The sequence below is a fragment of the Castor canadensis genome, chromosome X (genome assembly GCF_047511655.1).
Source record: "Castor canadensis chromosome X, mCasCan1.hap1v2, whole genome shotgun sequence".
NCBI classification, from domain to species: Eukaryota; Metazoa; Chordata; class Mammalia; order Rodentia; family Castoridae; genus Castor; species Castor canadensis.
In genome coordinates, this window is record NC_133405.1 from 102,304,073 (window position 1) to 102,376,161 (window position 72,089).

Consider the following 72,089-nt stretch of genomic DNA (forward strand, 5'->3'; position numbering starts at 1 on the left):
ATTTTCTTTAAGTGTGCATCTGTGAAACCACCTGCCCAAACAAGAAGAGAATGTTATCAGTATCCCAGAGGCTCCATGACTTCTAGAGAAGCCAAGGATCTTTAAAATAGACCTCTTCCTCTGAAGCTTTGAGCCAGTAATAATATTTTTTAAGCATATTTTTAAAGAATACAAATATCTATACCTTGTGCCTTTGTCTCTTTGTCAAGTCACTCACAGATAAATTCTTGGGTGTCTAACACCTAGCATAAATAGAGTCAAAATTTTTTAAGTGTAAACGATATGATTGCAATCCTATTATTTACTTGGAATCAAGGTAATTTGGAAAATGCTGGAAATTTTGAGAGAGGCAGAGTGGTTTTCAAAGCATCATTCTAATTTTGGCCCTACAACTTTTTTGTGCGCTATGAATCACAGCCAGGGCACTTGCACATACTAGGCAAGAGCTCTACCACTGAGCTGCAGAACCAGCCCAGGCTCTCCATCTAATAGCTTTATAACTATGGGCCAGTCACTTCAGTTTCTTCTGTGTAAGGGAGATAATAATGCTTACTTGGCAAAGCAGTTCAAAGAACTGCAAATAGGTAATATTCAGTGTCTAGCTTGTAGTAGCTGTGATCAGAAGAAAGGGCCGTAAGCCAAAGGGGCAGAGAACTGGAAATGGTAAGTCTTCAGGACTATAGCAGAGAGGATTTTGCTTCTATGATAACCAGGTCAAGAATTTATTTTCTTGTGCAGAGTTTGAGATTCTCTTTTATAAACAAAGAGGTTTGACTACATTTTGAAATATATTTCTCTCTTTTGGTTTGGAAAAATCTGCCTGGAGGTGGCATAGCTGTGGCACTCTGATTCAAAACCAGTTTAGGGTTTGTTCTGACTAGAAAAAAATGTCATTCTCTGGTTCCCAGATATCACCTTTTCCCTGAAGTGCCATAGTTTGGAGGTGGCAAAATAAAAGATTGTTACAGGCTGTCCAGATCATGCCGCCCAGGGTGACTTAGGCTTTGTGAATCCAGCCCTGAATTTTGCCAGTGGTCACAACATCGATTATAGTCTCAGGGTGCAGATCCATGGTTAGATCAACTTAACTGATTTTTAGGCCTGGGAATATTGTTTCAGTTGCCAGAGGCTCATGGCTCTTAGCCAGTCACTGCCTTCTAGTTGAGGGCATTTGAGGAGACAGAGCTGTTATAAAGAAGATTGGAGAGAGTGGAGTCAAGCAGTGTGGCAAATGCTCCCAAAGGCTTGTTTACCTTGGCTGTGTGTTTCATCTCAGCCAGTGTTGGGTAAATACGGCCTACCTCTGGAGTTCTGGACTTTTCCTAGTCTGGAGCTTGACTGTGCCCATTCTAGGGTTACCCTTTCTTCAAACAGGTGCAAGTCAATTGATTCATTTCTAGCTAATGCATTACAACCAGTTTTGGTCTTTTTCCTTTCTGAGATAATTAACCAGGATACAGAGCTAGATCTCAGTTGGGGGAGTGGGGCATTTGGGGAGTAAGCAAGGGCTCTCATTAAGAAGAAAATTTAAAATTAGATTCAAATGCATTTATATATAAGTAAACCAATTTAAAGAGAATATTTATTTAGAATGTCCACAAGCCCTCCTCCCTCACCCTATAGGAGGGAAAATGTGATGAGTAAGTTGGAGTGCAAGTAGTAGAGAGTTCACTTAGCAGGTGCAAGGCCCTAGGTTCTATCTCTAGCACCACCAAGAAGGAAAATTGAAGTAGAAAGAGATGGTGGTTTTAACTGAATGGGATGGTGGTTTTCACTAATTGCCTTTTGTAAATTTTATAGAAATATCTGACTACATGGACACAAAGCTGGGACTCCTTTCAGGTCTCATGAATAGTACCCATGCAGTGAGGGCACCACAGAAAAGCTTCACAGTGAATCCACCTCTGCTAGTTTCTAGGAGGCCCATCAGGGACACATCTGTCAGATTCCTCCTGCAAACCACCTCTTACACTTTCATGTGGATTTTGCTCATTCTCTTGGAGATCAACTGTGTTTTTAAGACTCCCCACGAGTTACGGAAGAAGCCTGTCATGTTAAGTGTAAATTAACAGATGTTTTAAACCCACATTTTAGTCATTACCATGACCACTTAATCTCTTCCCTCCCACTTTTCTATTTCTTTAATGTACCTGCTTGGAGTGTTACAGAGAGGGAGGGGATAAGGATAAAGGCTGACTGAAAGGCATGAGGAATTGCAGATGCTGTGTTAAGACGTCACTGCCTCTATGAAAATGCTTGTGACTTTAAGGGGCTTCCAAGGGGATATGCTACCTATAGCCTAGTGATCCTTGACTTTCTCTGGCCAGTTTTATGAATGACTGTCATCTAAAGGTAGGTAACATTGAAGGAAGAGACAAACTGGATATTTCCTCTCCCTACAGAAGACATAGCAGTAAAAGATAGGGGTTGGATAAAAGAAAAAACAATTTTATTTTGAGGACAGCATGGACTACTTAGATAATTTTGGGTCAGTCTTTCTTGTTGCTCTTAGTAGATCATCAAATTCTCATCTTTCAGAGGCAATTTAGGCATAAGTTTATTTTATGTTAGGTGACTAAACAAAGTCATTGCTCAACATTCCTTCCAGTTGAAATGACATTCAGTGTGCATTTGCCTTGTTTGCAACAAACCCAATATCCTAAGTTCAAACTTACAAAAAAGATAAGAAAAGAAGAAAGAGAAGTGGAGGAAGTGAAAAAAGTGTGCAGGGGTGAGAACATGAGAAATACATTATGAAAAGACTTTTTTTGTGGTACTGGGGCTTGAACTCAAGGCCTACACCTTGAGCCACTCCACCAGCCCTTTTTTGTGTTGGGTATTTTCAAGATAGGGTCTTTTTGAACCATGATCCTCCTGATATCTGCCTCCTGAGTAGCTTATATGAGATATGATTTGATTTGAAAAGTCCATGCAGAATTTAATCCAGGGGTAAATTTTTGAGGCTGAAAACTAAATTTTCACATGAGCGAAAACCCTAAATGAATAGCTCTTCTCTGATAACATGGACCTTTTTCTAGTTATGACAGCTAAATATAGTGCTGGCTAAGTAATCTATACAAATTATTTCATGTTAAATTGGATTTTGTAGACATAGAAAGAGCAATGTTAGGAATCTGTGGTTTGCTTAGGAAGCGCTCAGTATTTAGATTGTGGCATTGAACTGCTTTAAACCAGAAGGTGAGCAGACACATGACACTGTGTTACCTACCACTTCATTTTCTATTTTACTAATATACTAGCTCTAATTTTGGATGTCACCATTTTTCTCCTTCCTTCCTTCCTTTTTTTCTTTTTTGTGGTGCTGGGGATAAAACCCAGGGACTCATGCTGGCCACGCAAGCTGCACCCCAGCCCACATTGTCAGCTTTTTATCTGTATTTCAGTATGTTCCCTGACACTAACCTAACTGGAAGTTAAATTGCCTTTGAATTTTCTCTATAAAAACTTAATTTAAAAGAGTTTATGATTTTTGGAGTCTTGGTCTCTCTTCCTGAGAGGGAAATGTATCTTTAGATTCTATGTGCATGAGTTAAGATGAGGAAGATGAGGTCATACTGGACTAGAGTGAGTTCTAATTCACCTTGACTTAGCGTCCTTTTAAGAAGGTGGCTGTGTGAAGGCACACACACAGAAAGAAAGCCATGTGACTACAAAAGCAGAGAGTGGAGTTATGCAGATGCAAACCAAGGAGCACCAAATATTGCCAGGGAACCACCAGAGGCTTGGAAGAGGTCAGGGTAGATTCACCAACAGTTTCAGAGGGAATGGGGTCTTGCCAACCCCTCAGTTTCAGGATTAAGCCATCCAGAACTATGGGACATTCACTCCAGCTGAGTGGACACGCAGGCACAAAATGGTCAACAGTGGCTTCTCACTACATCCCTGGTACAGTTGTACCTGGCCCTTTCCTGGGATTTGCTGGAATACTGAGAAACACTGAAACAATGCAAACATGGCCACTTCCGATAAAAGAGCCAGAGAAAAGAAACAACACGTATGGCTGGCTGCCCAGCCCCAATGACCTTCCCGATAATGTCCAGCTCCTTCCCCGATTCGCCCTTTGCAGTCATTTTTCTAATGCCCATCCCCCTCCAACCTCCCTTTTCCCACCACAGGATGCTTAAAAACCCCAGCCTGTAAGAGAGGTGTGCTCTCGTCCCTCTCAGTGTTACTCTGATGGCCGAGGGTCCCTCTCAGGTCTCCTCTCCATAATAAAGACCTGCTGCTCGCCAAGGTCACAGATTCTTTCTCGGTCTCTCTTTCTCTTGTTTCTTCATTTTCCTTTCAGAATTTGTCCAGGTCAAAGCTTCGCAATCTTTCTCGATTGGCTAAAAGTCTTGGGGGATGAGTTACGGCGTGCAATTTGGCGGGCAATTTTCCCAGGCAATGGGGCTGTACAAGAATCCAAAGAAGAAACAGGAACCCATTAAACAATGCAAGTCATCTAAGATGGCAACCTGAGGAATTTTAAGTAATCTAAGAGGGTGACATATACTTTGATAGAAAAGATATTTTTCTTACATGGGCAAAAAGGGAGACCCTATCTCCAAAATAATGAAACCAAAAAGGGCTGGCACAAAGTGCATGCTTGCTTAGCAAATGTGAAGCCCTGAGTTCAAATCCTTGTACCACCCACAGAAATTAATTAATTAATAATATAAAATAAAATTGGCTACCTTTGATCTACTTTTCCATACTTAGGCTGACAAGTCAGGTAAAGAAATCAGTGTTTAAGGGCTGGAGATTTACCTCAGTGGAGGAGAACTTTCCTAGCATGTGCAAGGACTTGAATTTAATTCCTAGCACTGCAACAAAACACAAACCAAAGTACACTGCTTTCTCTTAATATTTGATTTACACTGTAGTTCTCTTACAGTTGGTCCTGGGTAACTAAAAGGAATTGGTTCCCTTTGTATAAGATGGCACATGATTTGCATAGAAACTATATACACCCTCTTACATACTTTTAATCATCTCTAGATGACTTATAATACCTAATACAATGTGATTGCTGTATAAATAGTTTCTGTGCTGTATTGTTTGGAGAATAGTAATGATAAGAAAACTACATGTTCAGTACAGATGCAATTTTTTTCAAATATTTTTTATCTACGGTTGGTTGAATCACATGTGGAACTCACAGATACAGACTGAATGTATTTTGTTGATAGCAAACAAGCAAAGGGAGAATAATTTGTAATAAGTCTATCTGCAAGCAATTTGTGGAGAATGTGTGTATGTGAGGGGGGAGGGGAGGGAGGGGGACAGGGAGGGAGAGAGGAGAGAAAGAGAGAGATGGGAAAAAGCCTATGCTGCTTGATAGTTTCTGTGAGAGGCTAGGCTGGGTTCCCAGCTGGGCCCACCACACTCCTCAGGACAGGAAGGGCATGTTCCACGTCCCCAGTTGTAAGTCACTCGGAGGTAGGACTCTGTCCTCTGACACAGTCATCTTGTCTAGGTCCCCAAGGATGCAGCCCAGGCTCTGGGCTCACACAGACCTTGCCTTCTAAAATTTGAGATCCTAGTCACATTAGCTCCTGGGCCTGACTTTCCTCATTTGAAAAATGGTGAAAACAATGCCTATTTCAGCTGACATGGGAAAATATTGTTGGGAGACAATTCTCCATGGCCTAGTGAGCAGAGACACTTCTCACAAACGCAGAGAACTTTTGTTCCAGGCTGTGTTCTCAAGGACGCTTATATAGCAAGAGCCATGGAAGGAAGATATAATGTCTCCATCCAGAGAAGAGGGTGCATTTACTTGCTGGCCAGCATAATAATGTCTCTTTCTGGGGAAAGGGTCAGGTAATAAGTCTACTACTGCCTATTATAAAGGATTTGAATTCCTTAAGCTTGGAGGTCCTCTCCTGTGATACAACCCATGGTTTGAACAGGCTTCACTTCACCTTCACTGCATGTGCTTTGGGGAACTGGAGGTTGGAAATCCGAGACAAATGATGAGGCTCTGGCTACTGGTATTGTTGTGAATAATGACCAGTCCTTTGTCTCTGACTCAGGAACCTTGTGTCTTGGACCAGTATCCATGAAACTGGAAGGTTAACTTGTTAACTTACAAGTAAGAAAAATATCAGCCTTTCACAGTTTTTTATATACACTCAATGCAGTTTTTTGGGGTTTTTTGGCAGTACTAGAGGTTGAACTGGAGGTATCTGCTTCATGCTTACTAGGCAGATACTCTACCATTTGAGCCACTCTGCCAGCCTGTCAATACAGTTCTTGAAATGTGCATAGCAGGTTCTCAATAAATGATAACTAAATTTGCAGTGGTGGTTGTCATGGTTTGGACATGTCATGGTTTGGCTCATATATTATATATATTTGGCTTGGTTTCAAATGCAGTAATGTGGGCTGGCAGAGTGGCTTAAGTGGTAGAGTGTCTGCCTAGCAACTGTGAAGTCCTGAGTTCAAACCCCAGTGCCGCCAAAAAAAAAAAATCCAAAAATGCAGCAAAGTTCAGAGGTGAGGCTTTTGGGAAGTGATGAAGGCAGAATTAGTATCTTGATGGATTCATAATATGATGGCATTATTGGAAAGTGACAGAAACTTTCAGAGGTAAGGCCTAATTGGGGCATGTCCTTGAAGGCTATATCTTGTCCTGGGTTCCTCTCCATCTCTGCTTCCTGGCTGTCATGAGGTGAGCAGTTTTGTTCCTCCACATCCTTCCACCACGATGTTCTGCTTTGCCCATAGCAGTGGAGTCTGGACTGAAGCCTCTGAAATTGTGAGCTCAAATAAACCTTTCCTTCTTTAACTTGTTTCCCTCAAGTATTTGACACAGCAATGAAAAGTCTGAGTAACAGCAGTAATGCTAAACATCAACTACTCCACCTTTCCAAGAACTAACATGAGAATCTTACAAGTGACTGGTGGAGGGAAAATAAATAGGGACTGCCAGGTCAAGGAGCCCTGGCCCACTGGAGGAGGGAGCAGTTTTACCAAAGGTCAGAAAATCAGCTTCTTAGGCCCCAGACAACAGCTTCTCCCTCCAATTCTGTTTGCTTTCTGACTTCCAAGACTTGGGAGGAAACAAGTGGGAAACAGGAGCCTTACTGCAAGTGATACTGGATGGCAGGATCTTATGACATGAAAACCGTAGAAATGAGACCAAGCCATACATTACGAACAAGATGGGAGAGCCTTCTTTACTGGGACTTCAATTCCTAACAGAAACAGAGTGAAGCTAACACTGATCAAAGAGGTGGTCAGGCTGCTCACTCAACAAAGGGGGCAAGCTTTTATTGATTTTTCTGGGGAGGGCTGAAGTTTGCTAACTGTTCATTGCCCATGGGCACAGTTTCAAAAGATGTTTTTCTGCTTGCGCACAAGCATTCTGGCCTTAGGGTTTGCAGGCTTATGGGCGATCAACTTAACCCAGAAACTGGTGAGTTATCCTTAAAGCTGGCATCATCATCTTGCATAAATATCCTGGCCTCATGTTTTGGTGTGAACCAAATATTAGGGCTTCTGAAAACTCTCAGGGTGAGGTAGAAGAAACACACCTCCATTCTGATGGGTAATAGTTGAAGTTAACTTTGTATTTTAGTGTGGAACAAAACATTTTAAAATGATAAACAGAGCTGAGTAGAGTCTGACCGAAGGGTTAAGACAGTGAAGAGGACAGACACAATATAAAGACAGAGATGGTAAACTTTATCCAATTTTAGTCATCCATCAGAATCTGTAGGCTCCAGTGAAGAGTCAGTGTTTCAGCAAAAGCAATTTCATGTTTCTACAAAGTAATCTAAGCAAGTGTTATCATAACACACATGTCAGAAGTGTTATTTTACAGCAAAGCTAGTGGGAAGTGAATGTTGTATTGCTCTTCTGTGTAACCTCCAAAATAAATGATTCAACTACCTGCAACGGAAGGTACAGGGTTTATTTAAGGCTTATTTAGTAACAGTTCCCCATTACCTTTGTCATCGGTGTGGCCATTTAAACCCCAGTAGTTTTAGTTTGGTTTAGCCATAAGGGGTTCCTAGTCTATAAGCATTCCTGTCTTGTGGCCTCATCTGCCATTTTTTGACAAAGCTGTTGAGAGAGGACAAGGATGGAGGCAGAAGAAAACACATCATGCTTTTAATAGGTAACAGTCTAAGGGCTCAGAGTTTGCCTTTCGTCCTCTTGAGGTGGTCCCTACCTGTCTCAAACCTACAGATTCAATGAATGCCACATCCCTTATGCAAAGTAAATACAGAGGAAACAATAGCAACAATAATATCATGGTCTAAAAGCCAAAGATAAGGAAAAAGGTTTTAGAGAAGGCATAGGCCAAATAAGCAAGAAAAGACCTACAGTTGACATCTCAACATAAATAAAATTAGATATCCACAAAGCACCATTTTTAAATGGTTAAAAAAGAAATCTCTTTTAAGCTGGGCATGGTGGTACATGCTATAATGCCAGCACCTCAGGAAGCTGAGGGAGGATTGAGGGTCAAAACTGGCTTGGGCTTCTATAAGGACTTCAGGCCAGTTTATAGTACATAGCAAGACCTTGCCTCAAAAAAAAATACAGATATCTTAAGAAAAAGTTAACCTGAAACATTTTGTTGTTAGCAGCTTTGAATTAGAAAAAATAGTCTAGAGATAAGGATGTTGTTTATGGTACAGGCCCTGGTTCTATCTTCAGCACTAAAAAAAAGAAAATACTCCAGAGTGAGTTAAGCTGAAAGGAAAATGATTCCAGATGAAACCTAGAATGAATGAAGAGGAACAAAAAATGCAGTATGTAGATAAATACAAGTGAATATTGTTTTATGGGGCAATACTAGAAAGCCTCATAGAGATTAAAATATTTGTAAAATTAAATGCACAACAGGAATACAAAACGAGAAGGCTAAAAATAATATTAAAAGTGTTCTAAGGTACTAGCAATTGGAGGGAGGTGGTGAAAACAAGTATTTGTATTAGAATACATAAAATAAAGGATTTGTGATCTAATAATTAGCACAAATACACAGACTTGCATATGATTGTAACTAGCAAATTCATACAGAGAAAAGTGGAATAGTAAACTAATTCAAAGTCAGTCAAGTAAAGAGACTTATGTACATTAATCAGCTAAATCAGATGGTAGGGAAAGAGTATGATGTTTGATAGTATCTTTATTTGTTTATTTTTGGTGGCAATAGTGGGGTTTGAACTCAGGGCCTCATGCTTGCTAAGCAGGTGCTCTACCACTTGAGCCACTCTGCCAGCTGATGTTTGAAATAATCTCAGATTTACCAGTAATTACATGAAATGTTAATGCATGAAATACTAATTTCTTTTTAATAGCAGTGCAATGTATTCTATACAGTTGTTGATAAGTGTTTTGGATATTTTATTGATGAACATTAAATGGTCTGTAACTTTTCTATAATAACCAACATATGAAAATTGATGTACACAGAAACTTCCACTTCTATTTTAAGTGTTTAGTTTTTTTTTTTTTCAGTGGTGGTGGTACTGGGGTTTGAACTCAGGGCCTCCTGCTTGCTAGGCAGGAGCTCAATCACGTGTACCACTCTGCCAGCTCCCACTTCTATTTTTATAGAATGTTTTCAAAGTTGAAATAGTGGGAGAAAATGGAAACATTTAAATGGTAGTATTAATGATAAGCTGTGAGGCAATGAACTTATCAGTTAGCTTAATTGAACCTCTACAATGTATATTTGTCAGCTAAGAACCAATGAAATAACATGGTGACATAAACTGCAAACTCTACCCCCCTCTCTACACAAATGTACTCAATTTTTCATCTGCCAACAGTATTACACTGTCAGTAATTCCACACTTTTTGTTTCTGTGTAAGACTTAAGAATCCCTTAAATCCCAAGAACGTGACACAGGCTGTTTCCAGTGGATAAGTCACGGAATGGATTGCCTCTAATTGGCTTGTCCACTGATTGTGTTATCCACAGATTAGACTGGCCCTGATTAGGTTAGCCACTGGTAGCATCACCCCACTACTACCACTGGATTAGTCACTGGGTCAACTCCTGATAGGATTAAGTGCCAACCAGATCAAATCCTAATTGGACCAACCACTGATGGGACCAGTCCCTGATTGGATTAAGCACCCAGCACCTGAACCCCTGAGTGGACTAAAACTGATTAGGCTGATATTCAGGTCAGCCCCCTATTGGATGGAAGGCAGATTAAAAAAAAATTGATCACTGATTGGATCAGTCTCTTAACCGAACAAGTTCAGATTAAATCAAGCACTGATTGGAGCAGAACTCTGATTAGATCAGCCACCGATTTGGAGCCCAAGCCTGATTAGATGAGTTACTGATTGGCTCAATTGTTGATTAGATTGGCCACTGATGGGATCGACTACTAATTAGATCAACTGCTGATAGTCTCAGGAGCCTGCTACTGATTACAGCTGCTCCCAATGTAGAGTTCTGCAGCTCCAGTGTATCAGCCTGGGTGCTGGAAACCCGCATTCCCAGCTGAAGTTATTCTGTGTTCTCAGTTGAGATATCTGGACTTTTCCAAAATCCTGCTCGATGCAGGTGCAGATGACCCAGACTTGCCCCTGGAAAAGTAGTGCTGCCTGTTGTCACAGCAGGAGAGAAGGAGCTTTACCACGTTTCAGTTTTTCTGTTTAGTCAAGTGTTTTGTTTTTGTTTGCTTGCTTTTTGTTTTGTTTTTTCCTTCGTTTTTGTAATGGGGTTTGACCTCAGGGCCTCACACTTGCTAGGCAAGAACTTTACCACTTGAGCCATACCTCCAGTCCAGTTTGGTCAGTCTTATGCCATTGCATTTCTCCCTTGTGAATAGGATGCAGGCGGGAGGGGAAGGTAGTTGTAAGATGAATTTTGCATGTCCTGGGATTGGAGAATTACAACAGGTGATGGAGGGACATTATCCATTTCCTGTTTCACATGCTTTACCCTCCTTGCAAATGGTTTCCCTGTCAGACTTAGCAGGGCCTATCCCTAAGTGGAGCAGAGGATGAGGTGGTGATTAGAGGATAAGATACTCAGAATGGAGACTGAAAGAGAGTTTCAATTGTTGTTAATGATCTAGTCAGGGTTGGGGTGTAGCTCACTAGTGGACCAAGGCCCCCGATAAACAAAACACTCAGAACCAGGCGCCCAGTGGCTCACACTTGTAATCCTAGCTACATGGAAGGCAGAGATCAGGAGGATCACAGTTTGAGGCCAGCCTCAGGCAAATATCTCAAAAATGCCCAACACAAAAAGGGCTGATGGACTGGCTCAAGTGGTAGAGCGCCCGCCTAGTGATGTGAAGAAGAGAGGGCTCATGAGCAGAGGAGAGACCAGGGAACATGGAGGCTGAGCTATTGGATGGCTTATCAAAATGTAAATATACATTGTGGCAGGTGAGGTATTGGAGAGAGAGAGAGAGAGACCATGAACAAGTGGATAAAATCTCTGGAGAAGGAAGGACTGAGGCCTAGGCTGGGTAGAGGATGAGAAGCAGAGGGTTACAGGCTCCAGATTCCAGGTGGAGATCACAGGGAGGAAAAGACCAAGGATCTGAGTGTGAGTGGGAAGTGAGAACTGCTCCCTTCCCTAGGCTGAAGGGTGAGGGAATGAGCATCAGGGAAGCCATGTCCTGGGGTGGTACCTAGTGTAGGTCTGAGCAGGAACAGGCCAGAACATTCTGTGAAGACTGAAGATAGAGGGTGTCCCTAAGGAGTGACGGTGAGTCTCAGAAGGCCTGGCCAAAGGGCTTAGGAATCAGGAGGGTTGGCAGATGGGGTCAGAACAGGGCTTTGCAGAACTGACACTGAGGAGAGATCGGGAGATGAAGGACCAGGTGTCCACATGGAGAAAAACAAGACTGGATTATGAACTTATGCCATAAACAATGGTGTGCTACAGGAGGGATGAAGATCTGAAGTGACAGGTTTTGGGGCTGATGGAGTGGCTCAAGTGATAAAGCGCCTGCTTAGTAAGCTTGAGGCCCTGAGTTCAAACCCCAGTACTACAAAAAACAGACAAACAAAAAACCTAATGAAGTGACAGGTAAGTGATGTAGCTACAAGAACAAAATATGAGTGAATATCTGTGTGCGAATACTTCATTTAAAAAGATGCCTGGGGCAGATGCTGGTGGCTCATGTTTGAAGTCTTTGCCACTTGGGAGCCTGACATTGGGATATGTGCCTAAAGCAAAAGCCATAAAAAGAGAATTCTTGGCTTTGGTGGCATTGTATATCTAAAGAATTCTTTTCCATGTCTGTCATCAACCAGAAAAGACAGATAGGGAAAAGATATTTACAACTATTGGTAGCAGAACATAGGAGGAACTTCTCCAGCCTGAGGAGAAAGGGGCTGAAGCTCAATGGACAAACATTCCGTGACTATGAGGAAGCAATTCACATCGGGAGAAACGGGTGGCCAACAGGTTTGAGATCTTGTGCCTTAGCACCACCATGCCAGGACCCAGAAGAGTTCTCCTATCCCCAGGTCCATCAAGTCACCTCAGGGTCCCTCAGTGTTGGGAATGAACACCACAGGAGAGGTCAGGGGGCTGTGAGAAGTGTGGATTACATCCAGTCCCACCACTAACCTCCTCTCGGCTACCCATCCCAGGAAGACTCCTGACCTTCCATCTCAACCATTCTAGGCCCCTCACCCACCCAAGTTAACAGCTCACCATCCCAAATCGGTCACCACTTTGTCCTAGGCCCTCCGTTTCACTCTGATGGAGTCTGGCCTTTCCTTCTGATCAGACTCACTCAGAACTGCCTCCCTGACTCCCTTCCGGCCTACTGCAGACTCCTGGCATTTCTCTATCTGGTCTCTCCAGGCTCAGTGCAGAATGCGCAGTGGTCATCGATCGCCTCCATCCTCGTGTGTGCGGTGCACTAAGCGCTGCTTGTCACGCAGAGGGATGTCACACACCTTTCTTAGCAATTATTACACTTCCTAATATTTACATTCCTAATATTTACGTGGTGTCCTGTACTTTTTGAAGCACTCTCACATCAGATTCTCCCCATAATGCTTTGATGAAGGGATACACCATTATTCCCCTTTAAATAATGAAAAAGCCAAGACCCAAGAATGTTCAGCAGCTTGGCCAAGGTCACACGCAGCTGGGGTCCAGAGTCAGTTTCTTAGCCTGCTGTCTGGGACTTCTTCCCTAGGTTCAATTTGGCAATCCCCTTTTCTTTCCACGGCCAGGGGAGGAACAGGAGTGCCCAAGGGTGTATGTCCCTTGGGATCCTTATCCACTACGCCTTCTGCAAATGACGCTATCTCCTTCAGCCCCTGGGCTCTTGGTTCAGCGCCCCCAGCTGAACACCAGACCCGGATGTGTGTCTGTCAGATAGTATCTCCCTAGAACTGGCTGTAAGCATAATTACTCATGGGGAGGGGACAGGCTCCGCCCTCTTCACAGAGCTGCCTCAGCTGCTATTGTCACTGCAGCAACAGCTGTAGGCTGAGCTGCCCTGCACCAGGAAGCAGATGCCGTTCTCTGGCTAAGTAGCCGGGTAGGGCCAGGCCTCAAGAGGAGACCCCAGGCCCTGGCAGCGAGTAAGCCAAATAAATGTCGAGGCCTGTCTCCTCCCTTTCATCACCTCCAGTAGCTCCCAGCTGCCTACCTTGAGGCCTGATCTGTGTGGCAGATGTCCCCACCTAGGCTCCCTGTCCCTAGCCTCTGACTCCTCTGCCTGGCACCCGGATGGGCCCCTTATTGGCCCCGCTCCCCTCCTCTGCCCCGCTGCCCGTAGGGGATGACTGAGGTGGCACCTGTACCTCAGGTGTGGTACCAACAGCAACCCAGGCAAGTGGTAGTCCTGGGAGAGGCAGACAAACCTCTGGGGCAGGTCCCTGCCCCAGAGCCAGGCGCAAGGCAAGATAATGAGGACACACACACACAACCACCCCACCTGCCTTCTCAGGGAACCCACTCCCAAATGACCGAAATTGAACAAATGAGAACAATGATCAACACTTTCATATTCATACAAATCTTCTGCTATGAAGAATTTTCACTTAAAATGATAAATTGGAGTAATTATAAGAAGATTATTCATAAAATCGTTAATCAAAGTAACATACATTTTATAGCATCTCATATATAACTGCCATTGGAATAGTTGAGAAAAATATACTATTGGAATTTTTAAATACCACTGCACTGTAACTATTAACAAAAAATGGAAGAATGTATCTTCGCTGGTTCTAATTAGTCAATTATTGTAATGGAAGGTGTTAGATAGTATCCAAGAAATACAATTATAGATAATACAATGTGTACTTGCTTCCAATGTGTCCTCCTCAATACATATCTAATGTAAATAAAATACAAATTGGATCTAGAAAGGATATTTAAAAAACCTTTTAAAAGTAAGTTTTCCAGGAACAGATAAAGGACAAAAAAAAATCCTTTCTCCATTTTGCTAAATTCATACATAAGTAACTTCTTGAGGGTATCTCATTCTTTCACTAGCCAGGATCTTATTCAGACATTTTCCATCTGAAATAGGAAGGTATAAATAAAACCAAAATGAATGGCAAAGTTTGGAGGTGATTTTAAAAGGCAGATGTGTTTTAAACAGCAGAACGCAACGCCTAGTATTTGGAGGTACCCCAGGTCGTGTTTTAAGACACTAAGTTTTGCTTGTGCCAGGCTTCATTAAATGGTACTTATTCATTCTCATGCAGATTAGGAGACACCTGGTTAAAGAAAAAAAAGAAAGACTCCCTTTCCAGTGGCTCACTTGGATTATCCATATTCTCTTTCAGCTCAGCAGTTTCCAGCTCACTTTAGCAAGTCGTTTATTTCATCCTTGGGTAGAAGTGAATTTCCAGATATATTGGGCACTTTTGATCCCTGTTGGCTCAGAGGCCTTCTTTGAAGATCACAGTCAGTGAAAACATTTTTCTGTGGATGACAACAATTGAGAGAATGGAGGGGACTCTTAGAATTTGTGAAATAAGCATTCATTTCCAACCAGGTGCTTCACTCACAGATTTGCAGATAGGTTGACCATGAAGATGAAAGCAGTATAGTGAGAACTGAAAACAATAAAAGCTAAAATAACTTCCTTCCCCTGTCGATGGACATTTAGGTTGTTTACAGTTTTTCAATATTATAAACAATGCTGCAATGTTAACAGTATATGTTTCCCAGAGCCTATGTTTAAGATTTTTTCTAGAATATATTTCCATTAGAATTGCCAGATCAAAGGGCATATGTATTTTCAGTTTTACTAGATATTATCACATTGCTTTCCCAAGTTTCAATACCAATTTACACTCCCATCAACAGGGCAGATAAATTTCTGTTATTCTACATCCTTACCAAAACTTGGTATTGTCTGAAATTTTTTATTTTTGCCTGTCTGAGGGGGGTAAAATCTTATTTCATCATTGTCTTCTGTCATGAATAGTCACATTGCATCTTCTCATGTGTTTGTTGGCTTTTCAAGTTTCCTCTTCTGTTGAGTTACTAATTCGTATTCTGTTTGGTTTGTTTTCCCCTGCTGATCTGTAGGAATTTCTTTACAAATATTCTTCTTAAATATTATGTGTTGCAAATAGCATCTCCTATCCATGAATTTTCTTTTCTTTCTTCTTTCTTTCTTTCTTTCTCTTTATTTTGGTGGGACTGGAGTTTGAACTCAGGGTTTCACACTTGCAAAGCAGGCACTCTACCTCTCAAGCCACACCTCTAGTCCATTTGCTCACGTTGTTTTGGAGATGGGGTCTCTTGAACTATTTGTCTGGGCTGGCTTCAAACTATGATCCTCCCAATTTCAGCCTCCTAAGTAGCTAGGATTACAGATGTGAGCCACCAGCACCCAGCATTAATTTTCTTTTCACTTTGCTTTTTAGTATATTTTATAGTCCAGAAGTATGTAATTTTAGTACATTGAGTTTATTGATCTTTTCCTTTAAAGTTTGTGCCTTTCATATTTTGAAAAAGCCTTCCCCTCCCCACAGTCACAAATATAATTTTCTATATTTAGTTCGAAAATTAGGTAAGCTTTGTTTTTCACAACTGGAATTTATTTTTATTTATTGTATGTATTGGCTCTCTATTGCTAAGTAGGAAATCACTGCAAACTTAACATCTCAAATAGCAGCTCACTTTTCTGTAGGTAAAAAGTCTGGCATGATATATCTCAGTTCTCCATTGAGGAGCTTATAAGGTTGACTGCTTGTTCATCTAGAACTTGGAAGTCTTTTTCCAAGCCAACATGATTTTGGTTGAGTTAAGGTGAACTGATTTAAGAACTCAGTCACATCTGCATAACTTGAGCACCACCTAGATTAGTGCATGAGAGGGAGAAGGCATGTGTATACATGGATCTAGAATTCTTGGGGCCCATTTTCACCCAACCCTAATATATTCTGGGCATGTTTATTTCAGACAAAGATGCAAATTAGAAGAAACACATAGGGCAGAATCTTGAATTGGGAAGGTTCCAAATGTGAAGCTTAAGTGTCCTTGGAGAATCACACTCCTGGCATTAATATTTGGCAATATGTGGAAGGAGTATTGCCAATCCAGGAAGCTCACATGAGCTTTGATGTCTAGGGTTTTTATTAGGGTTGCACTGTGTAGGCATGACTGGTGCAATTACCGCCCATGTGATGTTGAACTTCATCTCCAGCCTCCCTCTGCTCTCAGAGGTCAGGCCAATATCATGTGGCCCACAGCCCCAACTTTCTAATTGTGTGGTTGGTTGTTCTAGAGTTGCCAGCCCCCACTCTGAGCCATCTGTTAGCTTAAACTATCAGGTGGGGTCTGAGGGGCCATGAATAACAAACACACACTTATCACTTAGGAAAATTTAAGGGTTTAGTTACAGTCCCAGGGACTGGGGACAAAGGCCAGTTAAATTCCTTCCCCTTCTCTTTCTTCATAACCACAATACCATTATCACACCTAAAAAACTAAAACAATTCCTTATTTTCATCAAATATCTAATAAATATTATAATTTTCCCATTGTCTCATTTTTAAAAAGTAGTTCATGTCTACAAATCAGTAGCCTAACCACGCTGCATACATTATACTTGGTTGGTATGTATCTTAAAGTTCTTTTACTTTATAGGTTCCCTTTTCCTCTTTTTATTTTTTTTCTTACAATTTATTTGAGGAAGAAAATGAGTCATTTGTTCTATAGAGTCTTCCACATTTTGGATTTTGCATGAACTACATAAGTATAAAATTCACCCAGATACTGTTTATACTTAACATATTTTAATTAGCTAGAACACACAGTTCAAATACACCTTGTGGTAGAAATTTCCCCAGCCCAAGTCTAAAGGCTCTTGTGAAGCATGGAGGGAGCAGCTTGGTGATGTGGAAACTCTAGAATCTCTATCTGAGCTAGCCCATCCTTGATCTAGCCTCTAAGCCAATAGCATGCTACCTTAACTTAATGTATATCCCAGTGCTTGGAAGCCCCAGGACTGCAGGGCCTGTTTCTACATGACAGACTCTTCATAGAGACCTGTTACTGCAGTGTTGCCTAGGGGAATATCCAGGAGTAAATAAACTGCAACATGCAACCTTGCATTACCTTTACCCATAAAGACACAAAGATTTGGGCCAAGCACAGTGGCTCATACCTGCAATCCCAGCTACTCTGGAGGTAGAGATTGGGAGGATGGAGGTTTGAGGCCAGCCCAGAAAAAAAGTCAGTGAGACTCTATTTCTTTTTTTTCTTTATATAAAAGCACATTTATTTGGTACTAAAAATTAAAATAACATCAGAACTTCCTTTTATGGCAACCCAAATATTTGAAAATGAGAAAATATAGTTACCTACCCTAATTATTATATTCTAACCAGACTACCCCATGTTCTCCTCACATCCCTTCAGGTTATACTTCATTTCACAGACTTTAGGCTTCTAAAACAAAGACCTTAGACCTTTGGGTCAAATCAAAATGTAGGACTAAAGTATTTTAAAGTCATTTCTATAAAAATTACACAGATCCCTTAAAAGTTAATGATAAAGGTAGGAAGATCCCCAGCACCAAAAAAGAGAGAGAGAGTGAGAGAGAGAGAGAAATACAGGAGATTCACCACAAGATCATGTCATATACATTGGTTATTCAAAATTAGTGGTATATAGCTTTCAACATGCTGCATTAGATTACCAGCAGGAAAACAGTGTAAGATTTACACCTACATTCAAACTCCCAAGTCTCACACAAAAAAAAGAAAATAGAAGCCTAAATTGTCTCTACTCTCTGTCATATCACTCCCTATTCTAGCATTCTCAGAAGGATCCTAGCCATGGTATAGGCAGTAACTGCATCTCTTAGCTTTTCTCTTTGAAGCCAGGTGTATCTGTTGTCCATGCAAGCTCTCAACTTGGCCAGGCTTTTTTCCTGGATAACAAGGGCCAGACCCTTCTCTGCCTGTAGGGTGTGTCACCTCTGGTCTCCTGTAGGACCCTTTTATTTCTGTCTGGCACTTGGGCTGGACATTCTGGTAGAGGGGAAGGGAACCTGGTAGGAGGATTGAGGGTCAAGTTATGAAGGTCCCTAATCAAGGTTTCTGGACGAGAGCTCACTGACTCTCTTGGGTAATTTTCTTCATAGGCCATCTGAAAAGACTCTAGGGTCAAGGTTGAGTTAAATGTTTGCAATGGCTGAAGCAAAACTACTACAGAATAGCCCAGAAAAAGTAAAAAAAAAATATATATATATATATATATATATATATATAGTCCTAAGAGAGCCTAAAACTTCAAACTCCAACAAGTGGTGGTGAAATAAGGCAACCTAAAAATTTAGGCCAGGTGTTCTTTTAAACACACAAGACTATTTCAAAGAACAAGCCAGGAATGGTTATAGGCCCATGCCTATAGTCCAAGTTTCATGGGAGGCATAGGTAGGAGGATTGTAGTCCAAGACTAACCCAGGCAAAAAGCATGAGAACTTATCTGAAAAATAATTAAAAGTGGCCTATGCAGGTGCTTCACACCTATAAAACTAGCTACTTGGGAAACTGTAAATTCAAGGCTAGCCTGGCCAAATAGTTTGCAAGACTCCATTTCCAAAATAACCAGGGCAAAATGGACTGGAGGTGTGGCTCAAGAAGTAGAGTGCCTGCTTTGTAAGAGCAAAACCCTGAGTTCAAACTCCAGTCCCACCAACCCCCCACAAAAAAACCCCAAGAAACAAAACTAAAAGCCAAACAGGTTGGTGTGTGGCTCAAGAGATAGTGTAGCAAGGAGGAGGATCAGAAGAAAACAGACTAGGCCTGAGTTCTGATAAAGTAGCAGGGAGGTAGGGATGGCATAGCAGAGAGATAGAAACTGAGAAATCTAAATGTGGGGAGGGTTATGTAGCACCAGGGAGGGGAAAGTCACGTAGCACTAGGGTAAAGTAGCCAATAAAATTGAATATAACCATATATGGATTAGACCTTGCTTTTTGCTTCTGTAACCTGCTTGCAAGGGTATATAAGGTGAGACTCCTTTGTTCTTGGGGCTCAGCCTTTAGACATGAATCTGCTGAGTCTATGCTGGCACAATAAAACATTGCTTCCTGCTAATTGCCTCAAGAGTCCCATATCTCAGCTAGCAAACTCCCACAACATTACTTGGGGGCTCATTATCTGGGATTGCAGAGATTGTGAGTTATCACCTCCCTTGTCACCAGGGTGCATCCCCCCAGACCACCAGGAGGAGATCCCACCAGGCGCCAATGGGACAGCTTTATCCGGAGGGGGATTCATCCTCTCAGTGAGTCAGGGTGAGGGCCTCGGATACACAGCAGAGCGCAATGAGGTGCAGGAACCAGCAAGGGGAGGGAAGCACCACTCATCAGATGGTAAGAACCTGGGTTCAAATTCAGGCCTACCCCAGGAGGCAGAAGGGGAGCTTGATCACCTCCCAATGGGACATCCTAGTAACTGCCATTTTGGGGGTGAAACCAAAATGGTTTAGGGAGTGGTATGGAAGTACAGTGCTGTATGAGAGTATATGAAAATGCGAGCTGAGATGCAGCACAGCTGCGAAGTGAGTGAGGAGTTCCCTCCTGCTCTGTGTCTGTCTGGCAGTGTGGTAATGGGAGGAGATATGTGGAAATCAGAGTAAAAACACTCCCTTGGAGTGTATGGTTAATAACTTTAAAAAGGGATTTAATGGAGACTATGGAGTTAAGTTAACTCCTAACAAGCTAAAGGTCCTTTGTGAAGTAGATTGGCCTGCTTTTGGTGTAGGATGACTGCCAGAAGGGCCACTAGATAAAACTGTGGTTAATGAAGCTTACAGAGTAACTGTAAAAAAAAAACAAAAAAACAAAAAAAAAACCTAACACCCGGAAGAATGGGAAAAGCCAAGAGGCTAAAACTGGTCTTCAAAAACCAGACTCTGCTGTTTATTTAAATTCAGGTAGCAATTTAATGGGCATCTTGAAGGAGGACTGAGGCTCAGCACTAACTGAGCTCTTACAAAAATTAACACATAAAGGATGGACTTACACTGATACATAAGATCTGGTCTGACTTGAAAGAAAAGGAATGTTGCAGAAGGGTTGTGAATGTACAGAGAGGGAAATGGAGGAATGAAAACAAAATTAGGATGAGATCTTTGTGGATGAAGTGAGGAGAGGGAGAGAGAAAAGAGAGAGAGGGGAGAAAGAGAGAGAGAGGAGAGAAAAAAAGGCGAGAGAGAAAAAATAGAATGTCATAAAATGTTTAGCGACAGAAAAGGATGAAAGGTTTACTCCTTCAGTTGAGTTTTTATGTCTTAAAAATAAAAAGTAAATAGAAAACAATTTAAGATTATTAAAATATGCCAGAAATACTAAACTTGATGGCATCTTTACTTCTAGGAAGCATAAACAGGGAGAACCTATCTAAAAGGGTGGAAAAAGGAGGAACTTTGACTATCGCTGGTAAAAAAAAACTGTTCCAAAAGGTTGGCGCAGTAGTCTTAGTCTGTTATTGAGACAGTCATGAGATGCTTATGTTTCCCTTGCTAATGGCTGGTCAGATTATGATCCATCTGATGGTGTGCTCCCAGTGTGTGTGTATATGAAAACATCTTCAAAATGGTTCTTAAAACCCTGCTATGAGGTTAGTATGATACTCAAGGTAACAAAAAAAAGTCAAGGTATTTGTTTTAGAGATCTCTGTTATGAACTGCTTAGGCTTTTTATACATAAGTATGTAAACATCTTGAGAACAGTTCTTATTATAGAGTCAATGTAAAAATTATTACTCTGTTCTGCTGCTACTTTTTAAGAAAACAGGTTTTCAAACTCATTTCAATCAGGTCTGACTGGATGCAGGCATTCAGGGGTTAACACTCCAGCTCAGACCATGGCGGGGGGATAAAAAAGAAGAAGAAAAGGGGGGCCACAGCCTACAGCAAAAATCTTGGAATTTTGGTAAAGAAATAACCTTTGCATGTTTCATTCTGCCATAATTACAATCTGGAATTTAATTCTCCCTTATAATACAGGGGTCTATTAACAAATGGGCTTTCTGTAAGTTGTTTTTATACAAGAAAAATAATTTTAAGGTTGCTTTCTTTCTGGTTTTTTCCCATACAAATATAAGGTTCTAAGTTAAAAGGTTTTATAAATTAATTTCAACAAGTAACATGAAATTAAAGATACGATTTTTTTTAAAAAAGGATAAAAAATACTTTAAAAAAAGGATAAAGACAAGCTCCCCCCAGGGGATACAAAATAAGTTGTCATAAAGGTACAGAGTAAGTTGTCATAAAAAGATGGAGCTTATAGATGTTTATGTGAATGATTAAGTTAACTAAAATCTAAGAGTTACATTAAAGGTTTTATAAGGTCAAAATTTAATGTACTGATGTTAAACTAAAAACTTAATTCTCTAAGCTCATAACAACAAGGCTATCTTTAAAATATTGTATTGTTCTTGATAACATTTACCAAAAAAAATTGTCTTAAGATGGTTTTTGTTTTGTTAAGATAACTGTCAGGGAATTTTGGTGCAACAGGTTAATCCACAAATTTGGCAAGACAACAAGAGTTTATTAAAAACTCAGAGAAACGAGAGGCAGCTGAGCACAGGGAGTGCTACTGCACTGATATGAGGGTTATAACAAATTTACTTATGTAAAGCCAAAGTACACCCTCCAGATAGTATTAAAAAAGAACTTAAAAAGGAACACTACACAGGAAGTCAAGACCTCCAGTTTTTATTGGACTCAGCAGTGTGGAGGTGTTAGTCCTACTCCTTCTACATGTTGGATGGAGGGAATTTTTGGTCTGGGATGCCCAGATTGGGCCTGTTATTTTAGGGGGGCTCCATTGACTGCAGGTTGGAGGGATCCTGCTGTATGTCATGAGCCATATGTAAATGTCAACAATCTGGGATGTGATCCCTTATCAACATCTGAGCCATGATTCTTGGCCACTGTGTTTCCTAACTCCACACTTAGTCCCCATAAACATTTACCTGTGTTCTCTGGTGATTTTTGTCAGGGTTTTGACTACTAAGGTAACTGAGTCATGTTCATTAAAGAGTTGGTTTATGCTGGGGTTAACAATGAGGACAGCCATGTTAAGACTAGACCCCCTCCCCCTTGTAGATGGCTTACCTTTATCTCCCCGGATGGATGCAAAGGACAGTTGGACAGACAATAACCTAACTACAACTTATCTTTCTTGGTTGCCCAGCAACAGTATCCCTTAGTGACCTTCCTGGTACTTTTCCACTAGCCCCCTATATCTAGCCCAAGCCTGTGTGTGGCAATGGGCTCTAGCTCTCTTGCTGGGGTCTCCCTCCACAGGGCTCCTGCCTAAACAATAAACCCTACACTGGTGTTTGAGCCATCTCTCTGCCCCTTCCATGCCTCTTATTTTCTAACAGTTTATATAAAATTTTCTAGATGACCTTATGGTTAAACAACTGTTGTCTTGGGTGATTCTAATACAGTCAGTACCCTATATGTATCTGTGACTGGACTATTTGGGTTTACTAAAACTGTTCTTCTCCCAACTGATAAAAATCTAAGGTTTTACTTCAAAAACAACTAAACTAATGTGTACATATAACCTCTGTAGAGCTATGATGCTATTGCTTGTTCCTTATACTAAATATATTTATGTTTTTCAAGTATATCAAGCCTTCTAAAATATAAAATTTAGATAAGCATGGTAACAAAAGGTTCGTGATACTGATATACTGTTCTGTTAGTTGATAAGCTGTCCATCAAAATTTTAACCATGGCTCTTTTAAGTTTTTGTCATTACAGTTCTGATCCTTTTGGGACATTTACAATCAAGTAAGTCCATTAAAAAATGACTCTAATGACTACTTATGTGTCAACCAGGTTAGCTTTTTAGACATCTGCTTTTGTTAGATTTTGTTTTGTATTGTCCTTGTCTAGAAGCCTGCTGCCTCAGAGCCACTCCTTCTAAGCTTCTTTGTTGCTTGAATCTGGCTAAAAGAGTCTAGTTGGCACTGACTCCCACCTGATCTGCTCATTGTTCCCTCCCGATGTGGGACCAAAACCAACCAAACAAACAAAATCCAGGAACGAGCAACCAATCAAGAAAGAGCTTCAGTCTATGTCCCTACCGCCCTGAACACTCCTGATCTCATCTGATCTCGGAAGCCAAGCAGGGCCGGGCCTGGTTAGTACTTGGATGGGAGACAGATCTTCAGAGGAGACTGCTCAAGAGACAAGCAGTTTGGAGACAAAGGGGAATGCCATCAAAGTTCAAATGGAGTCACTGGTGCCAGACCTCTCAAAAATAACCAAGGCCAAGAGGATTAAAGAAATAGTTCTTATGCGTGTGCCTTTCCAGACAGAAACTCATATTTTTAGACATGGTCTTCTACTTAAATAGAGACAAAGTAACTATTTTTATTGGCTCTAAACATGTCCTTTAATACTTACAGATGGTTGTTTTAACTTTTTTTAAATAATGAGTTTTCTTGGACTTATATACTAACTGTATATTGTTGCCAACGTATTTCTACTCAGTTAAAAAAATTACTGACTGGATAAAAAACAAAAACAAAAACAAAAAAACCCTAAATGTCCAACCACTAAAACCTCATTGGAGGGGTCCTTTTGTTGTTATCTTGTGTACTCCCACCATAGTTAAAGCAGCAGAGATTGCTCCTTGTATCCACCACAGTTAGTCAAGCCAGCTTCTCTCGAGTGGGAGTGCATCCCTGATTGGCTTCACCATGCAAGATCACCCTCCAGAACCTGAACACCCTTCCTTGGCAGGACTCTTCTTCCTGGGAAACAACAGGGGACCTAGAATAATGGAATGACAGCCCTGCACTAATCACCACTGGAAGCTGACTAGTCTACACACAACAGAAGCTTGAGGAGTTGACTCTCCAAGAGGACAAAGGGGCTGTGTTTTTTACTCCAGTTATCTCACTGTAATGCATTGTCACCCCTTGTCTGTATCTGCTGCTGTAGTTCTCATCCTAGTCTTTGCCATAGGCTTGGCAGAAACCCCCACCCCCACACACACACACTGATTGATCTCACTGTGAAAGGTTTTTATTTGCTCTCTTCTATGTCTTTTGAGCAGGATGCATAATTACTATTTATTATTATTGATCTGGTTTCACAGAGGACTAAATATGCAGCCCTCCTTCATAAAGGAAAGCTGTCCCTAACTGCACCCGTGGCACCTGTAACCCTATAAATTTCACTGTACTTAAGCCGTCTGATTAACACGGGGAAAAGTAATTAGTATAAAAGAGATAAAAAGGGTCTTGACCCTAAAAATCTGATACACCTCAAATTAGTAATTGTTACCCATGAGAGTTCCTCATACCAAATTTTTCACTCCTTTTATAAGGAGATGAAAAGTGAATTTTCCATTTCTGCCAAAGCTAAAAACTTGTTCCTCTCAGTGGCTGAGTCTATAGCCCAGACACTAAATGTCACTTCGTGCTATGTTTGTGGAGGGGACCAACATGGGAGACCACTGGGCTTGGGAAAAAGATGACAAATGGTCTTACATGTAATGATGTTATAAAAATACAAACCCCTAAATTAAAATGATGCTTTTTGACCCTAGGTGGGTCTGAGTATCAAAGGGGGGAATGATGTAGCAGGGAGGAGGACCAGAAGAAAGCAGACAGACCTGAGTCCTGATCAAGTAGCAGGGAGGTAGGGATGGCATAGCAGAGAGATAAAACCTGAGGAAGCTGAAAGTGGAGAGGGTCACATAGCACCAGGGAGGGGAAAGTCACGTAACACTAGGGTAAAGTAGCCAATAAAATTGAATATAACCATATATGGATTAGACCTTGCTTTTTGCTTCTGTAACCTGCTTGTAAGGGTACATAAGGTGAAACCCCTTTGTTCTCAGAGCTCAGCCTTTGGACATGAGTCTGCTGAGTCTGTGCTGGCACAATAAAGCGTTGCTTCCTGCTAATTGCCTCAAGAGTCCCGTATCTCAGCTAGCAACCTCCTGCAACAACAGAACACTTGCCAAGCAAGCATGGGGTCCTGAGTTCAAACTCTAGTACCACAAATGAGAGAGAGAAAGAGAGACAGAGAGAGAGAATGAGAAAGATGTGACCAACACCAATTTTGGAATTCTGGGGTCTACCCGTATGAACTCTGGAAAAACAAAATTGCAAAATTGGAACTCTGGCTGGATTGAAAATCTGGTTCTCCAGGCTCAGGTGACTTTTAAGTCAGGATGTCACAAATTTAGAAAAATGTAACTGTAAAAAGCTCAACTAAGTCAGTTGTGGTGGTGCATACCTGTAATCCCAGCACTCGGGCATCCAAGGCAGGAGGATCATGAGTTTCAGGCCAGCTTGGGCTACATAGTTAAACCCTTTCTCAAAAACTGACATGTCTTTTTAAAAGGGTCTTTGGGAAGTGCTTCAAGCACTGAAATGGATGTGAGTTTTCTAATTCTGCTCTACCACAAATGCACTGGAATTATGTCTTCCTGTAATATGACAGGCCACGAGCACTCCCATTCTATCCAGTGCAGTTAATGGTGATGGTGAAAACTGAGCCCAAAATAAGTGCCTTTAAAATTCCTTTCACAATTGTTTCGTGATTGATGCATCTATAAAAGTCTTTTCTCTAAAAGAGCTTCAATGTCATGTTCAGAAGAGAAATTGCTCCCCCCCCCCCCCGCCGACAACGAGGATGCAGTAGGTGTTCTTAATATACTCTCAAAGAGACAAGGCTTCAATCCAGGTTTTTATTCTGTGAAGCACACAGTCTGAGGATGGACTGGACACCATGACCATTTCATGGACACTTTTGCGGCCAGAGGGACCCCTTATCCTGTGGGACTCCATGAGGTACCCTGACCAAATGCCAAGCTATTCAGCAGATTCAAAATGTAGCGGTGCAAACTGACCTCCCATGGTGCTGGGACTCAGAAACATACGTGCTTCCATGCCCCAAACACCAACCTCTCCCTGTCCTAAGATTTGTCCCTCCAACAGCTGTCTAGTGTCATAGCTGTGAGGCCCAGACCTTCTCAAAGGGAACCATGGACCTTGTGAGGCTCCTCAGGCCCCTAGTCACAGTGGGGCTTGGGGACAAAGTCAGTAGCTCTGTTCTTTCCTGGCTCCCATCACTGGAATCTCCATTTGGAGCACCAAGGTCAGCTTCTGGCACAGAGGTTTGCTCACTACTGGGTTCGGGACCTGTCAGTTGGCGGGCTGTCCTATGGAGGGAGGCTGTGCACCTAGGGGCAAGTTCCCACAAGGAGGAGGAAGAGCTGCAAGAAGCCCCATGTTGAGCGCTAGAGCCAACAGAGGGATGTGCAAGTTGACCTTGGCTATGGTTTATGTGTATCTCCCAAATTTACACCATGGAAACTTGATCCCTAAAGAGAAGTGATTAGGTCACAAGGGCACAGCCCTTGTGAATTAATTAACGTTGTTATTGAGCAGATGGGCTAGTTATTAAGAGATCAAGTTGTTATAGAAGCAAGTCTGCCCCTCAGGCTCTCTCTTTTGCACATGCTCCCTTACCTTTTCACCTTCTATCATGTTACAACATAGTATAAAGACCCTGGCTAGAAACTACAGCTATGCCCTTGGACTTCCCAGCCTCCAGAACTGTGAGCTAAATAAACTTCTTTTCTTTATAAGTTACCCATTCTGTGGTATTCTGTTTCAACAACAGAAAATGGTCTAAGACAGCCCTACAGAGTTGGCCAAATGTTGTTTTGCTGTATGGCTCACAGAAGTGGAGGATGGGCTCTTAGAACTACTACTGGAGCTGAAGTGACTCCGGAGGAGACTGCCATGGAAGAACTGTAGCTATGACTCTGAGGAGGGAGATGTTGGGTCTGAGAGGTTGTTGCCAAATGAAGCTGGGTAGGATGCCAGAGTGAAGCTTTTGTGCTGACTTGGGTCAGTCTCTGAAGCCCCATGAGATGCTTGTGGCAAACTTGCACTCCAATTTAGACATTGCTCTTCGGGAAGGCTTTCATGCTGGAAGCCCAGCAGGAGAGCTCTTTGTAGTCTGAGAGAACTCCTGCTTGAGCTCCCAATGTTCAGACCTCTTCCCTGCTGTTCAGAGGGCAAAGCAATGAGGCTGTGGAGACGAACCTTTTTGCCAGGCATAGCCAATTTTTTCACCTTGAGTTTGGAAGAAGTCAATACTTTCTTCCTGTCAAAGTGATGAATTTTGGGTGTCAACCTGACTGGATTGAGAGATGTCTAGGTGCTGGGGAAGCATGGTTTGTGGGTGTGTCTGTCAGGGTTTCCAAAGAAGCTTGACATGTGAGTTAGAGGACTGAGTGGGGCAGAGTTGCCCTTAACAAGGTAGGGCAAAACGAAAAGGTGGAACAGGACTGGAGGTGTGGCTCAAATGGTAAAGAGCCTGCTCTGCTAGGACAAAAGTTGGAAATAAGGGGACTTGTCTCTCACTCTCTCTGTCTGTCTCTCTTCCACAGTAGAATACCCTATTCTTCCTGCCTGTGGACGTCAGAACTGCAGATTCTTTAGCCTTTGGTCTCTGGGACTTGCTCTAGTGGCTCCATAGGAGTTCTTAGGCTTTTGCCTCAGTCTCACTGCTGACTTCCCTGGTTCTGAGGCTTCCAGTCTTGGAGTTGTTAGCGTGCTACCAACTTCCGGTGGGTCTCCAGCTTGCAGGTGGCCTATCATGAGAGCCAATTTCTCTAGTAAATCTCCTGTCTTACATCTTACTGGTTCGGTCTCACTGGGGAATCCCAACTAACACAATCAGTATTGAAGTCAGTGACCCACAGCGACCCCCTTTTCTTCTTCCTTACCAGAACAAACATGTTCTATCTGCTCCTTGCCCTCCTTTTCCAGCATCTTTCCAGTCTTTGCTTATGTCTGTGCCTGGCATTCATCCTGGTACTTGGCCATCTGCTCTGGTACTGCCTTGCCAATGGCTTTTTTGAAGTTTCTGTTGAGGCTCTTCAGATGCACCCCCAGCTCACAGGGATGGAATGTGTCAGCTAGTATGACTGGGGGGTATCCTTGCTACTGGGCAGGTATGAAGAGGGCCAGGCACCTCAAAGCAGAGCTGGCAGCCCAGCTTCCAAATACACCCCTCCATGTCCAATAGGATGCTATTTGTATGCTGTGTGAAGAACCACCCCCTTTTGCTCTGTCTCAGCAGCTCTGACAGCCAAAACCAGCTTCTTAACGCACTTCTCCAGGGGCACTGGCAGTCCTTTGGGGGTTTGGAGGAAACAACGCTGAATTCCTGATCCAATGCACCCCAAGAGAATCTCTTTCATCACCCATATCACAAAAGGGCCTTCCATCTGGAGACCACTCAGCAGCTGCATCAAGTTCAAATCAGTCAGAAAGACCATGGCAGTGACCACCTAAAGCAAATTGTTGTCAAAAGCAAGATAGAAGGTTTACAGCAAGGGGTGAGAGGTGCTTCCCAATTCCCACAGGCTTATGCTCCTAGTCTTTGCTTTCCCTGGGTCTACTTCTCTTTCTGAAATTTCACAAACATCTCTTTATTGTTCAAAGCCCCCATATCTTTTCCCATTCTCCTTAGCAGCACTGAGAACTATGAAACTGGCTTTGAAAAAAGCTGGGCTTTGTGCATTTCTTGTTGTTGAAAGGCTCCTGTGAGAGTCAGGAAAGACAGGGGAAAAAAATCCCAACTCAAGATCTGTGAAACATCTGAGAGGACAGTCAGCTGGCTTGCAGTTAATGCCCTGGGGAACTTAGGGATCTGGCTTCCTAAAAATGGTCATTAGAAAGGACATTCACTTAAAACTCAAAAAGAAAACAAATAATCCAGTCTAAAAAAAGATGTGGAAAGCAGCTGGGGATGTAGCTCAGTGGTAGAGTGTTTGCTTAGCATGTGTGAGGCCTTGGACTGGATTGCTAGCATTAAAAAAGTTTGAACACACACCTCACCAAAGAAGATATAGAGATGGCAAGTAAGGATGAAAAGTGATGCTTCAGCTAGTGTCGTTAGGGAATTGCAAACTAAAACAAGAAGATTCCACCACAGGACACTGACAACATCGAATGTGATAAGAATGCAGAGCAACAGGAGCTCTCATTAATTGCCAATGTGAATGCAAAATGGTATGGCCACTTTGGAGGATAACTTGTCAGTTTTTTTTTTATAAAACTAATCATACTAATTGTGAATAATTGCCAAAACTCAGAAACAACCAAGATGTCTTTCAGTGGGTGAATGGAGAAATAAACTGTGGTACATCCAGACAATGGAATATTATTCAGCACTAAAAAGAAATGAGCTCTCAAGTCAGGAAAAGACCTGGAGGAAAATCGCTAAGTGAAAGAAACCAATCTGAAAAGGCTACATACTGTATGATCCCTATTATATGACATTCTTCAAAGAACAAAACTGTGGCAACTATAAAAAGATCACTGGTTGCCAAGGGGTATAGGAGAGGGAGAGAGGAATAGGGAGAGCACAGAGGGTTTTTGGTGATATGTACATGCTCTGTATGATATTATAATGGATTCGTGGCATTATACATTGGTTCAAACCCATAGAATGTACCACACCAAGAGTGAACTGTAATGTGCACTATGAACTTTGAGTTATAATGGCACAGGAGTACAGGTTTATCAATTGTAACAAATGCACCACTCTGGTGTAAGATGGTGATAGTGGGGAAGGGAGGCATTGGGGAGCTTTTCTGTACTTTTTAATCAATTTTTGTATAAATCTAAAATTACTCTAAGAATAAAGAGTATTATATTTTAAAGCACTTAAATCAGCAGGAGAACAGACATTTTGCAAAACAGCCTCTGGCAGACAAAAGCAGCATCTGGATCCCAATAGAGTGGTGTCACCAATCCTGGTGCCCAGAGGACAAAAGGGAGATTAGACTCCCTGGGGTCATGGCCAAACAGAGCCACCAAAGGCAAAAGAAAAGCCTGTGGACATGCTGTGTGGGACTGATGGCCTTAAGGAAGAAGGAAGTGGAGTTCACAAGCATGGGGCAAGAGCTCAGGACCTACATGCGAAAGGTCAGAAGCCCAAAGAGAGGGAAGGAGCCATGTCTCTCTCTCTCTCTCTCTCTCTCTCTCTCTCTCTCTCTCTCTCTCTCCCTCTCCCTTTCCCATCCTCTCTTTCTCTCTTTCTTTCTGCACCTACAGGCTGGTGATCAAGCCTTTAACAGATAAGCATTTTGGCCACATCCAAGATCCAAACTGTAGCATGAACCTTCCATTTCTTTTGGTTGTTACTCCATACATATTTGAAGAACGATTGTCTGGGAAAAACAAAACTATCTCTTTCACATTGAACTTGCAACACCAGCTTGACTGGGGCCGCAGCCATGTCCTCTTTCCAGGCAGAAACTGTGGCCTCTGTGTGCACAAACTATATTCAAAATTTTGTGCACTTGATCCCCTCAGAGGTTTGGCACATTCTTCCTGTGTCTACCTGCTTCTTCTGTACAAATTAATTCAGAATCTTCGCTTCCATTTTGTCTGGGAGATACAGAAAACTTTTCTGTAGTAAAAAAGAATAAAACAGAAATGTGCAGAGAAGCAAAACCAAGAAAGGAGAGAGAAGAATTTGTGAGTTCCTCATTTTTCCTCCAGCCCTAGTCTCTGTTCTTCCTGAAGTTTGGTTGTTTAACACTTCCTTAGATTCCCAAAGACACCTTATTAACCTTATAATGCCTCCCCTGTATAATTATTGCAAACAAAAGACATATGGTAAATCTATGTCTCTGGAGCATTCCTTAGTACAGGGGCTGTGATGCCTATGCCAGCCACTACTGTACCTTACTCCCTGGGAGCTGGCACTCCCAGAATACCTGCTTTGAAGTAGCAATCTTAGCTTTCACTGCCCACTGGGAGAGTTGGGACACCTCTTGCTACAAGCCAACTTTGATAGCAAGATGGACTTAGGTCAGAAAAACAGGGGCACTTTGTTTTTGCAGGGATCAAAGGGCTTCAGGGTGTTGGCAGAGGGTAGCTCAGTGGTACAATGCTCGCCTATCATGCACAAGGCTTTTAATCCTCAGCACTGTACAAAAGAGCGTGGAGGTGCTTCAGGGATCATTTTAATGTGGGGACTCTGGGAGAGTGAAGGTCTGAAGGTTGAAGTTGGAGTTTGGAGAAACACTCCCTTATGCTTTCATCATGAAGCACTGGCCTAGGACAAGTGGGGTTCAGAAGTTTTCCAGGAAATGACCAAAATTCTCAAGTGCCCAGAAACTATCCAAATGTCTCACTCTCCAGCAGCAAAGTGGGAATTTAAGAAGTTTGGGAAGCTGTGGCCTTTGGCCGCAATGACTGCCAGGTGAGAAATGGGCAATTCTAAGAACCTGGAGCTTGTAGAGAGCTCTGAGAAATGGAGTTTGTAGAGGGGACAGTTACCCCTTAGAAGTAGGCAGTTACCATGCTAAGTTGACAACTAATAATTGAGCCAAGAACTTTTTTTTTGGTTGTACTGGGGTTGAACTCAGGGCCTCATGCTTGCTAGGCAAGTGCTCTACCACTTGAGCCACTCTGCTAGCACCCCTCCCTTTTTTTTTGTACTGTGTCATCCCTCCAATCCTTGACCATCTCCTATTGGTTCCATCCCTTGATGTTTGTCATATGACCTACTATTGAGGATGTCCTTTTCTGCTTCAGCTTATCTGCTCAGTGCTGGGCCATGAATAGCATCACTATTTCCAGAGTGATTAGGCAGGACAGAAATGCTTTGTCCCCTCTGTCTCCCTAGCCAATTGCTATATGTACAGGGATCTGGGAACAAGGACCCATACCCTCCCTTCTTCCCACTTAAAAAATTGTCCCACCTTTTTCAGACCTCTTCTTCAGCTAGCCTGTTTTGCTCTCCTCTCACTACTGAATATGTAAAATCTTTCTTGTACATTAAGAGCTTGAAAAGACTTCTTGTTTTAGCCACATGATTTCAAAACGTGCTAATTATGCATTACTCACAATCTGAGTGCTGGCTGCTAGTATGCTAATGTCATTTCACTGGACTGGGGAGAAGTTACCTGCAATGGTTGCGGAATACTCACACCTGGTGATAGGGAATTTCACCACCATAATATGCTTTGGTGGGGATTCTCATTTTTGATTCATTGTCCAGATGAACAAAACCTTTCGCTATTTCCTTCTTTCAATAGATGATAAAGGAAGTCAGCATTTGCTTTTATCTAGATGATCAAATTTACTTGCATACATGAATATCATTGAAAGACTGAAGATTGATGGTCTAAACAGAAGACTCAAAATTCCTACACTAAAGATTAATGGGTTTTTGATTATTTGTCAAAGCGAACCACAGAATATCATTTCGCCCCTCAAATTTTAGTTTTAAAAGGGATGTACCAGCTCAGCACAATGGTATATGCCTATAATTCCAATACTTGGAAGGCTGAGGCACAAGGATCACAAGTTCAAGGCCAGTCTGGGATACATAGTGAAATCCTGTCTCCCCTCCCCACCCCAAAAAAGTATGCAAAGTTCAATATTCATAAGCATTATAAAATTAACTGAGGAGAAATGCTATAGTTCCTTCATACTTGCAAATGGTTATTATTATCAAACAGAACTTAACAGTTCTTTCCTTCTTATCACTGTAATTAATCTCAAAGCTAGTTTTATTTGTCAATTTTCAAAAATAAGTCAGTGGAGCATGCAGTTAACACATGATGTGGTTCTCTAACAGATATAATTCATGGGCCAGAGCAGATTTGTGCCTAAAACCAGCTTTGCCTTTGACTAAACAATACTGGAAGGGTTATAGGCAAGATGGTGGAGTAAAAGATCCTTCTGTCTGACTCCATGAATGATAAGAGTCAGGGTAACAAAGGAGAGGCTATATTTAGAAGAAAGAAAGAGACAAAAAGCAGTGGAGAAACAGAAAGACCACAGAGGAAATCAGTAAAGTTTTCAGCTCCAGATCCAGTTCCCCTGGGTGGGAGGGGAAGCCAATATCTTCATCACAAGTAAGCTAGGTGGCCTTGGTGACAAACCAGCAGACCTAGCAGTGGGACTAGTCACACCTCCCACAATCCTTAAACTCAGTGTGGGAATTCGGTACAACACTCACTCCCCTAGTGTGATAGACTAGCATCAGACAAGAAAGACATTCTTTCGCTCACCATACCTTGGAGAACTGTGGAGAGGCTCCATCTTGATAGAGGACCTACTGTTCAAGATGGAGTTACTTGGTGGGGTTGAAAACAGGAAACAATCACAGCTCAGAGAGTCTTGGGACACCTGGTCACACTGTCTGGGAGGAAATGGCCACGAGAGGTGGTCATGGAAAGGGAAAGGGTCTGACATGGACCCACTGAGAAATTTAAACAGCTGGGAGCTTGGAAGAGTGAAGGGCACAGTGGTTGGTGGCCCTGCCCTCCCTCACTAGAGCAAGCCGTTGCCTAAGGATCACAGCAAAAGCAGAGCACCAAGCCCATGGCTGGTGGAGTGCAATGGCTCTAGCAACTGTCTGCCAGCCATAGGCATTTTCTTCCAGGCAGGATTTGAGATTGAGATACTCTGGGAACTTGAAAATCAAAGAACAACTGTGGCTCAGGCAGTTTTGGAACACCCTGCCACTGTGTCTGAGTGGTACAGAGCCACAAGTGGTGGTTATGGAGAGGGAGAAAGTCCAACATAGACCCACTAAGAAGTTTAGGCAGCTGGGAGCTTGAGCAGCAAGGGTGGGGGTGACTGATGGCCCAACTCTCCCTGGAGAGAACAAGTCCCATTGCCTGAAGATTGCTGTAGAAATAGCACCAAGCCCATGGCTGGCAGAGTGCTCAGCATCCAGGAACTATCTGCCAGCTGTGGGTGCTTGCTCACAGGCAGGTCTAAAAGCTTTGAGCACAGGACCTAGAGATCATGTGATATCCCCAGCTTCCTCTCTCTCACAGGGTGATGAACAGCCAAGCAGGGTCTGAAAGCACTGAGACATGTAGGCAGACCACCTGAGTCCCTCAGTTCCCCACCACCATTGCACAACTTAATACTCTGTTCCCCTCACTATCAGATGCATTTTGGGGACACCTGTAGGCTCATACACATGCCAGAAAGCCAGAGCATGTGGGCAGGAGGATGCTCTCTTCCAGCAAATTCTTGGGAACCCAGGGACCACACAAGAGGAAGGACTGACTCCACATATGATGAGAAATTTTCCCTATTCCACTGAGAACATAAAAGAAAATAAGAAGGCTAGAGCAGACGGGATTAAGAGGGACTTAAGCAAGCTGTTTCTAGACCCTCAGTTCTAGAATATCTCATAGTGTGAACACGTTGCTTCTGGGTTTGAGTATAGACCAGCTTCATAATTTTACACTGGCTTTGCATTGTCTAAACCACCCAAAGGAAACCTATGCATAACACAAAATGCACACATTAAGAACAGGGCCAAGGAGAGGATCCAAGATGGCAACCGGAACATAGCCACAGACCTTCTGACCTCTGTGATCCAGGGACTTTGATTAGAAGCTGGAGACATGCTTGATTGAGGTAAAGCACCAGGGAGAGCTGAAACATCAGCATTCTGAACCCCTAGTTCATGGAAGGCCTTTCCATGCCACCATATGCTAAAAGAATAGCAGGCGCTGCACACTAAGCCCTGCCCCATAGGCCCACGGAGCCGCTGCTCCACACTGTGGGAACTCCAATCCTCCAGCCCTGCTCCTTTGCCCCGCCAGGGCTGTGCTACCCCAAACTCCCACCCCTCAGACCCACAGTATCTCTGTGGGATGAGCCCTTAAGGCCAGAATCCACAGACATTTATGATCTCTGCCAGGCCATGTCCCCTCCCAAGCCCTGCATGATCTCTGCTCTGCTGGGCCATGTCCCCAAGGCCTGCTGCACTAGACATTCAAACATGCACCATCTCCATTCCTTTGGGCCATGCCCCCAAGGCCTGCACATTATTCACTCTGCAAGCCTGTGCCCCTAAGGCCTGATAAGACGGGGACCCACATGCACATGACCTCCATTCTGCTGGACCACACCCCTGAAGCCTGTCAAGCCAGGGATCCACAGACAAGCAGGATCTCCACTCCACTGGCCTGCGCCCTTCAGGCACACCAAGCCCACGTTGCAAAGGCCCACTACTTCACCTCAGCTAAAGGCCTCCACCCGTAGGCCCATGGGACCCCACCCACCAGCCACTTGCCACAGGAAGGCTCCAAACCTACCTAAGAGACACACACAGACAGGTCTGGATGCTAAAAAACTAGCATCAGAACAACTAACACTGCAATTCTACTGTTCCAGAACTGGTGATTTTTTTTCCCCTTCTTTAAGGGATTTGCTGCCTGGTTTGCTGTTTGATCATCCACCATCTCTACCATTTTTTTTCTTTTTTCCTCTCTACTCTATTCCTTTTATCTTTCCATCTCTCTTTCTTTTTTATCTTTCTTTCTTGGTTTTGTTAGTATTAATATTGTTACCCAGCTAATACTAAATTACACAAAGTCCAGGGATAGAAACGTTACCTAGTGGAAATATAGGAAGAAGAAAAAGGGAAGGAAACCATTCTCCCCCTAAAAATAAAGTAGTACAGGATTTAGAGTGAAATGAAGAAAACAGATATCCAGATCCAGACTCCAACAAAACAAAGATAAACTATACCAAGGAACACAACAAAGCCCACAAGGACACCCAGAAAGAAGAAATCCTACAAGTAATTAATGAGAATTTCATAGAGATGTTACTAGATATGGTCAGCCAAAATGTACAAGAGGCACTCAAGAAATTCCAAGAGGACAAAAATAAAGAACATGAGAAAACACAAAAACAAATAAATGAAATCACAGAAGCACTAAATAAATGCCAAACTGAAACTGAGACCACCATAAACACAGAGATAAATGAATTAAGGTCAAAAATTGACAATATTAAAGAGGAAGTAACCCATGATATGGAAAACCTCAGAAAAAAAGAATGAAACAGAAATACAAAACAAAATGGAAGGCCATTTCAGCAGAATAGAACAAACAGAAGACAGAATCTCAGAACTTGAAGATGAAATGGAAATTAAAGGACAAACTGAAGAACTATTAGTCAGACAACTTAAGACCTGTAAAAGGAATATGCAAGAACTCACCAACTCCATCAAAAGACCAAACCTGAGAATCATGGGCATTAAAGAAGGAGAAGAGGTGCAAGCAAAAGGAATGCGTAATATATTCAACAAAATAATAACAGAAAACTTTCCAAATCTAGAGAAAACTATGCCCATTCAGGTACAGGAAGCCTCCAGAACACCAAACAGACCTGACCAAAATAGAACTACCCTTCAACATATTATCGTTAAAACAACAAGTACAGAAACTAGGGAAAGAATATTGAAGGCTGTAAGAGAGAAAAAGCAAATAACATACAAAGGTAAACCCATCAAAATCACAGCAGACTTCTCAACAGAAACATTAAAAGCAAGAAAAGCATGGAGTGAGGTATTCCAGGCAGTGAATGAAAATAACTGCAACCCTACTCAGCAAAATTCTACCCAGCAAAACTGTCATTAAAAATAGATGGAACAATAAAAGTCTTCCATGATAAGCAGAAACTAAAACAATATACGACCACCAAGCCACCACTACAAAAGATTCTCCAAGGAATTCTGCACACAGAAAATGAAAGCAAACAAAACCATGAAAGGGCAGGATTTACCAAACCACAGGAGAAGAAAAGGCAATAAAATAGAGAATAACATTGATTGAGCTGCACACAATCAAATCCTTAATCAACAAAGACAAATACATGACAGGTATCACTACATACTTATCAATACTAACACTGAAATTTAATGGACTAAATTCCCCCATCAAAAGACACCGACTGGCAAACTGGATTAAAAAGGAAGATCCAACAATCTGCTGCCTACAGGAGACCCACCTCATCGACAGAAATAAGCACTGGCTGAGAGTGAAAGGCTGGAAGAAGATTTACCAAGCCAATGGTCCCTGAAAACAAGCAGGGGTAGCAATACTTATCTCAGACAAAGTACACTTCAAAATTACATTGAGCACATGAGATAAAGAAGGACACTCCATACTAATAAAAGGGGAAATACACCAAAAAGAAATAGCAATTATCAACCTATATGCACCCAACTTTATCAAACGTACTCTGAATGACCTAAAACCATATATAAACTCCAACACAGTGGTAGTGGGAGACTTTAATATTCCCTTATTACCAATAGATAGGTCACCCAAACAAAAAAATCAATAAAGAAATCCTAGAACTAAATCACACCACAGATCAAATGGACCTAGCTGATGTCTACAGAATATTTCATCCAACTTCTGCACAATATACATTCTTCTCAGCAGCCATGGAACCTTCTCCAAAATTGATCATATCTTAGGGCACAAAGCAAGCCTCAGCAAATATAAGAAAATAGAAATAATCCCATGCATTCTGTCTGACCACAATGCATTAAAACTAGAAATCAACAACAAAAACAGCAGTAAAAAACACGCAAACAATTGGAAACCAAACAACACATTACTCAACAATGAATGGGTCACTGATGAAATAAAAGAAGAAATTAAAAGTTTCCTGGAAGTTAATGAAAATGAAAACACGACCTACTGGAACCTATGGGACACAGCAAAGGCAGTCCTAAGAGGAAAGTATATAGCCATGAGTGCATATATCAAAAGGACAGAAAGATCTCAAATGAATGACCTAACACTACAGCTGAAACTCCTAGAAAAACAAGAACAAACAAATCCCAAAACAAGCAGAAGGAAAGAAATAATTAAGATAAAGGCTGAAATCAATGAAATAGAAACAAAAAAAAAATCATACAAAAAATCAATGAAACAAAAAGCTGGTTCTTTGAAAAAATAAATAAGATTGACAGACCCCTGGCAAACCTGACTAAACTGAGGAGAGAAAAAACCCAAATCAGTAAAATCAGAAATTCAAAAGGAGAGATAACAACAAACACCACGGAAATCCAGGAAATCATCAGAGACTACTTTGAGAACCTATACTCTAAAAAATTTGAAAATCTCGAAGAAATGAACAGATTTCTAGAAACTTACAACCACCTGAAACTGAACCAAGAGGTTATTAATCACCTGAGTAGATCTATAACACAAAATGAAATTGAAGCTGCCATCAAGAGCCTCCCAAAAAAGAAAAGTCCAGGACCTGACAGATTCACTACTGAATTCTGTCAGACATTTGAAGAAGAACTAATACCAACTCTCCTTAAACTATTCCATGAAATAGAAAGGGAAGGAACACTGCCTAACTCATTTTATGAAGGCAATATTACTCTCATCCCAAAACCAGACAAAGACACCTCCAAAAAGGAGAACTACAGGCCAATTTCCCTAATGAACATCGATGCAAAAATCCTCAATAAAATAATGGCAAACCAAATCCAACAATACATCAGAAAGATCATTCATCACGACCAAGTCAGCTTCATCCCAGGGATGCATGGGTGGTTCAACATATGTAAATCTATAAATGTAATACAGCACATCAATAGAAGCAAAGACAAAAACCACTTGATCATCTCAATAGATGCAGAAAAAGTCTTCGACAAGATCCAACACCACTTCATGATAAAAGCTCTAAGAAAACTAGGAATAGAAGGAATGTACCTCAACATTGTAAAGGCTATATATGACAAACTTACAGCCAACGTCATACTTAACAGTGAAAAACTGAAACTAAAAATCAGGAACAAGACAAGGGTGCCCACTATCCCCACTCCTATTCAAAGTAGTACTGGAATTTCTAGCCAGAGCAATTAAGCAAGGAGAAGAAATAAAAGGAATACAAATAGGTAAAGAAACTGTCAAAATATCCTTATTTGCAGATGATATGATCCTATACCTTAAAGACCCAAAAAACTCTACCCAATAACTCTTAGACACCATAAACAGCTACAGTAAGGTGGAAGGATACAAAATCAACCTACAAATATCATTAGCTTTTCTATACACCAACAATGAACAAACTGAGAAGGAATATGGAAACAATTCCATTCACAATAGCCTCAAAAAATATCAAATACCTAGGAGTAAATTTAACAAAGGATGTGAATGACCTCTACAAGGAGAATTACAAACTCCTGAAGAAAGAGATTGAGGAAGACTACAGAAGATGGAAAGATCTCCTGTGCTCATGGATCGACAGAATCAACATAGTAAAAATGGCTATACTACTGAAAACAATCTACATGTTTAATGCAATTCCCATCAAAATCCCAATGACTTTCATCACAGAGATTGAAAAATCTACCTTAAAATTCATTTGGAAACACAAGAGACCACGTATAGCCAAGGCAGTACTCAGCAAAAAGAGCAATGCTGGAGGTATCACAATACTGGACTTCAAACTATATTACAAAGCAATAGCAATAAAAACAGCATGGTACTGGCACAAAAACAGATATGAAGACCAGTGGAACAGAATAGAGGACCCAGATATGAATCCACACAACTATACCCACCTCATTTTTGACAAAGGTGCCAAAAATATACGATGGAGAAAAGACAGCCTCTTCTACAAATGTTGCTGGGAAAAGTGGTTACCCGTCTGGAAGAAACTGAAACTAGATTCATGTCTATCACCCTGTACTAGTATCAACTCAAAATGGATCAAGGACCTAAATATCAGACCTGAAACTCTGAAGTTACTACAGGAAGGATCAGGAAACACTCTGGAACTAATAGGTATAGGCAATGATTTCCTCAATAGAACCCCAGCAGCCCAGCAACTAAGAGAAAAGATGAATTAATGGGACTTCATTAAATTAAAAAGCTTCTGTACAACAAAACAAATGGTCTCTAAACTGAAAAGATCACCCACAGATTGGGAGAAAATATTTGCCAGCTATATATCAGACAAGGGACTGATAACCAGAATATACAGGGAACTTAAGAAGCTAAACTCTCCTAAAATCAATGAACCAATTGAGAAATGGGCAACTGAACTAAACAGAATTCTTTCAAAAGAAGAAGTTCAAATGGCCAAAAAACACATGAAAAAATGCTCACCATCTCTGGCCATAAAGGAAATGCAAATCAAAACCACACTAAGATTCCACCTCACCTCTGTTAGAATACCCATCATCAAAAACACCACCAACAACATGTGTTGGCGAGGATGTGGGGAAAAAGGAACCTTAAGCCACTGCTGGTGGGAATGCAAGCTGGTGCAACCACTCCGGAAAGATATTTGGAGACTTCTTAAAAATCTAAACATAGATCTGCCATATGATCCAGCAATCCCACTTCTGGGGATATACCCAAAGGAATGCAACACAGGTTACTCCAGAGGCACCTGCACATCCATGTTTATTGCAGCACTATTCACAATAGCCAAGTTATGGAAACAACCAAGCTGCCCCACTACTGATGAATGGATGAAGAAAATGTGGTATTTGTACACAATGGAATTTTACTCAGCATGAAGAAAAATGAAATCTTATCATTGGCAAATAAATGGATGGAACTGGAGAACATCATTCTGAGCAAGGTTAGCCAGGCTTAGAAGAGTAAAAATCATATGTTCTCTGTCACATGCGGACTGTAGATCAAGGGCAAATGCAGCAATGTGGTTGGACTTGGGCCACATGACAAGGGAAAAGCACATATGGGAGATAATAGGAATAGATAGAAAACCTTAAAATGAAGGCATTTGATGTCCCCACTCCAGAGGAACTAATACAGAAACCTTAAAGTGACAGAGGCTAACATGAGAAGGGGATCAGTAACCAGGGTAAAGATCAGTTAGAGATGAATCAACGTGGGTCGTTACACATGGGTACATGAAAGCAATAGTAGGAATCTTTCTGTATAGCTACTCTTAACTCAACTAGCAAAAATGCTTTGTCTTTCTTATTATGCTTATGTCTTTTCTTCAACAAAATCAGTGATAAGGGCAAAAGGGGACCTGCCTGAAACTGAGGGAGGGGGGAAGGTGGGGGAGGGGGACAGGGTGGAGAAATGAACCAAACAATGTATGCACATATGAATAAATGAACAAAAAAAATTAAAAATAAATAAATAAACAGGGGCAAGGATTGCATTTTTTCCAAAGTATTCATTATGCTTAAAATCATTTGGGGGGAGTTTAAAATTATCTCTTCTATTGTATTCCCCACTGTTGACCTGCACATAAATGTTGATATGGTATAATGGGTAGGGCTGTGAGCAAGTTTATTAGCTTATTTGTTTTGGTGAAGGAAGGGGAATTGTTTTTTGAGAAGAAAAAATTGGAATGTTTGTTTAAGAAAAGTTTGTGTTGAATGAGTTTTCTCTGTTTTGGAAAAGTAAACCAAGACTATTTTGAACCTTGCATGTTAGACAGTAGTTTAAAAGATGTCTTTGCATCTTGTAAATAATCATTTTGCACAAAATATTGTCTTTCAGAATAAAAAATGTCTTGGCCCTTACACTTTAGAGAACTTACAAATGCAGATTGGGAGTAAAGTATGCTCTTAGTTCTTTTCTCTTCTGCAGTAGGGAAGGCAGATTGAGTGAGAGCACATGTAGTACATGTCACATTCATCAGGATCCAGGCACCACGTTGTGCAAGTTCAAGGGACCCCATTACATTGTACTCTACGTAAATGGCACTCTCTGGATTAAAACAGTATAAACACTGAGCCTGGGAGTTGCATATCACTTAGCAATGTCCACATTTTGTTTCCATATGTCATTTTGGGGATCTTTCTAGAGTCCAAGCCATTGTGGCAACAACTTGAGGTCAGTATTGTCAGAAAAGGAGCTGACAATTAAAGCCAAATTGAGATGTGCTTTTTTTTTTTTTTTAGGGCTGGGGGTATGGCTCAAGTGGTAGAGCATCTGCTTAGCAAGCAAAGGCCCTGAGTTCAAACTCCAGTACTGCCAAAAATAAATGTTCATTTTCCTCTGGGCATAACTTGGGAGTGGAAGTGTGCTTAAGGCCTGGTCCCTGCATGCAGATACTCAGAGCACAGAGGGAGGCACATCTAGGACAGTAGCTTTGATGGCCATATTTTTTCAAATAAAAACCAGGACAAATGGTCTGAGAAACAATTATTGAAGGGAGTCTTACAAATAGCTTTTAGTTATTTATGTGACAGGTCACTGTATGGAGAAGAATGAAATTCAAATTGATGTTGTCCCAGGAATTTTAATGTACACTCACTACATATAACAGGAATAGCTACCATTTCTTTTTGAAGAATTATGATAAAGTTTCAAATTACGTGCTTTACAAAATTATCAGTTTCTCCCGAAGACAATTGTAGGAAGTGAGCAATATGCATTCATTTTATAGAGAGGATAACTGAGGTTCTGAGATGAGAAGTAGCTTACCAAGATCACGCAACTAATGAGCAGTAAGGCCAACATTCTCATCCAGGTTAGCAAAAACCCTCCTCTTCAACAATAGGACTTTGTACTATTGCTCCTATTTCTTTTTTTTGTTTTTTTTTTTTTGGTGCTGAGGATGGAACCCTGGACCTTGTGAATGCTAGGCAAGCACTCTACCACTGAGCTACTCCCCCATCCCTATCGCTCATATTTAACAAGGGCTTTTAATTTTTTTTGTTAGGAATTGCTCTTTTATCTGGATCTGGAATGCAGCAAAATGCTGTAGTTCCATTAGGCCTGAAGATTCGCAACTCTCTCCTGTGGGTGGAGAATAAGAGAGCTCCTATCTCTTCAGTTTAGTTCAGAACATTTACTGACTATCTGCTTGGTATCAGGCACTGGGATAGTGGTTCTACAATATAAAAATTTATGTGCTTACTCTTTAGAGGGCTTTAATCTGATTAAAGTACAATATGCACATGTGTGAAATACCAAGGCGAAACCCCCACGAACAAATCAATACTCACTTTAAAAAATGAAGGACAGGAAGGTAAAATAGGTCCTGTCAGGGTGGATATCAGTGGGAGGGGGAGGGTTAATGAAGATGGCAGATGTACTTTGTATATGTGTATGAAAACACAATAATAAAACCTGAATTCTAAGAAGGGGAGGATGTAGGGTGAGGGAGAATGATGGAGGGAGTGAATCTAATTAAGATGCATGTATAAGTACTTATGTACGTGTCACAATGCAACCCCCCTGTACAACTAATATATGCTAATGAAAATTTTGTATGATTTCCAAAGTTTTTCTTGCTATTGATTTCTAGATTTATTGCTTTGTCATCAGAAAAGAACTCAGTATGATTTGTTTTTAATTTGTTAAAATTTGTTTTATGGCCTATCATGTGATCTGTCCTGGAGAATGTTCCATGCACTCATGAGAAAACCGTGTATTTAGCAGCTGTTGAGTGGAATGTTCTGTAATGTCTGTTACGCCCATTTGGTCTAGGGTACAATTCAATTCTGATGTTTCTGTTTTGATTTTTCTGTCTGTCGGATGGAAGTAAGAAGTTCTGATGTGTTCAGTAGCACAATAGGGTGACTATAGATAGCAATTAATGTACTGTACATTTCAAAAGGCTAGAAGAAAGGACTTTGAAAGTTTTTACCACAAAGAATTGATAAGTGAGATAAATATGTTTAAAGCAATTCAAACATTATGCCATGTATACAGACATCAAACATTACAGGGCACCCCATTAATATGTACACTTTTATGTTTTTGTATATCAGTTAAAATTTTTTAAAGTTGATGAATAAAGGAATATAAAGATGAATAGGGCTGGCAGATTGGCACAATGGTAGAGCGCCTGCATAGCAAGGATGAGGCCCTGAGTTCAAACCCCAGTACCACCAAAAAAAGATGAAATAATATCAGTACCACACTTTTCCTACCCTCAAGATATATGAGTTAGAGGGAAAGGCAAGCACACAAATAACTATCATGTAAGGACAGCTATAATAAGTGACATATTTGAGAAGCTAGTTGGTAAATGTTTAGAGAAGGTGTTAGCTGTTAAATGAGGGAGTCATCTTTAGGAGGAAAAGCCTGTATTAATACAGCTTCAAAGTATCCTTTCTTTTTGTTTCAGCTAAAACTTTTCAGAGAAACTGAGCATGCCCAGAGATGCTCCTCTTCTTTGTCTCTATGACACAGGCTGAGCACGCCCGAAAGTGCTCCTGTAAACTGTTTCAATCTTTTGAACATGTGCTTCACGACCATGAGCTAAGCTTGCCCAAAACTGCTTGCCGTGTTTCTTTCTTGAATCAGGGGACTAGAAGACTGTGACACTATCATGGTTACTGTGGTTGTGTAACTGTTTATCCCTAAACTTAGTGGCATTAGGCAGCCATTCTACTTTGCTCACAATTTTATGTTTAGAAATGCAAGTGGCTCTCAGTTAAACAGTGTTGCTTGGGGTCTTTCAAGTCATTGCAGTGAGATGTGACTGGTGCTTGGTCGTTGAAAAGAGTGAACTGTTGGATATCCGAGATGTGCGCTAATACAACTGGCATTGACATTGTCTCTGCTTTGAGCTCAGTGTGGCTAGGCAGACGTTGCATGGACTTTTCTGACCTAACCTTGAAAATCACATGGCATCACTTCTGCCACATGCTACTGGTAACAAGAACCATGGAGGCCAGCCCAGCCTCAAAAAGACTACTAAGAGATTCACCAGTTTTGCCTTGGCCCAGCTCGAGCTAGAGGGAAAACAAACACTGCCTGGCTCACACTGGGTACACTCCAAAGCACTTGTGGACTTCCCCAACAGGGCCCCCAAGACAGAAGTCCCATGACCCCGCCTCTGCAGGGCAGAGAGCCCCAGCAGGAAGGCAGCAACTTTCACCAGGATTTAGTAAGCCATAAGGCTCACTTCTCAATAGGAGGAATGTCATGGTCACATTGTAGAAGAGAAGGTAGGATGAGAAATGTTACGGCCATCCTTGGAAAGTACAGTCTGCCGCAAGGATGTGACAGACAGAGGTATGGGCAAAGGGTCTTCAAGTCAGCAGGAGTAAGACAGAAGATGTCGAAAGTGTGATAACAGATGGCAAGTTGTCTGGCATAGCTGGAGGGGAGTATGATGAATCAGAGAAATAAATTTGGAGAACTATTTTGGGTCCTGTCCACAGAGGATTTTGAGAACCAGAATGCTGAGTCTGGATTTTATTGAGAAGAAACTCAGTGATGAGATTAAGAGCTTGCCTTTGGAATCAGCTAGAACTGTTTCCAGATCCACCCTTAACTAGCTGTGTGGCTTGGACTGGATTCCTTAACCTTTCCAGAGACTCAATGTTCTTCACTGCAAAAATGGGGACATTATAACTTTGTTGCAGTTTTATTTCACATGTAAAACACTTGATATATAAGAAAGGATGGCTGTTATTATTATTATTACTCTGTCAGTAATAAGGTAGCCAATTAAAATTTTTGAAGGTGAAATAATTTGGTCATATCTGCCATTCAGAAAGACACTGGCAAAAGGCCAGGAGCCAGGAAGACCAGTTAAGAAGTGAATCTCACCTAGAAGCCAGGGGAGCCTGAACTAAAGGGGTGACTGGGGAGAGCTTAGTATAATGAGACCTTGAGGAGATGGAGGCTTTATTTGATGGCACACTGGTCACAAGGGTAAGGGAAAGAGGGGACCTGGCTTAGGGCCAGAGTGGTCAGAGGCCAGAGCGTAACTCCTCCAGGTGGTCTCACCTGGAAACTAGCCAGTCAGACTCCACAGGGAGCGCTGGAGTTTGGTTGCACCACACAACAGCATAATTTCTGCTGTCTCGGATTGCTCTTGCCCTCCACATAAAGGACCTGTCTTAGTGGTGCTGGGGATGTAGCTCAGCAGTAAAGTGCATGCTTAGCATGTGTGAGGTCCTGGATTCAATCCCCAGCACCAAATAACAGCACAAAGATGTGTCTTCCTCAAGGTTCTAAAAGCAAAACCTAAGACCAGAATTCTCAGGCAGGTGATTTGCTGAGGGTGTGCTCTGAGGAAATGGGGGTGAGGGAAGGGTGGAACCCAATCAAACTGTTAAGAAAGGTGGGGGCTGGACTTGTGGCTCAGTAGTGGAGCACTTGCCCAGCATACGCAGGGCCCTGAGTTCCACCCCCAGTACCTTGAGGAAAAGGAGGTAACTAGCTTCAGTCAGACCCCACAGGGAATTCTGGAACTTCTTGCACCACACAACTGGTTGTACCATGAGGCAAGGGGGTCCTCCTTTTCTACATCACAGTCAGTCAGTCAGTCATCAGCTTTGGACTATCTGGGGGTAGTCGGGTAGGGTATAATCTATGTTGGCAGAAAGCTCCATTTGACCAAGAGCAATTCTCCAGAGAACCAGGCAGCTGTGAGCCATCATCAGCTACTATTCCTGGCAGCTGGGAAACAGTTGTACTGACCCAGAAAAGAGGGTCTGGGTGAAACAGCAACAGTATCTATGATAAGGATGGCAGCCTTGCTGTCAGTCTGCAGGACCCCTTCCCAAGCCAGGGAACCCCTGCAACTGGACTTGCGCTCAGGGTGCTTAGGTTCATTTTAGAAATTCCGTAAGGTCCCGGTTGTTACAATAACTGATGTAGTGTGTATGGCACTGCACATGCATAGACTCCTGAAATGGAAACTGAGTGAGTCCAGAGCCTCTTGGCCTGAAGGGAGGAGGGAGAGAGGAGGCACAGAGAAGAGACAGCATTTGGACATGTGCAATGCACACTATTTACTGAGAACTTCCACCTTCATAATTTATGTACCTCTCAAAGGACCCAGCAGTTGCTAGTTATTTCATCTCTGGTTCTGGGATCTTCCATTTCATACACACTGGATGTGATTGAGTTAGACAAATCACTGTTTTCTTTTAACTAGGGGGAGGGGCTTCCGAAACAATCTCTGAATGTATCACATGATAAACTTAACTTTCCAGATAAGCACTGTTTGCTTCCTTAAAAGTCAATATAAATGATGAAATGGAAATAACATATAATAATTCAAAGTACACACACACACACATACCAAATCCGTAGCTGCATAGTTTGGCAGCCTGCCACCAGAAATCTCCCAGTGCCCTTTTATTATTAGAGGCAAACACAAAACTGAATCAACACTGTTGGTGCGCACTTGGAAAGGATATTGCATTCCAGAGCAAAGGTTATACTACTCGCAACAATTCTGTGTTGTTTTCTCTAAGTTCAAGAGAAGATAACTGTCATTATATTCTGTCCTCATTTCAGCTTTCCAGCACTTGCAATCCTTCTAAAAGGGAGAAACACATTTTTTTGTGCATTTCCTAGAGTGGTCTTCTTTGGGCTCTTCAGGAAGTCCTTCTACTGGACTGAGCATGTCTATTTACCTGAAAGTATCATGGTTCTATTGTTTGTGTTGGAAGCTCTGGTTCCCACGAGCAGGTACTCCACGAGTTCAAAAGGAGAGAAAGTATTCAGAAAAACCACTCACAGACTATCATTGTTCCAGGACTGGACAGATAACTTTGCAAGAATGAGCTACTGAGGTCAGAGTTATGTTTTAACCAGGTGACCACAGATAAATGGTTTCTAAATATATATTAGGTGCCACCTCATCGAGTGAACTAATGAAGTCTTAAAAACAGAACGCTAGCTGGTTATCTTAGTTCAGGCTGCTATGACAAAATACTGTAAACTGGTGGCTTATAAACAACAGAAATGTATCTCTTGCAGTTCTGGAAGTTAGGAAGTCCAAGATCAAGGTGCCAGCAGATACAGGGTCTGGTGAGGGCTCCCTCCTGGTTGCTAGATGACTTTTCTTTCTGTGTCCTCACATTGCAATGGGGCAAGGGAATTCCCTGGGGCCTCTTTTATAGAGGCACTAACTCCATTCATGAGGGCTCTGCTCTTTATGATTTAATCCTAAAGGCTCACCTCCAAACAGCATCACTGTAGGGTTAGGATTTTATATATGAGTTTTGGAGGGACAGAAGCATTCCATCCATTGCACAGGTCTTCTTGCTTCTATCAAGGTTCATACTCAAGATGAGCAATTTCTGTATGCATTTCTGATTTTTTAAAAGTCACTCTTTTCTATTTATTTTTTTTTTGGTGGGCCTAGAGTTTGAACTCAGGGGTTTGCATTTGCAAACAAGCATTCCACCACTTGAACCCCACCTCGGTTCATTTTGCTTTGGTTTTTTTGGAGATAGGATCTTGAGAACTATTTGCCCAGGGTAGACTCCAACTGCTATTCTCCTAATCCCAGCCTCCCAAGTAGCTAAGATTACAGGTGTGAGCCATTGGCGCCCAGCTCCCCTTCTATTTTATTTGATGTGTATGGAAAAGATGATGATTTTAGAAACCTTGATTTACAGTGACAAGAGACCTGGGGCAAGTCTCTGAGATGCAGATTCTCTACCTCTGAAGAACCCAGTGCCTCACACATGGTAGGCAAGCACTGCATCAATAAGTGACAACCCCAAACCTGAACTGATCATTTTGTTAGACCCCTCACACAGTGTCACTGCAAGCACCTAAAGCAGCATAAATAGAAAGGAGCTGCCTAAACTCACAAGTGATGTTCAAATAATCAGAACTAGGGAACACGAAATAATTACATATTTCAAATGTGTTACTTTATTCCATTATATAAGATACATACTTATAACAAAAAAATAGAGCATGGTGATACATGCTTATGATCCTAGAACCGGGGAGGCTGAGGCAGGAGGATCGTGAGTTCCAGGTCAGGCTGGGTTACATAGTTAGATCCTGTCTCAAAACAAACAAACCAATACAGAAAAGCAAAAAAAAAAAAAAAAAAAAAGTAGGAGGGGAAGACATAGATCAAAGGATTGAAGGGGTTATAAGATTAAAAGTGACACCTCTGTGAGTTAGATGATGGAGTGGGTTGAATTGTGGCTCCAAAAGAGATTTGTATAAAAACTTGAGTGTGGTCATACACAGTGGGCTGCGCCTGTACTCCCAGCTACTCAGGAGGCTTAGGCAGGAGGATCACTTGAGTCTAGGCGACTAAGGTCAGTGTTGGCAACACAGTGAGAACCCATCTTTAAAAAAAAAAGTTTCCAGATTTAGAAGCTGGGATTGTAGCTCAATGGTAGAGCATGCACCAGGCCCTGATTTCAATCCTTAGTAGCACACACACACACACACACACACCCTAACCTCCAGTACCTATGAATATGACCTTATTTGGAAAGAGTCTTTACAAATATAATTAAGGATTTCAAGATGAATTCCTGGGTGGGCCCTAAATTCAATGACAAGTTCTTCTTAGAAGAAAAGGAGAATCACAGAAGAAAAACACAGAGAAAGGCCACGTGAAAACAGAGAAAGAAACAGGAGCAATGTGTCTACAAGCCAGGGAATGCAGGCAGCCATCATAAGCTGGAAGAAGCAAGGAAAGACTCCTTCCTGGAGCCTCAAAGCAAGTATGGCCCTTCTAAAACCTTGCTTTATGATTTCCAACGGTGAGAGAATAAATTTCTGTTGCTTTAAGTCACCACATTTGTGGTGATTTATTACAACAAACCTAGGAAACTCGTTCAGATGCTTGACATTCATTAAGTGTGACAGATTTCATCATGCCAGAGTGGGAGCAGCACACTCAAAGACAGACATGTGTGGTTGGCAGTTTGTGATGCATGGCTTTTCTAATGGAAAATTGGGACAGTCACTTTAAATGCATGAAAGAGACCAGCATTGTGCACCATAGTGAAGGCAAGTGAGGAGAAGGCTGGGAAGGAACCTGATGACAACGAATAATAGAGATTGAGTGAGTAGCTTGTGTTAAGTCACAGCATGTGGTATTAAAGAAAGATGTTTGACATGAAATTAAGCAGGTGAACATTTCCTCTTTAAAGCGAAGCATGGGAATAAAAAGAGGAAGAAAAATTAGTAATGGTAACAGTTAAAGGCTAGGAAAAACGCATCTACTTGACTCAGAATTTACATCATCATTGGCTCCAACTTTATCTCTTTGTTTTAACTTCCTATTTAGTTACGTTTAAACATTTTCATAAAGAGATTGATTCTTATCGAGAAAAGTTGGAAAAAAAGTCATTGTTTGATTTGAGTAGGTCTGAGCAAAGGAAGTTCTTGGCTAGTTGAGCAACCTGGCACCTGTGGCTCAATCTACCAAAGCCTGAATTTACAATGTGGGTTTTCCATGTCCTACACTGACCCTCTTTCTCCAACAGGATTTTTATGAGAAATTCCTGCTCAAGGCAGAAATGACCTTAATTTAAAATCTGCCTGATTCCTATCTTATCAAACCCCAGGCCCCTCAAATTCTTCTCTACTCACTTGGCACATTTCTATGATTGCTTTATTTATTTTATTTTTTAAACATTTTTATTATGATATTATTGTTGTACTGGCATTTACAAAAGTTCTTACAATATATCATAGTTGAATTCACCCTCTCCATCATATTTATCCACCTCCCCCTCCCCAGTGGTTGTTTCACTATCAAAAAGAACAACAAACAGGGCTGATGGAGTGGCTCAAGTGATGCACTGCCTGCCTAGCAATTTTAAGGTCCTGAGTTCAATCCCCAGTACTGAAAAAAAAAAAAAGAACAACGAGCACTGTGCTAGTCAGTTTTCTTTGTTGTGACAAAATACCTGAGACAGTCAACTTAAAGGAGGAAAGGTTTATTTTGGGTCCAGGGCTTTTGGTCCAGAACTCCCTGGCTCCTTTGCTTTTAGCCTGTGGTAAGGCAGAACATAATGGTGGTGAGCATGTAGAGGAACAAAACTGCTTCCCTCATGGTGGCTTGGGCAGAGAAAACGAGGGGAACAGGGGTTCCCATATTCCCCAGGGACCTAATTTCTTTCCACTAGACCCTACCTACTAAAGGTTGTATCACCTCCCAATAGCACCACTGACTGGTGGCCAAGCCTTTAACATATGAGACTTGGGGCCATTTATGACCCACTCAGGGTGGGAGTGTGGCTCAAGTGGTGAAGTGTCTAGCAAGTATGACTCTCTGAGTTCAAACCCTAGAACCATCAAAAAAAAATCCAAACCATAATAAGCACCAGTCACCTCTCACACCCATATATTCATAAATACCATGTGATTTTCATGATCTCGAGAGGTGTTTATTTATTATCATTCTCACATCATACATGAGGAAACCAAGGAACTGTAAGTGTGGTAAGTGGAAATTATACATGCCTGAATTTAATTCCAGAAATGACTATGTGATTTTGGATGGATAAGGGACATAACCTCTCTAAACCTCAGTGTTCTCATAGGTAAAATAGGATAAATAGTCCATTTTCTTGTGCTTTAAGTGGCTTTTTAAATTTTCACCTCTTATTTCAATATTTAAAATTGAGATGTGTCTCATACTTACTCAGGTCTTGTATTTTTTCCCTATAAAGCTGTTACTAAATTAATGATGTATCTTACCCATGATAGAATTTGATAATTGAGGAATTTCATGGTACATATCTTCCAAGGTTCTTATAAAACTTAAAGATTATGTACGTAATATACTTGGTACAGAGTCAGAGTTCAAAAAATGGGTTTGCCAGGGTCCAGTGACTCACATCTGTAGTCCAATCCTAGTTACTCAGGAGGCAGAGATCAGGAGGATCACAGTTCAAAGCTAGCCCTGGGCAAATGATTTGCAAGACCCTATCTCGAAAACACACACACACACACACACACACACACACACACACACACACACAAATGGTTGGCAAGTGTGAGGCCCTGAGTTCAAAACCCCAATGCTGCCGGAAAAAAAAAAGGAAGAAATGATTACTTTTCAGTAACTTGGGAATTGGCTATATTGTTAGTAAGTGCCACAACCCTGAGTGGAACCAAGTTTGCAGCTCCAGTCACAGACCTCCTTCTCTTCTACCCCAAAGACCAGTCCCCAGTAGAGAGAGAACTAGCTCTGAATGGTTTGAATAAGACTTGAGACTGCTCCCAAGATTCATATACTAAGAGTTAATGCTCATTGTAAGATATCAGGAGGGTGGAAAGTCAAGGGGGAGCCTTTGGAAGGTGATCAGGATTAGATAAGGTTGTTAGGATAAAGCCTCCATGATGAATTTCTGGTGGTGTAGAGCACCACATGGCAAGAGACAGGGAACGTGTGTCAGTGTGGGGAGGGTATGGGTGTGTCCTCTGGTCTCTGTCCCCACATGATCAACTCCTGTGACTTTGGATTTGATGCCCTGCACCAACTCAGGACTCTGCCAGCAGAAAGCAATCACCAGATGTGGGCTTTCCACCTTGGACCTGTAGAACCAAGAGCCAAAATAAACCTCTTCTTTTTATAACTCACTCAGTCTGTGATATTGTGTTATTGGCAACAGAAACTGGACCAATACAAGTCCTGCATCAGCTGTGAGCTGGTCTCCTGATCATCACCCAGACTCTCTGATTCTCATAACTACCTTCTCTTCTAACTCTGACATCTTCACCAGGCACAAATCGTGTGAACTCATCAACATTTTAAGTTTGAAATTTTAATCCTCAAACCAATGCATGCTGGGTTCCATAATTATTATTTGTTCTATTAAGTTGTCATGTTGCTCTCTAAATATTGTGCTTCTGGAATAACAGGAACTAGGTAAAATATGCAACAAGCTAAAAGGCAAACAGAAAGGTAGATATTAAAAATATTGAAATAAACTTGAGCCTTTAGCCTCTTCCCACATTCTTTGCTTTATTTTGTGTTTGTTCTTTTCTCCCTAGAAGGGAGCTTGAGTCAGGCCATTTGATGTTTTTGACTCTGACCAGAGATGATGATTCTTCTCTTGAGGGCAAGACACCCTGGAGTGCAGAGCAAAGGGAATGAGGCAGGAAATATGAGTAAAGCAAGGTGGAGTCACGTATGTCACAGCCCATCACAACTGGTGTTGGTTCTCCCAATCCACTAAAAATGACTCTGAGCTGGTGAGGGAAAATGGCCAAGAATTTAACCACAAAGTTGGTGGAGCAAACATTGATTGAATGCTGCTCGGCATTCAATCTTTCTTCTTTTCTATTACAGGAATTATTTTTTGTTTGTTTGTTATCTCTTTTTGAGACAGGGTCTTGCTCTGTTCCCAGGCTGGCCTGAAACTCACTGTTGTAACCCTGGCTGGCCTCGAATTCTCCATCCTCCTGCCTCTGCCTCCTGATTGCTGGAATTATAGGCATGCACCCCCCACATCCGGCTCCAGTGGAGAAATTCTGTTCTTCCTCAGTCATCCTGGAGGTGGTTAAGAAAGCCAAGACTGGACAATCAGGGCATTTCATTCCTTGGGCCACTATATTTGGTTCAGAGATGAGCAAATAAGTTACATTTCTTGCTTAATCTAGTTTGAGTTTTAACTTTCTAACACACTAGAATAATGGGTAATCATGACCAGTTAGTGACAGGGACATCCCTAAATAGCCACAGGCCAACACTGGAAGTAAACCCTTAACGAGACATTGATGAGGGTAGCTTGTCAGGGCGCCTCCCCCCCCACACCAAGCTGGCACCATCAAGGGAGAGGTTTTCCATGATGCACTGATCCAGGTATAAAATCAGCCAGACAGGTATTTTCATTAGCTTGTGAGCTTACCAAGACACCACAAATCAATAGCCCTTTTTTAAACCATACAGTTCCCTCTTCTTGAATCTGCTGTTTGTCGACCAATCATTTGGACTTAATTTAGCCTTTCTTCACTGGGAGGGGAGTACAGATTAGAAGTGCTCTGGGAGGCTTTTGGTCTGGTAATTGTAAATGAAGTAAACTTGTGGTCTGGTTTGTAAATCAGCCAAGCTTCCTATAAATGTGAAAAGCATGAACCACTTCCACAAGTGAGCTCAAAATCTGGATGACTAAACAAACTTGGATTTTGGAATTTACCTGCAAATTTTAAAAATCATACTCAAACAGAAATGATTAATGGCAAGCAAAGAACCACCTTAAAGATTCCTTAAGCCATGGTCTGGGGAGTGGGAGGGAGTGACTTAAGTGGAAGAGCACCTGCTTAGTAGACAGAACACTCTGAGTTCAAACTCCCGTTCCACAAAAAGGTACAAGATTTCTTAAGCTGGGCATGGTGCTCACTGTTTTAAACCCAGAAATACAGACAGGAGAATCATGAGTTCAAGGCCAGCCTGAGATACATAGTTAGACCCTGTCTCAAAACAAAATAAAAAATATTACCTCAAAACACCAAATTTAGCCAAGTGTCGTAGCTCAAGGCCATAATCCTTGCTCCTTGGGAGGCAGAAGTTGAGGAGATTGAAGTTCGAGGCCAGCCCAGGAAAAAGTTTGGCTGGGCACAGTGGTGCACACCTATCATCCCAGCTACATAAGGAAGCATAAATAGGAAGATTGCAGTCCAGGCTGGTCCAGGTATAAAGTGAGACCACATCTCAAAAGTGATCAACATAAAAACGGCTGGTGGAGTGGCTCAAGTAGTAGAGCACCTACCTAGCAATCACGAGGCCCTTAGTTCAAACCCCAGTAGTACCGCAAAACAAAACAAAAAAAAGTGGATTTTAGGCCTGGAGATATGGCTTAGCTGGGTTGAGCCCTGGGTTGCATCCCCAGCACCACACTCAAACACACTCAAACACACCAAACACAACAAACTACAAGCTATCTTTTCTTGAGGGAAGACTGAAGTCAGCATTTGTTCTTTGCAATGTATTTCACTCATCCAAGGTTCTGGATGCAATGTGTGGGTGATCGGTGAGGGATTGGGGGCTGATTGATTTGCTTACATTTCCAACTCTTCAGCCATTAAACTTCATGATCCTCTTTTTTTTTTAAAATATATATTAATTTCACAAAGGGATTTCATTGTGATGTTTCCATACATGCAGATAATCTACTTTGATCAAATTCACCCCATTACTCTTTCTTAACACCCCCACGCCCCATTTCTCTTGGTTCTGGGATGGAACTTAGGACTTCACCAGTGCTAGGAAGAGCTCTACCACTGAGCTATCTTTCCAGACCTCCTTTTGATCCTTTGTGTGGTTACCGAGATGTTAACTACGAAAAGTGGCCATCATAGCCCTGATAGGATGTTCTAAGATGAATAAAATCATCCAGTCTTTCAGAAAGTTAACATCCATGACTACCCTGGAAGGCGTTAGGTCCTAGAGGAACGAGTGGAAATTTGAACCCCAGCTTATGGTACAGTGTAACTTACAGCAGCATCCTCAAGATAAAGAATGCCATTTGGAGGATATTAGTCTTCATTATGGAGACTTGATATTCAAGTATGAGCTGGAAATATCAAGCTATTAATAGACTTGCTAGAACTTTTGCTTATTAAGTGCAACAAACACTAAATATGTATATATACACAGCATGGTTTAAATAATGTTCCTCTTTACACAACCTAAGTGCAAGATACTATCAAAGTAATTTCTTAATCATTTCATAAGCCACATAAAGGCACTTACCATAAAGGTTGTAATATGTTTTAAATGTCAGAGCAGCTACTGAACAATTATAAGAGTTAGGGCACATTTTGTTATTAATTTGTCATTCTTACTATGACATTAACTTCCTTCCTCCAAATTGCTCATTTGACATTTTTCCAATCCAGACTGTGTAAGAAGCTTCACAATGGGCATTATCTCATTTATTTTTTCTTCTACTTTTCTGCAACATTTAAAAAAAAGCATAGAAATTAAGCACAAATATCTTCTTGCAAAAAATACTCAGATGATGAAAAAGCAAATGTTCCCTTTAATTCCCCGCCACTCTTGCTGAAGTTATACTCCTGTCTGCTGTCTAAACTTCCAGCCCCACCTCTATGCATTTATGGAAAACTGTATGCATCTGTCAATGTATGGTTTTGAAGTTGGGCATGGTGGTACATGTCTATAATCCCAGCACTCAGGAGGATGGGGCAGGAGGATCGTGAGTTAGAGGCCAGCCTGGGTTACACATCAAGTTCCAGCGTGGACTATATAACAAGGAGACTCTGTCTCAAAAAAAGTCGGGGAGAGGAGGACTAGAGACTTGGCTCAAGTGGTAGAACACCTGCCTATCAAGTTCAAGGCCCTGAGTTCAAACCCCAGTATTGCAAAAACAAAGACACAAAAGGTACGGTTTCGGTTTTGTTCTGTATGTTTATAAATTAGTGTGTCTATTGCGTTACAACTCGCATTTTCTACTTAATGGGGTGTGTTAGGGATTGTCCCAAATCAAGGCATGTAGATTTATTTATACATTCAGTGAATATTTATTAAGCACTGTTGTGCAGTTCACTGTTGCTCAGCAGATATTCACTCTCCCCAGATCCCCAGGGGAGGAGTGTGTTTCCCTTCCCCAGTGATGTGCAGTTTGCTCTATGGATTGCTCAGGCTGATGGAATGGGACTACTGGAAGAGACAGTGTGCAGATCCCAGCAGAAGCGTTTAGAAGCATTGCAGAGTTTTCTAGCCTTCTTGGGCTCCTGCCCTCCAATAAAAGAGTTGTATGTCCCCCATGTTCTTCAGTCAGGTCCCTGGTGTAGGAAGACATACGGAGCAGACCTGAACTCAAACCACAGCCTGGGGCACAGTTGCTATGGTTGCCTGTAGGACTGTGAGCAAGAAATAAATGTTGCCATTTGTTTGAGATCGTGGACTCCAATTCCATTGAGATTTTGGAATTTTTGTAATTCAGTGTGATCACAGAAAAGCTAACTGGTAAAAACAACAAAAAAAAATCCCCCCCCAAAAAACCAAAAAACACCTGTTAGGGCTGGTGCATTGGCTCAAGTGGTAGAGCACCTCCTAAGCAAATGTGAGGCCCTGAGTTCAAACCCCACTACCACCATAAAAAAGAAAGAAAGAAAGAAGAAGAAAACTATCTGCTATTTGCCAAACATTGTTGTAGATTCTGGGAAAATAAAAAATCCTTGCCCACGTAGAATTTACACTGAAAAACTGGAATATTTTCCATGGATTAGGAGAGGGTCTCACTATGTAGTCCAGGCTGGCTTCCACCTCTGGATTCTCCTGTCTCAGCCTCCTGAGTGCTGGAATTACAGGTATGTACTACTATACCCAGCTCCTCAATATTTCTGCCACCACTACCCTCTCCTTCCCAACCTGATACCACCTATTCTCTTCTCCCTTTTTCTTTCCACCTTGACCCTGGGACCACACCAGGTAGTTCTTCTTCCAGGTTCTCCTCAGCGGGTTTATGCAATATAATGGTGCAACTTCTAGCCATGACCTTGCCTCACCTAAAACTTAATGACCCTGTCTCTTTCCTTACAAAACACACAGTCTAGACTTCAATGTACACCCTTCCAGGTTTCCCAACTTCATCCTTCCCTTACTCCTGCACTCTCATCTTTGACCACATCAACCTGCTGACTGCCCAGGGCACACATCCCCAGTAGATTATGTGGGTGTGTCACCCAGAATTCCCCCTTCAGACTGGCGAGTTCACTCTCCCAGCTGCTGGAAGTATTGGTGGGTGCTGGCTTTCCCCTCTCTGGAGCTCTCAGCTGATGGGAACCACCTCACCCAAGATTATACTCCTTTCTTAGGGACACTTTATGTCCAATGACTGGTCAAGGCAGCAGTGGTGGCTACTAGGGTCTGTCTCTCTTGCCTCTGAAAACTCATCCCAGCTTCCAAGCAACCCAGGAATTTGGCTTTTTTGTGACTATATTGAAGTGCAATACTGGGGAACCAGACACAAAACACACCGTAAAGGTCCTTGGGCCTTTCCTGTACCTCAGAACCCTGATCCTGCTGCTTGCTTCACTTTCTCTTGAATCTTCTGCTAGTAAATTCTACCCATACTTCATAGCCTCCCCCAAACACCATCTATTCCAAGATTGTCCCTGATTCCTCAGCCCAGAAGCACCTTCTCCCTCTGAATCCCATCAGCAGCATTTTTTTTTTCGTGATATTGTGGTTTGAACTCAGGTCTTCACATTTGCTAGGCAGGTACTCTACCACTTGAACCCCTTTGCCATCCCACATCTTCCTTCCTTCCTCCTTTCCTTCCTTCCTTCCTTTTTGGAGGTACTGGGGTTTGAACTGAAGACCTCAGGCTGGTTAAACAAGCTACATAGGAGCCATGCCAGTCCCTTTTATTTTAGCTATTTTTCAGATAAGGTCTTGCATTTTTGCAAGGAGCTGGCTGGAGACAATGATCCTCCTACCTATGTCTCCCATGTAGCTTGGATTGCAGGCACAGCTTATCAAACACAGCTAGGTTGAACAAGGATGGAGGTTTCACTTATATTTTGCCTTGGCAGGCCTCTGACTGCAATCCTGTGAATCTTCACCTCCCAAGTAGCTGAGATTACAGATATGTGCCACCACTCCCAGCCAAAAGCAATTTTTTATACTTTTGGTATGGTGCTATAGGAACTGGCAGGGTGAAAGGGAGAGAGCTTGGACTTTAGAGTTAAGAAGACTAGGATACCTCTGCTTGCTAGCTCTGTGGCCATGGATTCCATAATTTCTCTTATCAATAAAACAGGATTTAAAAATAGCTACTTCATAAGATTGTTAGAAGCATTAAAAACGAGATAAACAGAAGTAGAGTGCCTGAACACATAGGAAGTACCCAAGTTCGAGCTCCTTCCCCACTTTCCCCACTTCTTCCCTTCATTATATCTTGTATCATTAATTCTAGCAGTCATTTGGTGGCTTATCTCATGTTGCTGTGTGTTTTGCAAGGGCTAGAATATGCCTTGGTTGTCTTTGTCTTTACACAGAACTTAGCACAAAGAGCCTAGCAAATGTAGTTGGACCACTTGGGGTAAAAATCTACTTTGTTGTGGAATCAATCATTTCCATGTTGTATCCCATAATTCATAAATCAATTACAAAATAATGGGGTCCAGAATGGCCATTTGGGGAATCTCAATAGCAACTTTAACTGAAGAGAGTTCTGGCAACACTCTGGTTGACCTTGTTTCTCTCTGCAAACGCCATATAGGAAACCAAACTGCCAAGGTGCACATTGGGCATTTGGACTTAGATAATGGCTAAGCAATGTCAAGGCATACTGTACAGATTGCTGTTCCTATGACTAAAGATCTTTTTTAAAATCTCTTTTAAAATGTAGTTTTTTTTTCTTTTTGCGGTGCTTCTGATCAAACTCAGGGCCTTGCACGTGCTAGACAAATGCCCTACCACTGAACTACAGCCCTATCCCTAATTTGAAAAATTTTAATTGGCATATGTTATGATTTGTATCTTAAATGTTCTCCAAAACTCATGTGTTGAAAGCTTGGTCCCCAGCTGAGAGGGGGGGTAGAAACTTTAGGAGGTAGGGCCTACTTAGAAGATGTTAGGTCACTGGGGGGGGGGTGCTCTTGAAGGGAATATTGGGACCCTAGTCCTTTCCTTTCTTTCTCTTGCTTCTCAGCCTCCATCATGTGAGCAGCTTTTGCTCCACCACTTGCTCTCTGCCATGAGGCCCAGCTTCCCCACAGGCCCAAAGTGACAGGGCCGAGTAAGCATGGACTGAAACCTCTAAAACTTGAGCCAAAATAAATCTTTTCCCTTTTTAAGTGACTTAGCTCAGGTATTTTGTTACAGCTGGCCAACAAAGCATATTGTATATATTTATGGGGTATAGTGTGATATTTCAATGCATGTACACACTGTAACCATCAGATCAAGGTGGTTTGCATATCCATCACCTTAAACATTTAAACCCTCCCTTTTGTCTGCTTGTTTGTTCACTTTGTTGTTGTTTTAAGCTTTTTGTTGTTGTTGTTGCTGTTTTATTACTTGTTTTCTTTTGTTTGAGACAGGGTTCTGCTATGTAGCCCAGGCTGACCTTGAACTCAGGACCCTCCTGCCTCTACCTCCCAAGTGCTGAGATTATAGGCCTGAGCCACTATGCCTGTTTTAAAGTTTATTTTAATTGATTTTTTTTATTGTGCTGTGTGAGGGTACATTGTGGCATTTACAAAAGTTCTTACAATGCACCAAATATATCATACTTGAATTCACCCCCTCCACCACTCTCTTTTATTCTCCCCTCCACCCATTCATGGAATAGTTTCAACAGGTATCATTTTTGCATTTACATACATGTGTACACAGTATTTGTGCCATATTCACCCTCCTATCCTCTTTCCCCACTCCTCTCCCCCTCCCACGGTACCAACACTGCTCCCCCCAAGCAGGACCTGCTCTGCCCTCCTGTTCCCTGATTTTGTAGAAGAAAAAAAATGACATTTTTGCTTGTTTGAGATAAAAGTAGCTACATAGGGAGTTTCCTTGTGATAGTTCCATGTATGTATGTTTTATAACCCCAGCTGGTTCTTTTCCTTTATTTTTCTTCATTCTACCTTAGTCCCTTTCTTATGGGACTTTCTTATTCATTCTTGTATAGAAAGTATATAGACCATATTCATCTTCTTAGTGTCCTTCTTTTACCCTACCCTTCTTGTATGTGACCTCCACTTAGTGTGACCTATTTTTCATAATATTGCTTGTATTTATGTTAGGTCTATTTTCCATATATGAGAGAAAACATGCAGCCTTTGGCTTTCTGAACCTGACTAACTTCACCTAAGATGATGTTCTCCAGTTCCATCCATTTACCTGCAAATGACAAAATTTCATTCTTCTTCGTGGCTGAATAAAATTCTATTGTGTATAAATACCACATTTTCTTAACCCATTAGTCGTAGTGGGGCATCTTGGCTATTTCAATAGTCTAGCTATTGTGAATAATGCTACAATAAACATGGGTGCGCAGGTGCCTTTGTTTGTAAGCTGACTCACATTCCCTCAGGTATATCCCTAGGAGTGGTATTGCTGGATTGTATGGCTGGTTTATTTTTAGTTTTTTGAGGAGACTCCATACTGTTTTCTATAGTGGTTGTACTGGCTTACATTCCCACCAGCAGTGTACACGGGTTCCTTTTTCCCCCCAAATCCTCACCAACATTTGTTGTTGTTTGTGTTCTTGATGATACCCATTCTAATGGGAGTGAGGTGGAATCTTAGTGTGGTTTTGATTTGCATTTCCTTTATGGCCAGGGATGGTGAGCATTTTTCATGTTTTTTTTTTTCAGCCATTTGAACTTCTTCCTTTGAAAAGGCTGTGTTCAGTTAATTTGCCCATTTCTTCATTGGGTCATTGATTTTTGAGCAGTTTAGTTTTTTGAGCTCCCTGTGTATTCTGGTTATCAGTCCCTTGTCTGATGTTTAGCTGGCAAAGATTTTCTCCCATTCTGTAGGTGGTCTCTTCACCTTAGAGACCATTTCTTTTGTTGTGCAGAAGCTTTTTAATTTCACGTAGTCCCATTTGTCCATCCCTTCTCTTAGTTGCTGAATCATTTGTGTTCTACTGAGGAAGTTATTGCCTAGGCTTATTGCATCCAGTGTACACCCCAGTCTTTCCTGCACTAGCTTCAAAGTTTCAGGTCTTATATTTAGGTCCTTAATCCACTTTGAGTTGATACTTGTGCAGAGTGAAAGACATGGATCTAGTTTCAGTCTTCTGCGTGCAGACATCCAGTTTTCCCAACAACATCTATTGTATGTTTTTGGAGCCTTTGTCAAAAATCAGGGAGCTAGAAAGGAAAGAAACACCATCAAAACTAATTCTATGAAGCCAGCATTGCACTCATTCCAAAACCCAATAAAGATGCAACCAAAAAAGAGAATTATAAACCAATATCTTTAATTAATATAGATACTAAGATTCTCAACAAAATAACAACAAACCAAATTCAACAACACATCAAAAAAATCATGCACCATGACCAAGTCGGTTCCATCCCAGGGATGCAGGGGTGGTTCAACACATGCAAATCTATAAATGCAATACAGCACATAAACAGAAGCAAGGACAAAAACCACTTGATCCTTGCAATAGACGAAGAAAAAGCCTTTGACAAAATTCAACACCATTTCACGACAAAAACTCTGAAGAAACTAGGAATAAAAGGAATGTTCCTCAACACAATAAAGGCTAAATATGACAAACCTAGAGCCAACATAATACTAAATGAAAAACTGAAACCATTCCACTAAAGTCAAGAATGAGACAGGGACATTCACTTTCCCCACTCCTATTCAATATAGTTTTGGAATTCCTAACCAGAGCAATAAAACAGGAGCAAGAAATAAAAGGGATTCAAGTATGGAAGGAAGAAGTTAAACTACCCCTATTTGCAGATGACATGGTCCTATACCTGAAAGACCCTAAAAACTCTACCAAAAAACTATTAGAAATCATAAACTCTTTTGGCAAGTAGTAGGATACAAATTAACATACAGAAATCAGTAGTCAACAATGAACAGAATGAGAAGGAAATCAGGGAAACAATCCCATTTATAATAGTCTCAAAAACAGGGGGGAGGAGCAAAAACATAGTCTCAAAAACAATAAAGTACCTTGTAATAAATTCAACACAGGAAAGCAAAGACCTTTTCAATGAAAACTATAAACCACTGAAGAGAGAAATGCAAGAAGATTTCAGAAGACAGGACCATCTTAAAGATGCCTAGTGGCTGCCAGCCATCACCCAATCATTAGTATGCAAAAAGACATCCATCACTTTGGAGAGTCCAAGGATTTTAGGAGCTATGTGGCCTGCCAGGAAACAAAGACCAAGCACACATTTCACAATATCTCAGTATGGCTGTGCAATGAATACTTATGTATTAGAACTCTTGTGGTTGCAAATGACAAAAGCTCACCTTGAACTAATTTGGGCATAAAGGAGAATTTATAGACTTAAGCAGAGAAGTGTAAAGGCAGAGATACAGCTGGCTTTCTGGGAAGGCAGGAACAGAGGAAGCTAGTGTCCCACTATCATGCCAATTTCTCTGTGTCCATTGTCCTCTGTCAGACAGGCTTTTGCACAAGACTGAACCACAGATGACAGCAGCTACAATCCTTGTCTTCCCAGATTTCATTTATCCAATTCATAAAACAAATACCTATGTAATATCTACCAGAGGCCAGGCCCTATTCCAGACACTGGGAATTTCGGGGGAAGAAGAACAAGAAAATAAACTCTGTTTATATTCTAAGGGGGAGAATTCAGGCAATAAACAGAAGCAAAGAGGAGTATTTTACAATACATAAGAAAGCCAGGAGTATGGGGAAAGATTCAAGCAGGGTACAGGGATAGGGAGTGCTGGGTGTCGGTTTGCAATTTAAATAGAGTGTCAGGGAAGATTGTACTAGAAAGATGACATTTGGGCACAGACCAGAAGGAAGCATGTTGGGGAGGGATGCAGATAACTGAAGGAAGAGCACTGACATTGAGAGAACAGCATGCGCAAAGGACACGAGGTAGGCATGTGCATGGCACCTGTGAGGAACGTGCACAGGTGACCAAGGGTAAAGTTAGTACGAGTCGAGGCCAAGAATCTAGGGGTATGGGAAGAGCTTTGAGGGTCATAGTAAAGACTTTCCACTTTGATTTAGAGTATGAGGTAGACAACTACTAGAAAGTTGTATGTGGAGTGGCATTATTTGATTTACATTTTCCTCTGGCTTGTGTGTTGAGAATGAACTGTTAGGCACCTACTGCAGTAATCCAAGAGAGACATGATGGTGGCTTAGGCCATATTGGGCCACAGGGTTCTGCCTGAGATGGACTGCTCCTACCAAGTTCCAAGGAAGTAGAGAATGAGAGCTATGAGGCAATCTGGGTGACAAAGTCACAAGTATAACTTCTTGCCCTTCTTGGAGCACTTGGTGGGGTGGCAAAGGGAGCAGCTTACCTTTAACATGGGAGCTGTTTGTAGAAGGGAGGAGTGGAAGGCAGATCACAGTAACTGTCTACTTCACACATTGCTTGCTCAAGACTGCCTTAAAATTTCAGAAGCATTCTCTTACCATCAACTCTATGTTTGGATTTATAGAGAAAAATCTTCTGCCTGTAATCATACCATATATTTCACTACATCCACGGGCTAGTCTGCCACAAACCCAGCTGAGGTTTTCACGAAGGACCGAGTCCTGAGTAGATTTCATCCTGACAATGTTTTATGCTACTTGTCTTCCCTCTTAGAGAAGTGTTCTTTGTTGAAATATAGCTCATTTCATTTCTTATTTCCTGTCACAACAAATGACTTAAATGTTTCCATATGTGTGCACCCAGTTTTCTCAAAAACTACCTTTTAAGAATGCCATGCTCATTCTCCAAAAAGAAAATGTGACAAACATTACAATATTTATGTCATCTTAGCTTCTGAGTGACTCTTGAAAATGCTGGGTGGAAATGTAGGATTCTTCAGAGTATTGCATAGATGCTCCCGATATTGCTGTTGCAACAACAATGAAAGATTCCAAGACAAAAATGATCTCCCTTTCATTCATCTGGGTGATCTTGTTGCTGGTGGGGGTGAAATCTGTGATTAGAAGACTTCCAAATTCTTTGTGTCCTGGGGGGTAGAATCCGTCACAGGATACATGGGTGTAAATGGATTTTACTAAAAGTTATGGAAGGGAAATACAAAAGGGAGCATGGTGGGGCCCAGGTGGAATCAGGAGGCTGAGAGAGAGTGCTTTTATTCTCCAGGTGCTTTAAAAACCTATGCTAACCTATGGAAAAGGACAAACCAGGTGATTCCCATCCAGTAATCAATGAGTGGGGAGGGACATGGATGGTTCCCCAACCAGGTGAGGGAGGTCCCTGAGCCAGAACTGGTCAATCTGAAATGCAATATTAAGTTTCTATGAGTCCCAAACTTTCCCTAATTTTAGCCTGTGTCAATCTTCTTAGCCAGGACACAAACTCAGTGAGTGGTCCTTCAACAGTGTATTCTTCCAACTCGTTTTTTCTTTTTGTCACAAGAGCATGATATGATAATAACTGCAACCATTTCAGATATTTATAATCATGAGGGAGATAGGTCTAGTACTAAAGTATCTCTGTTGTAATGCCTTCCCCCACCAATAAAATGTAACTTTTATTAGATTTTTTTCCTGCTTTTTTTTTTTCTTTTGGCAGTACCAGGGTTTGAACTCAGACTTCCCACTTGCTAGGCAGACGCTCTACATCTTGAGTCACACCTCCAGAATTATTATGTATTTTTTTAAACCTAAAAGCTTTTTCCTACTCAAAGGGATGAGGCCAGCCTGAGTAACCCAGCAAGCCTTGTCGCAAAATAAAAAAGACTGGGTGGTGGAAGGGTGGAGGTAGCTCAGAGGTAGAGCACTTGCCAGGTACACACAAATGCATAAGGCCCTGGGTTCTATCACTAGCACCACAAAAATATTTTAAACTATTACATAAAAATTTTAATTGTGCATATTTATGGGGTACCATGTGGTATTTTGATATATGTATACATTGTGTAATATTTAAATCAGGCTAAACATACCTATCTCTTTAAACATCTACTATTCTTCACGGTGAAAACATTCAAGGCCTTCGAATTAGTGTTGAAGATGCAGGACTTCATGTGTACTCAGTAAGTGCACTATCAACTGGCTACATTACCAGCCCTCGATATCCTTTTTTCCTGGTTTTTAAAGACATTACAGCCGGGCACAGGTGGCTTGTGCCTGTAATCCTACCTACTCAGGAGGCAGAAATCAGGAGGATCATGGTTCAAAGCCAGCCTGGGCAAATAGTTTTTGAGATACTATCCTGAAAATACCTAACACAAAAAGGGCTGTTGGAGTGACTCAAGGTGTAGGCCCTGAAGTCAAGCCCTGGTACTGAAAATAAATAAATAAATAAAGATATTACAGTACATCAATATTTATAGTCACCCTACTGTGACATCTTCTTGCTCCTATCTATAACCTAGAACCCATGGGGGACCTCGCCTCATCCCTCTCTCCCAGCCTCTGCTAACTACTATTCCATGAGTTGATCCATGAGATCAGCTCTTTTAGAGTTCACATATAAATGAGAACACTCAGTACTTGTCTTTCTGTGCCTACTCCTTTCAGTTAAAGCTAACACTCTCCAGTTCCCTCCATGCTATCGAAAATGAGGGTTTCATCCTTTTTATGGCTGAATTGCATTGCTACACCACATTCTCTTTATCCATTCAACACTTACTATTATTTCCATTCCTTGGCAGTGAACATGAGTGAACATGCAGATCTCTCTCTCTCTCCCTCTCTCTCTCTCTCTCTCTGTGGGACTGGGGTTTGAACTCAGGGCCTTGCACTTACAAAACAGGTACTTTACCGCTTGAGCCACGCCTCCAGTCCATTTTGCTCTGGTTATTTTTTGGAAATGGGTGGGTCTCGAGAATTATTTGTCAGGGCTGGCCTTGAACCATGATCCTCCCAATCTCATCCTCCCAAGTAGCTAGGATTACAGGCATGAGCCACCAGCGCCTGGCAGCAAATGTCTGTTCAACATACTGATTTCATTTCCTTTGGATATATACTCAGGAGTGGCCTTTCTGGATAATATGGTAGTGCTATTTTTAAGATTTTAAGATCCATCATAGTGTTTTCCACAGTGGCCATATTAATTTGCATTCCCAGCACAGTATGCAAAGGTTCCCTTTCTTCCACTTTCTCACCAGCACTTGTTAGAACTGTTATTATATTTACTACTCTGAGTTGAGATTGAGTTTCATGTTATCACCTTGTATTCTAGAAAGAAAAACAAAATATTTCTTCTTTGTTTACAAGCTTACCCATGGTTGTTCTAAAATGAGATGTCTAGACTTTGTCTCCATCATATAATGTCTGAGTATTACAAGGTACACCATATAATCCTTGTTAAGGCACCATTCTGTTCACTGCCGAGTCAATGGTCCACAACTTCAGACAGCTCTCTCAACCCTCAACCACCGGCAAGGGTGTACCTGCCATTTTTCTCTCTACTCTTCACCTCCCCCCTTCTTCTCCCCTCACCTCACCCTCACCATGGGCTTTAGAACAAAAGTATAAATGACAACACAAAAATTTATTCAGAAAGCCTAAAGCCATGTTACATTTTGGAGCCTACATAAGTGTGTTTATCGTTAACTTACACAGAATTATACATGCAAGAAACCATAATGGTGTAGTGAGTACTTCTTATATCAGGAGAGGGCAGAAGAGAGTTGTGTGCAGAGGTGAGTCCTTTATCACCGATACTGTTGACATTTGCTGGCGAGGGGTGACAATAAAAGGCATAGCAACGTTCAGGTTCAGTTGTGTTCTTGTTTCAAACTCTCTGCAGATAATGCCCCTCAATTGCCAGTATTCAGCGCTGACCCTTCTCATTTAGTTTGCCATTTTCTGGCATTTTTAAAGAAAAGTTTAAAAACCTAAACCACACAAGACAGATATTTATGTCTACTTTGTTCGTCAGCATATCACAATGCTTATGACACTGCCTCACATACATTAACTGCTGGATAAATAAATATTTATTGAACCCAGGAATTTATTGCGAGAAATTAACACAAACTAAGCAAGGTACATAATCAATTTGTAAGCTATAACAAAAACGTGAATACTCGCCAAGCTCACCTAACAAATAGATTTTTTTGGCTTGAGAATCACATACCAAGCTATACCATTGAGCTACACTCCCAGCCTTGCCACATATATTTCCATTATTCCAGAAGCAACTACAATCCTAAATTAATCTTTAGTTTACTTTTTCAATTTTGTTATATATATATATATTATCAGTACTGGGGTTTGAAGTCTGGGCTTTGCACTTGCTAGGCAAGCACTCTACCACTTGAGCTATACCCTTAGTCCTTTTCTTTTTTCCTTTTTCTACTTTTTTTTTCAGATGGTGTCTCGAACTTTTGCCTCTGCTGGGCTCAGACCATGCTTGTCCTACCTCCACCTCCCAAGTGACTGAGATTATAGGTATGTATCACTACACCCGGCCCCAAGATCTATAGCTTCTGCCTCAACCACTTGCAATGCTGTAAGCCACCATGTAAGAAATCTGATTATCCCAATGTTACAATGTTCTGAGGCAGTCCAAGCTGACCATATGGTAAGGAAAAAGTCATTTGGAGGAGCACTGAGGTGGCACACATGTGCATGAACCCTTATTATAGCTTCTGGCTCAAGGTCACCACCCAGTCACCACCCGAATACAGCTGAGTGACTCCAGGTATGTGAGGCAGAACTGCCCAGCTGAGGCCTGACAAAATTCCTGACTCATGGTATCATGAACAGATAAAATGAAACTAGAAGGGCCCTTCAGAACATTCATGGTTGTCCTTGACAGAAGGGCTGATCTGTCATTGGATATGGCCACCTGAGCAAGGAAGGGGACTGTGGATAAAGCATTCTCTGTAGCTGAGGTAGTGTCTGAGCTCTGACAGCTGAAGGTAGACTACAGCTGGGGCCATACTTTCTTTCCAGGAGGAGGAGCTGGGAAGAGCATCAGTGTGCAGAGGCATTTTGTTTTATGAGCATATGATTATCTAACTCTTTTCCTGTTAATGAGTATTTGGATTCCTGAGATCATCAGATACTCTCTCATGTGTTCTAAGTATATTAAAATTTTGCTGTTCATATTGAAATCCTAAATGAACCTGGAAATTATTTTTTTTCATGGTGTGAAGTGAAACATCCATTTGTTAAATACACAAATACTTGTTAATTTACAGTGACATCTCTGTCATGTAGCAAGTGTCTCTCTATATATTTCAGTGCCTTTCTGAGCTCCCAATTGTGTAGTGTCACTTGGTTCATTTGTCCATCTTTGAGCCAATGTCATAGTGCTTTAGTCACTATAAATTTATAAGATCTGGAGCAGGGGTCCCTCAAAATTCCATTCTTCTTCTGGAGTGTCTGGACTATTCTTGAGTCTTTTCCAAGCCCCTCCTTCTTTTTTTGGCAGTGTTGGGGTCAAACCTAGGGCCACTCCCATGCTATGCAAGCACTCTATCACTGAGCAACACCCCCAACCTTTCTTGAGTCTTCTCTATCATATAATTTTTTTCACTTTTACTTTTGTTTTAAGAAATCATTTTCTTTTTTTATCAGCATATATTAATTATACAAAATAACGTGTTTCATTGTAATACTTTCATACATGCGTATGACGTACATGGAAACCTGGAGAAGGCACCATAAGCGGGAGAATGGGGTAGGAGGGACAATAATGGAGGGATGAGCCAATTCAGTATAATACATACATATGTGGAAATATCACAGTGAAACCCCCTGTATAACCATCATAAACTAACAAAAACGTCTTTTTTTAAAAAATGAAAGACAGGAAGGTAAAGCAGGTTCTGTCTGGGGGTGGTACCAGTGGGAGGGGAAATGGCATAAGGGTGAAGGGGGTGAGCATGGTGGAAGTATTTTGTATTCATGTGTAAAAATAGAACAGTGAAACCTGTTGAAATTGTTCCAAGAAGGGGAGGGGGAAAAAGGAGAAAGATATGTGTGTGTGGGAAGGGTAATCTAATTCAGATACATTGTAAATGAGACATTGGTGGCTCACTCCTGTAATCCTCGCTACTCAGGAGGCAGAGATCGAGGATCGCAGTTCAAAGCCGCCGCCCGGGCAAATAGTTCTTGAGACCCTTTCCTGAAAAAACCCCATCACAAAAAATGACTGGTGGAGTACCTCAAGGCATAGGCCCTGAGTTCAAGCCCCAGTACCACACACAAAAAAAAAGATACCTTGTGAGCACTTACATAACTATCATAATGTACCCCCCGTACAACTATAATACACTAATAGTTAAAAAATCAAAAAATAAATAATCTTTTTCTTTTTTTAACCAGCATATATTAATTGTATAAAATAATGTGTTTCATTGTGACATATTCATACATGTATATCATGTACTTTGGTCATATTCACCCCCTAAGGCCCTCTCTTGTCTCCCTTCCACAGGTCCCTTTTCTCTTCAAAAATAATCTGCCTTCTACTTTCATGTATTTTACAATCTAGATTTCACATATAAGAGAAAACATGTGATAGTTGTCTTTCTGAGTCCGACTTACTTTGCTTAACTTGTTCTATCCATTTTCCTGCAGACAATGTGATTTCATTCTTCTTTAAGCTTGAATAAAACTCCACTATGTATCTATACCACATTCTCATTATCCATTCATCCACTGATGGGCACCTAGGTTGATTCAATAACTTGGCTATTGTGAACAGTGTCACGATAAACATGGGTATGCAAGCATCTCTATTGTATGCCTACTTTGTATGCTGGGTCATATAATAGTTTTATATTTAGTTTCTTGAGGAACCTCCATAGTGGCTGCACTAACTTACTTTCTACCAACAATGTATAAAGGTTCCTTTTGCCTCCACATTCTTGCCAGCATTTTTTGTTGTTTATTTCCTTGATGGCCACTATGACTAGAGTGGAATGAAATCTCAGTGCACATTAGATTTGCATTTGCTTGATGACTAAAGATGTGAACATTTTTTATGTAATTATTGGCTGATATTTCTTCTTTTGAGAACTGTCCAGATTATTTGCCTATTTATTAATTAGATTACTTGTTCTTTTGGCAGTGAGTTTTTTAGTTCTTTATATATTCTGGATGTTAATCTTCTGTTGGATGACTATCTGGCAAAGATTTTTTTCCCCATTCTGTAAGCTGTCTCTTCTCTCTGTTAATTGTTTTCTGTGCAGGTTTTCAGTTTGGTCAATTCTTGTCAATTCTTATTCATATTTCCTAGCTATTGGAGTCCTATTCAGAAAGTCATTGTACCTCTAGCTTGAAGTGCTTTCCCTATGTTTTCCTCTACTGGATTCAAAGTTTCAGGTCTCACATTAAGGTCTTTTATCCATTTTGAATTGATTTTTGTGCAGGGTGAAAGGGATCTAGTTTCAGTCTTCTACATGTGGATATCCAGTTTTAACACCATTTGTTGAAGAGGCTGTCTTTTTGGTAACTCTGTCAAGAATCAGATGGCTGTAGCCGCATGGGTTTATTTCTGTCATCTATTCTATTCTATTGGGCCATGTGTCTGTTTTGTGCCAGTATTGCACAGGACTGCTTTGGCTATTTAGGGACTTCTGTACTTCCAAATGAATATTAGGATTTTTTTTCTAGTTCTATGAACAATGCCTTTGGAATTCTGATGGGTATCACTCCCAAACTGTAGGCTGCTTTTGGTAGTATAGTGATTTTCAAAATATTAATTCTGCTGATCCATGAACATGGAGGTCTTTCCAACCTATTGTCTTCTTCAATTTCTTTCTTCAGAGTATTATAGTTTTCATTTTAAAAGTCTTTCACCTACTTGGGTAGGTTTATTCCTAGATTTTTTTTTTTTTTTGGTGGTACTGAGATTTGAACTCAAGGTCTCATGCTTGCTAGACAGGCGTTCTACCACTTGAGCCACTCTGCCAGCCATTTTTTGCACTGGGTATTTTTGAGAGAGGGTCTTAGAAGTATTTGCCTGGGCTGGCTTCTAAGCACCATCCTCTTGATTTCTGCCTCCCTAGTAGCTAGGATTATAGGTGTGAGCCACCAGCCCCTGGCTAATTCCTAGGTATTTTTTGAGGCTGTCATTAATGGAAGTGTTTTTCTGATTTCATTCTCAGCCTGTTCATTGTTGGTATATAGGAAAGCTATTGATTTTTATATGTTGATTCCACATTCTTATTCTTGGCTACAAGTATTTATCAGAGCTAAGTGTCTTCTAGTGGAGTCTTTAGGATCTCTTAAGATTAGAATCATATCAGCTACAAATAGGGAAAATTTGAATTCTTCCTTTACAATTTGTACCCTTTTCTTTCTTTCTCTTGCCTTATTGTTCTGAATAAGAATTCAAGCATTATATTGGATAAGAGTGGAAAGAGTAAACATTCTTGTCTCATTCCTGATTTTAGAGGAGTTGCTTTCAGTTTTTTTCCACCCAGTGGAATATTGGCTATGGGTTTGTCACATATAGCCTTTACTGTGTTGAGGTACATTCCTCCTATTCCTAGTTTCTTCAAAGCTTTTACCAGAAAGG